The sequence below is a fragment of the Protopterus annectens genome, chromosome 1.part1 (genome assembly GCF_019279795.1).
Source record: "Protopterus annectens isolate FY-2018-M chromosome 1.part1, PAN1.0, whole genome shotgun sequence".
NCBI lineage: Eukaryota > Metazoa > Chordata > Ceratodontiformes > Protopteridae > Protopterus > Protopterus annectens.
The window spans coordinates 1,731,444,927-1,731,517,015 of record NC_056726.1 but is presented as its reverse complement, the minus strand read 5'-3'; positions in this window follow the sequence as shown (position 1 = coordinate 1,731,517,015).

The window sequence follows — 72,089 nt, the reverse complement described above, 5'->3', positions numbered from 1 at the left end:
TAAGCAGTGGGGTGTGTATGTATTCTGTGCCAGTTCACTGTGCAACTGAAATTGTGTTTGTATAATATGTATGTGTAACATTTTTTCCATTGTGTCATCCTTCTTCAGGCCCAACTATAGAAGAGGAGGAAGAGGAAAGACTGCATACATGTTGGTCTGTAACAGCCTTGGTATCTTATGCTGCATCACCAGTGCCACCTGGTCTGCTTCTCAGAAGGGCTTTAGTGGTCCCACTGCTGAAATTGACATGGAGGGGTCATTGGTGTTCTCCATGTCTACCTCTCACAGGGGAAAGGCTGAAAGGCTTCCCTTATGAAAGTCAACTGTAGGAGTCTGCACTGTATCCTGGCATTAGGTGCAGTGGCTCATTACTGCTGAGGTGCACTAAAATGGTTGGATGCCTCCCTTAGCAAGATGGGAGTGCCTTCTGATACAACTGGGAGAGTTACATGACTGTCAGGCCTCCAGAAGAGCAACCAGCCAATAACTTCAGCCAGTCAGTATAGGGGATGTGACTGTCTGTCATCCTGTTATACAGCCTACAGTCAACCATGCCAAGGCCCACGCTATCCCATTCCCTTTGTCTTCCATCCCTTATGTGTCATTCCCTAATTCCTTGTTCCTTCCCCAACCTTCTCCATCACCAGTTGTGCATCCTCTACATATATGTTTCCATCCATTTTCCTCCCAAACATTTGTGTGCATGTTGCTTCTGTCTGTCTGTGCCTGTATTGTATGTTTGCCTGTAGTACCATTCTCACTTGCCCTTCTTTTTTGAAGATTAAAAAAATGGGCTCTATTCCACAAAAAAAAGCACACTACTTATGTCTTATGGTTATCCTTACACATTTACCTCTGCTTGTTGTTCCTACCTGTATTACTTTTCTATCAACTCTACTTTCTCCCAATTTATATGATGTACAGATTTGTCACTTTGCTGTGCTTCACCCAGATTAGCCTATCTATTGGCTGCTGTGCTGAGCTTTGATGCCTTTCTCATGGATGTCTGCTACTAGCTGCAGCTATGTGCTACAGCACTGCACACAGTGGTGCACATAGTCTTGTGCATGCAAACATGTCTTAATACTGATGGTTTTCACATCACATATATGTGCTCTTGTGGCAGTGCTCCTTCCATATGGTAATATGGTGCTCCTCTTGTTACCACTGCTTCTCACTTGCTCAACATGCAGGCACTATCTCCTGTCTGCTACATCTGTAAGTATCCCTCTGCCACTCTGTGCAGCAAGTACCTTGGCCATTAAAACAATGCAGGTGCACAGATTGTCTGTGAATCCCTGCCAACATCTGTTTTGGTGACATATTTTAAAAGAACAGATATACAAGAACAAGACAACACATTTTCAAAACAGAATATAACAACTCATGATAATGTGTGGAGACATTTGAAAATAGAATATAACAACTCAGGATAATGTGTGGAGACATTTTTTCACAAAAAGGGTGCTGAATGCAAGCAGAGGCTTTCTTGAGGAGGCTGTGGAGCATAAGAAATTGTTATTGGCTACTCACTCCCACTTTCCCCTGTGAGGACATCCAGGAATGTTTTCAATAAACATAGGACAGCTATTGATGGGGTCTGGAAAATTAAATTATAGGTTAACTAGGATCTACAGTTCTTGCAAAAGGAATAGAACTACAGCAGATTGACTTAGAAGGCTGAGGTCATGGTGTACAAGTGAGGTACAAGCAACATCCTATTGAATGGAGTATGGCCTCACAATCTCCACATCCTTGGTGCATTACTCTAACCAAGCCATTTAACCAAAGCAATGCATTCAGATCAGCACTGATGCAAAGAAGTGGGTGCTACATAATAATAGAAAACAAAAAAAAAATACATGGTTCAAGTGAAACAATGTGTACATTTCTTTATCAAAGAAGAAGCAATCTGCAATACATACAGATCAATATCAAGGACTAAGCCTGCTATTATATGCATTATTAAAAACTCCAGTACAAATGTAAACTCCCCCTTTAAAAAAAGAGCTAGATCTAGGATGTGCATGTTACCCAGACTTCCAGCTTAGCTAGAAAGCTACAGTATCACAGATTTTACATAAAACATTAAATTAAGGTCTAATCTACCTGAAGTGGTGGCAATTCATTGTGATCTTAGCAATCCAATAACACCAATCAAGAATTTGTCTGTGCCATCTACTAATTTCCCTTATTCAATATAAATAGCACCATATGTTCCCCCCCTCTAAAAAAAAATCTACAGGATTCCTACTCATCATTTCTTGATACACTGGAAAATATTAGGGTTCAACCTAACACCCTAATAATGGGCGATTTCAACTACCCCACCATTAAGTGGGAAAACTACTCATGTACCAACTCTTGTGCTCAATGTTTTCTGGAATTCATAAATTCCAATGCCTTGGATCAACTTATCCACACCCCCACTAGGGGCAGCAATATCCTAGACCTGGTTATTAACAACATGGGCAACTGGTGCTCCACACCAGAGGTCAATTCCCCGTCGATCAGATCCGACCACAAGCTAATCACCCTAGACATCCACATCCCTCCCCCACCCCCCCCCCCATTAGGAAACCACCATAAAGAATTTCTCCAAAGCCAACTTCACGCTTCTTAAGACAGAAGTGGCAAACTTCTCAACACCCATGGTGATGGACAATAGAGGTATGACTGCTGAATCCTACACAAATGCACTTTATAAGCACTTACATGAGTGCACGGATCGTGCAATCCCTAACAGAACCAAGATGCTATCCTCCAAAAAAAGGAAGCCAATCCGGTGGTCCCCTGCCATAAACAAACTCTACAACAGAAGAAAGAAACTGTTGCAAAAAAGAGTAAAATCCCATGGTCAGCCTCAGTAAGAAGCTGAGATCCCTCATAAAATCCTCCAAAGCTAGTTATGAAAACAAAATCGCCACTGACTCTAAAGACAACCACAAAGCATTCTATAGCTACGTCAAGAATCTCAATGGCAACACTCAGATCTGCTCTGAGTTACAGCACAATGGCACTAAATATACAGAACCAAGTGATATTGCCAACATCCTGGCAGATAGGTTCAGTGCTAACTTTACCCCCCCTCTCATCCCCTAAAGGGCCCATCTCTATACCGGAAGAATGCAAAGTTCCTGTAATCACGGCTGCACAGGTAAAAAACACACTCTCCAAAGCCAAGAACACAGCATCCATGGTATCTGACAACATCCAAGGCTGCATTCTACATGAACTACAGAATGAACTGCCACCCCACCTAAGTACCATGTTCAATCATAGCCTCACCTCAGGCTATGTGCCCACTGAATGGCGCACAGCGATGGTTATCCCACTGCACAAAGGGGGAGCCACCACGGACCCCGGAAACTACCGCCCCATTAGCCTGATGAGCCTGGTCTGCAATGCTATGGAATGTATCATCATGGAACTTATAAACAATGACAGTGGTAATCTCCAAACTCAGGACCCCACCCAGTTCAGGTTTGTAAAAGGCAGATCATGTCTACTAAACCTGATAGACTTCTTTGAACCAGTCACCAAAGCCGTAGATGAGGGTAAGGTGGTTCACACAGCCTATCTAGATCTCAAAAAGGCTTTCGACACCATCCCCCACTCTGGAATTATAGATAAACTCACTAAACTAGGTATAAATCCCTATGTCACAAGATGGGTTGCCAACTGGCTCACTGACAGAACCCACACTGTGAAAGTAGCAGACTCCAAATCCAACTTCAGTGCAAAACAACAAAAGCCAGTCCAATAATGTAAAGAAAATTTATTCTCTCTAGAGCCTCAGCCACAGTAAGCCTTCAAGGAGTGAAATCCAACTTCAGACCAGTGACAAGTGGAGTACCACAGGGTTCAGTCCTGGGTTCTCTCCTGTTTGGTATTTACTTCAATGAAGTAGAAGCTAACACAGAAGGTCTTTGGCTAATGAAGTTCCCATATGACTGCAAACTAGGAGCCATAATCAAAACTCCAAAAGATGTGGACATCCTACAAAAGGGCCTCACTGAGACAGATGCCTGGTGTCAAAGCCATGGCCTCAAGCTCAATGCCAAAAAGTGCATTGTCATCCCTTTTGGTAAAAACTCTGTACCCATGAACTACCAGATAGACGGTAGTCTACTTAACACTGAAACTGTGATGAGACCTTGGGATGGACAGTAGTCTCTCCTTTGATAATCACATTGCCACAGTAGTCAGAAAATCCTTCTACATGGCACACCTCATCACAAAAGGTTTCTCATCCAGGAAAAAAGAGGTCATCGTTCCCCTGTACTCGCCACTCATTAGATCCATTATAGAGTACAATGCCTCTTTTGGTATGTACCTCACAAGACATCTACAACAACTGGAAAGGCTGCAGAAATACCTCACAAAGAGGATTACCAGCCTCAAACAGATGCCGTACACAGACCGTCTCAAAAAACTGCAGTTTTACTTCATCACATATTGCCTACTCAGAGGCGATCTCTGCCTAACACACAAATCTATGTCAAACCCAGAACTTTTGGACATGCTCCACTTAAAGAAATCCCAATCCCTCCGAACTACATGCTCTAGGGACCTAAACCTTGTCACCACAATAAACAGAACATACTGGAGGGATAGATTCCTGTCCCAGAGACTTCCCATACTCTGGAACAAACTCCCTATCTATATCAAACAAAACTCCACATTAGCACTCTTCAAGAAAAATCTTGATGATTGGATGGGAGACAGGAAATTCACCCCTGGGATCACTTCTGTGGCTCCGCTCGACACTGGCACAGGAAAATAATTTTCTTGGGTGGCAAAAGCCAGGGTACCTTTTGGCTAGGTTTATAAAGGCCCTAGGGCCAATAGCCTAGTACCTACCTATGAACCTATGAAGGTCCAATGAGGTCTACCCAGTCAAAAAGTATGATAAATCAACATATATATAAGAAAGTAATAAAAGCTGGCTTCATGTTCATCTGAGTTCACAAATTCTTTAGTGAAAGTTACAATATGTTAAGTTTCTAAGTTTGACTGTCATGTCATGAAAGGAAGCAGACAGCAAGACACCCCAACACGTGAGATTTTGAAGATAAGTATGAGGAAAGACTTATCTGAGTAAACGTGTGTTCCAAACCAGAGTACACAGATGAAGCACAAAGTCAAAAGTTCATATTATGGGGGCTAATGTAAATATCTTCAGAATGTAGCAGCAGCAGATGAAAATTCCTTTTGCTCTACATAGGCTTCCAAAATGTAAAATTCCTTCGAGTGCTGCATGACTCGATCAAAGCTCCTTCTGTGTAATGAAGAAGCCAAAAAAAAATGTTTGTCATCAGTTGCCCACTCCTAGCAATGAAACAAATTTTATTAGATGTGCAACTGTCATATTTTATACTGAAAAGATTATTTTTTTTACTTTCCTGTCCACATTACTAATAGTTTTCCATGCAACAGAATAACAGCTCCTTGGTTCAGAGGGGTAAAAACTGGACTGCAATCCAAATGACCAGTGATCATTTTGTATCCTTATTGCTGATGGGAGTGAGTAGCCAGCACCAACTTGTTTATGCTCAGGGAAAGGAATACCAGCTCAGACTGTTGCAACAGATACCTGATAGAGGTGACGTATCCTGGCAAGGGTAGTGTAAGGACTGGGAATGATGCCCTCCAAACAGTACAAATGCACTGTAGTTGGCAAAGGACATACACAGAAATGTACATGCTGAATGGAATCACTTAACTGCCCTGTCGGAGGGATGTAGGACATTGAGAAACTCTATAGGATGCCTGGATGTTGGTCTCTTATTACCAGGTTTCACATACAGACATTGAATGGGCTGGCCAGGTCATGGATATGTTGGTGATTATCAGGCAATGAGGAAAAAAAAAATATGGAAAAACTTCCATGTTACAGACTGTGACACAATGCGTGTTTTGTAATTATGCTCTGCTCTGCTATGCTAGTCTATGCATTAACAATAATGCATGACTGGTTATGAGTATTACACAACTGACTCATGACGGCGGTGGTTTGACAACAAGAGTAAATCCACAAGCAAGAGTGTATTATTGCTATTGTACAATAATATCACTTAAGAAAAAAATGTTTATCTTTCTTATAATTTTACTATATAACAGGACTTTAACATTCTTCTGCCTTCTTCACTCAAAACTATTATACTGGACATGCATATGGCACTTAAGTCCGTATGCTGCATAGGGCAGTCCAAGACAGGCGATGGAGAAGAGAACAACTCCTTAACTGTCTCATTGTCTCTTTTTCTTATCTCTTTCTCTTTTGCTCTCTTTTTCTCTCTGTCTTTTTTTTAAACATTGTCAGGTTATATTTCAGATCTTTTGTTCAAGAATTCTAGACAAAGCCAAAATTAATGGGTAAACAATGGAAAGAATCAGATAAATACTACTGTAAGGGAGTTAAAAAGGTTAACAGATAAACAGGTGTTGGTATTAATGTGCACTCTTTAAATAAGACAAAGAATGAAACTTTGTTATTATTGATTCATAAAAATCATCAATGATTTATCAGAAAAATCAAACATTTTATGAGACAGTCAAAAACATGAGAACAATTAGGGATGGTTTGTAAAAAACTCTGAACAGTTGAAAGGTATAGTTACCAGCAGTACGATCGATCAATACTTGTGGTAAGCATAAATCTCAACTGTACAAAGTATAGAACTACATCCCCAATTTTTCTCAGATTTTAACCTGTCACTCATAAAATGCCATAAAGTTATCCAGCATATCTCAATAGAAAGTTCAACCACTCAACAATACTTAAGCAGCCAGATGTCGTTCTACTGGAATATGCTCAATTTACAATGGGCACACTAATTGGGATGTTCAGTCATTGTGCACACTTCTGAATGCTAATGTCTTTTTACTGTACAACATGTATTACTATGAAGTCATGTTGGAGGAATATAAGATTACGGTGCCAAGAATAAGAAAAATGTGTTGCCTGACACTGAACAATATTTTTTAATGATTTCTGATAACTTACCAATCAGTGTCAGTGGAGCAGCAGTTTTCCAGTTCTGCAGAGTGATTATTGGTAATTTACACTGGAAATAGCTTCGTTTTTGTTACGGAGCAGCAGGTAGCATACTAACCCTTGGTGAATGAAGATCAGAAGGCTGTAGGTTCTCTACTCAGGTGATGGGAGTACTGACACTGCAGTGCAGCATTAGAGGGGTACTACACTCGTGAGTGTGTTGTCCTTCAGGTGAGATGTTAAACTAAGGCCCATCTGTTTAAGTTGTTGGTAGCTCAGGTGGTCATAAACAACCCCAAGGTACCGAAGGAAAGAGTAGGGTGAAGTTCCCTGATGACCTAGCCAAATTACCTTTAGTAGTATAAGTATCACTTTGGCCCCACCACCCTGAAAAGAGGCCATCAGCCTAGTGGAAGAAACCAAGTCAACAAAGAATAAATAAATTAAAAATTTAAAACTGCATCTTTTTTTAATATGGGATACAGCCTGCATGCCAAAAGTATTTTTATGAGGTCCATTCCATTCCATTTCCCACAGCAAGACTTTTTTGTGTTCGCTCTTTCTATACTGTATAGCATCAGTCTAAAAGAAAGAAACAACAACACCCTGGCTGCAGTACACAAGCCAAAAAAGAAGCAAATGGGAAGTAGAACCCCCCCCCCCTTTGATTCTGAAGTAATACTTGTCTTTCCTGGCTATCGGCATGTGAAGGTAAACATTTTTTATGCCAGGATGAACATGAAGGCGAGATGACAAAGGAGAATCAGAAAGGCTTGCAAGCAAAGCCATGGCTGTCTCGTTTGGGGGCCAGTGCTGCAACCCGATCTGGTGCTCCTCAACATTACACTGAGGAGGAAAAAAGATCCCTTCTCTGATCTAGCACTCCTCTCTTCTGTAAGGAGGAGCACCAGGTCCTATAGCCCACAAAAAAGACCATTTTCCCATATGGTACTCCTCTCTTCTTTAAGGAGGAGTACCCGGTACTAAATCACTATGCCTTTATGCTCTTTGTGAGAGCAAAAAAGGGGAAAAAATGTCTCGCAAGTTCCTGGTATCTGATCTGGTTACTCCTCTTTATTTTCAGGAGAAGCATCATATCCGAACACATGGTGTATGCGAGAACAAAATAAACCAAAAAAAGGTTCCTTATCTGATCTGGCATTCCTTCAGATCCTAACACCCTCACACTCTACTACTGTCCCACCATCATGTTTAAATGATGAGTGAAATTTAAAATAAAAAAGGAGGCTCTAGCAATCCTGTCCCCTAACACACTGCACATGGGGTGAGTGCCCTTTGCCCCACTCTAGATAAACTTCTGCTTGCAAGGTTATGTCATTTTAGAAACTTGATATGTCTAAGATGAGTCTCCATAACCCATCTTTTCTTGAAATTGGGAACAATCTTGAGCAGAAGCCTGCACTTCACTGTTTTTTTCTTCCCTGGTACTCTCTGTTTTTCTGTCTGTCTGTCTCTCTCTCTCACCATGCCATGAAAGATCATTGTAGAAGGGGCTAAGCTGAGCATCCTCATTTCTTTAGAACTTCGGGTATGCCTGAGAGCTTTGGCTTTTCTGAGGACTGAATCCTATATCCTTGAGCTAAGGTTTGCAAAGTCCATTTGTCTTAAACGTGGCAAGATGGTCTCTTACTCTTCTGGCAGCATTCTGCAGCCACCAGAAAAACAAACATGAATTGCAGCTATAGCTTAAATCACTGATGGCAGATGCCAACAAGAAACATTGAAATATATCTAGAGAAAGAAATGCAAAATCCCACAACTCTCCAGCATCATTTACAGTATACCATGTATGCTTCACAAAGACACAAAGAAAGCGCACTTTTGCCAAAATGAAACACGTACGTATATTTTTGCTATATATACCAAGCCTGTGACTTCCTTGCTTAGTCAATGATCTCATGGGATGCACAGATGACAGTTGTATGTGACCTTGAATGTGGGAGATAGAAAATTCAAGAATTTAGTGCCAGGATCAGGATCTGAGAACTTAAATTCCAACAACCCACTGCATAGGGCCTTCTCCCAAATCAACTAATTTTGTAGAGTAAACATACTGGCCATTTTCAACAGAAGTGCTACTTGAAGAGGATATACATGCAGGGATGCCAGATTTCCTACGCAACAGGTAGGGACCAAAAAAACAAAAAGGTCCTTCACGCTAAGTGAAGGCAAAAACAATTAAATAAATAAATAAAAGGTCTTTAATGCAGAACAGGCAGTTCCGCATTAAACACAAGTAGCTCCATGTTTAGCGATTTTTGATTGGCCTGTATGCCCATATACAAGCCAATCAAAAAATTGCATAGCGGACCCTCTTCTGTTCAATGTGGAACATTAGGCAATTCCACATTAAACAGAAGTAGCTCCATTTTGCGATTTTTTGATTGGCTCATATACTGGCATAAGGGCCAGTAAAAAAGAAACAAAGCAGAGTCTGTTTCGTCGGGATTTTAACTGGCAGATGGGGACTCGGGATCGGGCTGCTGATCCTGGGACAGTCCCCCTCAACTAGGGGTTTCTGGCAACCCTGTCATGGATTGTCATCAGGTGCAGTTCTGAGCCTTCTACTAATGTTTAATGTGAATTTACTTTTGGATGTATTTAGTAGCAATCCACATAACAGCAGCCAAACTTCAAAGAAGTTGAATCCTTTTTTTAGTTTTTCCTAAGCAGCAGTGACACAGTTGGCAACCAGAGGAGGGCAAAATAATCTGCAAATTGATCTATTTTGATCATTACAGTGAGTCTAGGTATTATTAACAATGATGAAGAATAATAAAATGGTAAGCAGCAAAGCAGGCTCCACTGGCTAGGCAAATAATGCATTTAAGCAAGGGATTGTGGGTGTGAGCCCCATTGTGGGTGGTACATTTTTTGTCTGGCATTTAGCACAAAGGATTATGGCTATAAGCTGTTACCAAGCTGCTTCCTGTAGCACAGAGTTTGATTCCCTTGGTCTTTGTTTGTCTGCTGTGTGAGATGAGCAAGTCACTTAATGAGACAGTGCTTTGGGGCAATTGGAAAATTGGGATAGTCTCCTCAATAGTCCCCTGGACCACATGCCTACTAAAGAATAGTTGTGTAAAATCTTACCATAACCATATATGTCCTTCTCTTCTATATGCTGCAGTATTCATCATATATGGGAGTTCACCTCCGGCTGATTCATATGTCCGGTCAGTATACAAAAGACTACATGCCACTGCTAGGTACGTGAATTGCTGCACATCTTCTCTCGTACATCAGTCATAAAGGGACGTTGAGTATAAAGCAGATGCCAGCACTCCCCAACCTCAGAAATTAATGCTGCCAAGCATCAGCCTGAGCCTAGGTGAAAAATGTGTCAACAGGAAAGACAGACAAGCATCAGGGGGGAAGGCAGGGGGGGTTAGCAATATTGCAGCATATAGAAGAGAAGGACATGTATGGTTATGATAAGATTTTACACAACTATTCTATGTCCTTCTATTCATATGCTACAATATTCATCACACATGTGAGAATGCCAAAGCTCATACTTGGGAAAGCTGGGGAGGAGCAGAAGCTTTTTCCTACAAAGCCATCTAAACTAAAACAATGAGTGAGAAGGTCACTGAAAAACCAATCAGTAAAAACAAAATGAAAACTCCAGCAAAGCTAGAACTTTCACTGAGTTATGACCCAAGCCTCTTGTATAAGAAGCACATGGGACATATGCAAATGATCCTTATGAACATCAGATGTTCAGCTAATTGGGAATTCTGAATGCCCATCATTTGTTTTGTCCTTTTAATGGACAATTTTAGGCCAATAAAGCCAAACCTCACTAGCTGTGAATATGCATATTTTGGCCTTGTTATGACCTCATCAGCACAGCACAAGCAGAATGTTTGACTAAGCATTAGAAACACATGGCTGTTATACCTAGCTGATGTCCATTATCATTAGGGTCACTACAAAAATATCCCAAACAACAAACTAAAACAATGAATGAGAAGGTCACTGAAAAAACAATCAATAAAAACAAAATGAAAACTCCAGCAAAGCTAGAACTTCCACTAAGTGACCTCCCAAACCTCTTGTATCAGAGGCACATGTGATATATGCAAATGATCCTTATGAACATCAGGTGTTTTAGCTAATTGGACATTCTGAATGCCCATGACTTGTTTCATTGTTTTAATGGACAATTTCAGGCCAATGTAGAATAGCCCTTGCAAAAGCAGCCCTGGATTTGAAAATGACATCTAGTTTATAATGTTTGGTGAAGGTATGACAGAGGACCAGGTAGCTTGCCTCCAGGATACAGTAAATGTCCAAGACTTTAAAGAATGCCCCAGAAGAGGAAACTGCTCTAGTGGAGTGTGCCCTCAGTGGAGAAGAAAGGCTTTTACAGTTGGCTGAGTAAAAGAAAAAGATAGCTTTAGAAATCCAAGAAGAAATTGTTTGCTTGAAAACTGGCTGACCCAGAGGCCTTGGGTGGTAGGACACAAACAGGCGTTCAGATTTCGGATAGGTTTGGTTTCATCCAGGTAGTATCTGAGCTGTCTGTGCACATCCAAAGAGTGCAGGATTCTCTCACTTTTACATTGAGGGGAAGGAAACAAAAAGGTGGGAAGCTTGATAAACTGGTTAAGGAATAACTCAATGACCACCTTGTGCATAAAAGAAGGGTTGGTACACAAGGAATCCCTGTTCCTGTGGAAAACTGTGAAGGGGAGATTAGACATCACAGCTTGCATCTCAGAAACCCTTCTAGCAGATGTAATGGCCATGAGCAAAATTGTTTTCCATGTGCAATGTTGCAGGGAAGAGGAACTTTCTGGCTCAAAATGTGCCAACATAAGCTTCTCTAACACAAAGCTGAGATTCCAAGGAGGAGGCATTGGTTTCCTTGGTCATCTAATATGAAGGATGCATTTAAGGAAAAGTTGGGGGACATAGGCAGACAAGCTGAGATAGCTGAAACATAAGCCCTCACTGAAGAGCAGGATAGGCCGCCTTTTGTCAGTTCACACAGATAGGAGAAAACCACCGGGACATCCACCAACAGTGGCTGTAGATCCTTCTTGCAACACCAGATAGAAAACTCTTTCCATTTGGAAACATAGGATTTCCTGGTAGTGGGTTTTGTGGCCTCCTGCAGAAAGTACAGTTGTGTACACTTACCATAAATGTAGATGTTCGAGTGTATTCACTGTTGCAATCATTACATTTGGGTAATCTGCTGGCAGGTTGCCCTCAGTTGGCCTGAATATCAAAGTCTTGGGTCCTGTGTCGGTTGTTGTCTCCTCTTCCATGACGTCAGGTCATCAGGGGTATAAAACATGCAGCCGACGCCATTTTCTTTAGTTTTTCTTGCCCCAGATGTCAGGTGCCCCCCAAATGGGGAGCAAAACATATATATATATATATATATATATATATATATATATATATATATAAATGCAGTTGTAACAACATAAACTTTACCTTCATCTAAAAGCAAATACACCACAAAGGCTGTAGAATATAGTGAAGGAAAGAGAATTTCTAGAAAAAGGGGGGACGGCGGGTGGGTAATCTGGACTGCAACAGTGAATACACTCGAACATCTACATTTATGGTAAGTGCACACAACTGTACTATGTTCTTCGTGTTTCACTGTTGCAGTCATTACACTTGGGTAGAATCCCAAAGCTATAGATGGGAAGCTGGAACTAAATAGCATTAGGAGCAGCTGTAAGGCCCTGCAGAACTGCAGTGACAAAGCCTGCCCTGGACTTAGAGAAGAGAGGCAAATGATAATGCTTTGTAAAAGTATGAACAGAGCTCCAAGTAGCAGCTTCTAGAATGTCTTTGGTTGGCACCCCTCTGAGAAAAGCTGCTGAGGTAGATGCAGCCCTGGTGGAATGTAACCTGATTCCCTTGGGCACCGGTTTACCATGATGCAAATAGCAGAAACGAATGCAGTGGCTTATCCACTTTGAAATGGTCTGCTTTGAAATAGCCTTCCCCTCTGATCCTGCAGCAAATGCCACCAGTAGCTACTTGTAGCTACTCAGACTTTCTTAGAGATTTGGCCCTGTTTAAGTAGAATCTTAATTGTCTGTGTACGTCCAAGGAATGCAGAATCCACTCCACCTTGTTCTGCGGATTTGGGTAAAAAGTTGGCAGGTGAATAGTTTGGTTAAGAGCCACACTGGATACCACTTTAGGCATAAAGGAAGGATTGGTCCTGAAGGACACCCTGTCTGGGTAAAATGTAATAAAAGGCTCCACAGCCATGAGGGACTGCAGTTCTGAAATCCTTCTTGCTGAACTGATTGCCAGAAGAAAAGCTGTTTTCCAAGATAAAAACTTTACATCCGCAGTAGCTGCTGGTTCAAATGGAGGCAGGGTGAGCTTTTCCAACACAAAATTGAGGTCCCATGCAGGAGTTGGTGATCTTCTGGGAGGCCTTACATTTTTGGCCCCTCTAAGATACTGTTTTAGCAGAGGATGAGAAAAGATGGGAGGCTCTGTGTTGTAATGAGCCGAGATGGCAGAAGCATGGATTTTTATTGATGAAAAAGATAGGCCTTTGTCAAGCATCTCAGTCAAGTATTGTAAAATCTGAGGAATATTTGGCTTTGCTGTGTCCGTCCCTTGTGCTTGGTTCCAAGATTTTCTAGTACTAGGCCTTCTGGCTTCCAAAATGACTCCATCACAGATTTACTGAGAGGTGTTGTTTGAATAATTACATGATCAGCCATGCTGCCAGGTTCAGAGTTTGGAGTTGATTGTGCAAAATTTGATTGCTCTGCTGAGACAGTAGATGAGGTATTTGAGGCAAGTACCAAGGAGGGAGTTGAGACATATTCCTTAGAATTGGGTACCAGTGCTGGTGAGGCCAGTCCGGGGCAATTAGGATAATTTTTGTTTTTTTCCTGTCTGACCTTTAGTAAGACCTTGGGAAGAAGAGGCAGAGGAGGAAAGGCGTAGACTGATAGGTTTTTCCAGCTGAAGGATAGGGCATCCACTTTCCATGCTTGTCTGTGATAAGTCCTTGTGCAGAATTTGTCCAGTTGATAATTCTGGGGAGAGGCAAATAGATCTGTGTCCGTACTCCCCCATTTCTATCATATCATATCATGCTGAAGTCTTGTAGATCCAGTTTCCACTCATGAGGGTCCATAAGATTTCTGCTTAGATCGTCTGCCAGAGTATTTTGTTTTCCTGGCAGGAATTGAGCTTGAAGATGTACTTGGTAAGACAAGGCTGTGTCCCACAATGCCATGGCTAGTCTGCAAAGAGGGTAGGAATGTGTACCCCCCTGCTTGTTTATGTACCACATATCCGTGGTGTTGTCCGTCTTTATCAGTAGTTGTCCTGGATGAAGTAAGTCCTTGAAGGCTGTCAGGGTATTCTGAACAGCTAACATCTCTTTCTGGTTGATATGCAGATGCATTTGTTTTGGGCTCCATATGCCCTGAATGCATCTCCCCGCCAGGTGGGCCCCCCAAGCATAGTCTGATGCATCTGTAGTTAGGGTTTGGGTGGCAGGGGGTAGAGTGAATGACAGTCCCTTGTTTTGGTGACATGTCTCTGCCCACCAAAGAAACTCCTGTTGTAGGCAGGGAATGAGAAGAATCATTGTTTCCAGACTGTGACAATGTTGATTCCAATAAACTTTTTAGATACCACTATAGTTTCCTTATATGCAGTCTTGCATATGGAATTAATAGAATGCAGGATGCCATTAACCCCAAAGCCTGCAGAATTTGTCTTGCAGCTATCTGGGTTTTTGTTGCCATCTGTTTGAAGTAAATAGTCAGTTGCCTTTGTTTGTCTGGCACAAGGTAAGCCATCTGGGCAGTTGTATTCAAGCTTGCACCCAGGAATGTAATCTTTTGAGAGGGTACCAGTTGTGATTTATTTTCATTTATTGTGTACCCTAGGCATGTTAGAAGCCTTTTTACAAATGCTAGATGTTGAAGAAGAATGTCCTTGTTTTCTGCTTAAATGAGACAGTCGTCCAAGTAAGGATAGATTTGTATGCTTCTTTGTCTGCAAAATGCAATTACTGGTGCCAGGCACTTTGTAAAGACCCTGGGCACAGTAGATAAGCCAAAGGACAGTGCAGAGAATTGGTATTGCATAAAACCAGCCTTGAAGCGGAGGTATCTTCTGCATGATTCCCTTATTGAGATATGCAGGTATGCCTCTTTTAAGTCTAGGTTCATAGGCTCACAGGTTGGTACTCGGCTATCAGCCCTAGGGCCTATACAAGCCTAGCCATAACAATTCCCTGGCTATTTCTTCCCACACTATTTACTTCCCTGGACCCCTATCTAGCAGGGTGACTGGTGTGATCTAGAGTCACTAGCCAAGCGTTCTTGCCCAGCATGGGCAGAAGCTGTTGCAAAGTCAGCATTTTGAATTTTGGAATGTCCAAGAATGTGTTCAAAATCAATAAATCCAGTATTGGGCACCAGGCATTGTCTTTTCTGGATACCAGGAACAGTCTTGAGTAAAACCCTTATCCTTTTTCCTGTTCTGGTACTGATTGAATAGCCCCCATATCCATGAGGGACGTAACTTGTTTCTGTGCCTCTACCCATTGATTTTGTGGCAGATCTGGCCAACCGTTTGGAATTGGCAAGGTATGGAAATGAAATCTGTATCCCTGGGATACTATGTTTAATACCCACTTGTCCTGGGTAATTAACTGCCAATTTTGAGCATGAAGAGCTAATTTTCCCCCTAAGGGGGCTGCCAAAAGATAAGTGCTTGGTGATGGCAGAGGGAAGCCATTCAGACTGTTTACTGTAGGGTTGTGCTTTGTTTCCTCCAGATTTGGAGATAGAGGCACCCCATTGCTTTGACCTGTAAGAACCCTGTGATTGGTATCTAGAGCCTGTTGAGTGCCTGGATTTGCCCCGTGAGGCTCTGTCGGACACAGGAAAGGACCAATTTTTTGTAGGCCAGTGTCTACTGAATCTTGGTGGCTGCACTTGTAAGAAGTCTTTTACAGTTTGCATAGACTTAGCTTTGTCTTCCATTTTCTTTAAAACCTTTTCTGCCTTATTACCAGAGTATCATGCTGTAAAGGTGCATCCAACAATTTAGCTTTAACATGATCAGGCAGATTTTACTTCTTGAGCCAGGCATGCCTTCTAATCACAGATCCAATAACTACGGCCCTGCAGGAGGCCTCCAAGGAATCAAAACCACATTGCAAAGTATGCTTTCCAACCTGTTTTGCTGCATGCAATAATTCCTGTAATTCTTTATTTTCCACACATTCAGAAATCAACATAATTTTCTGTTTCAATAATCCCATAACATGCTGTTGATATTTAAGCATATGAAACTGGCAGTTTATGGCCCTACTCGCCATGGTTGCAGACGTGTAAACCTTCTTTCCCCATCTATCCAGAACCCTGGAATCTCTATCAGATGGGGTAGGATTCTTAGCTGTGGAGGCCTTTACACCTTTGGGACCCTGTGAGACAGTTTCAGGGTCAGCAGTAGGATTTTTGAATAAAAATTTGTGGGAGTCAGGAACCCTGTAGTATCTGTCTGGCTTACTAGGAGCCAGAGGAAGGGAATCAGGAGCCATGATTGATTCCGAAAACACATCATCCACAATGTCTAATACAGGAGGTATGGCCAAAGGCCTATGCTGAGGAAGAAGAAGGAAATCCCTAAGCCTCTTTTTTGATTCTGAGAAATACTGACTCTCTCAATGAAAATGTTCCCTCAAGGTATGAAAGGTTTCTCCAAAAGAATAATCTTCAGGAGATGCAGATGGGATGGATTCCTCTGCATCTGAATCCTCATAGGGTGGTATAGAAAATTCTTGATCAGAAGAGGAATCAGAAGAAATGGAAACCTGATCTGAAGATTCATAATCAGTGTTTTGCCTAGGCCTCTTATCAGAGGGGGGGGGGGGGGGGTTGGGAACCACTGATCAAGGTAATTAAGTCTTCAGCCATTTTGATCATCTGTTTTTTTGGTCATAGAGGCCTGAGCACGCGGCTCATGCATACGTTTTTTAGCCTTAGAAGTTGTTTTTGTCTTTGTTTTTGAAGCTGGCATCAGTTTTATATAGAAATGCTGAGGCCTGAAAACACCCTCAGAAGCCGATGCCTGCTCAGCGGCTCCAGACCCATCTAAGGGAAATACATCCGCGGGTGCAATACTTTGAGAATCTTGCGGCATGCCAGACTCCACATGGGTCTCGGTAGAGGCCTGAGACTCAAAAGTAGCGGGTATCAGGAGCTGTGAAAGTGCCTCACTGAGTACCGGCGAACCGGCTACTGGCTTAGGAGAAGCCTGGTCGTCGGTTTTGGACCTCGACGGTTTGTCTCTGTCCTTTTCTTTGCATTTTTTGTGAACTCCAGTTGTCGGATTGCTATCCAGTGACATTTCAGGGTAATTAAATCTGTTTCCAAAATATTTTGAAGCAAAGATATACTGATGCTTAATAGTGCGTTGGTTAAATCTAGCACAAAACTGACAGCAAGGCAAGTTATGATCTGGGCCTAGGCAAGGAATACAGTACAAGTGAAAATCCTTATGAGGTATTTGCTTCCCACAAGTAATGCAATTATTAACTTTTACTAACATCAGTAAGGAGCAAAAAAAAGTTTCCCCAACGGGGTACTTAGCTTTAATTGAAGAGTTCGGTTCTGAAACTCGAATGCAAAAATTTCAGGAGTCGGCCGACCGGCACTTGCAAACTGCTTCTGCTTCAGGCACTGCGTGGCAAGAAAGACTAAAGAAAATGGTGTTGGCTGCATGTTTTATACCCCTGACGACCTGACGTCATGGAAGAGGAGACAGCAACTGATGCAGGACCCAAGACTTTGATATTCAGGCCGACTGAGGGCAACCTGCCAGCAGATTACCCAAATGTAATGACTGCAACAGTGAAACACGAAGAACATCTTGAAGCACATCCTCTGATAATAGGTGTCTAACAGGAATCAAAATCCTATCACCCACAGATCCAGGTTCAGACTTGACAGCTGTGAATGTATCAGAGTTCCCTTGTCCTGTGTGAGTAGATCCATCCTGTGGGGTAACTTGTAATGATTGTCCCTGGCTAGGTTCAGGAGAAGGAGGAACCAGTACTGCCTTTGGCTAAAAAGGAGTCACCAGCAAAAATTTTGGTTGATCCTGCTGAATCTTCAGTAGGACCTTTTGTAGGACAGGTAAGGGGAAATGCATACAGAAACTTCCCTTTCCAAGAAAATGATACAGCATCCACCTTCCATGCCAGGGGATGTGGAACCCTGGTGCAAAATTTTGGAAGTTGTCTGTTCATGAGGGAGGCAAAGAAATCTACCTAAGGGGTACCTCAGTGATGGATCAGGTTCAGAAACACATCCCTGTGTAGCATCCATTCATCGGACTGGGTCATGGACCTGCTTAATGTATCTGCCACCACACTGTGACCTGAAGGGAGCTAAACTGCCTGAAGGGAGGCTTGCCTTTGAAGGGCTGTCAGGCGTACAGGGCCAGTCTGCATAGGAGGTAAGACTTCATTCCCCACTGCTTGCTGACGTACCACTACATAACAGTGGTGTTGTCTGTGAATCACCTCAGTATCCTGGAATAAATTTGGGTTTGAAGATTTTCAAGGCAAAAATCAGGGCTCTCATTTATTTGATGTTGGTATGTTCCTTTGCCTGTGTGGGAGACCACACATCCCTGACCCTCCAGGATTGTAGAGTTGTGCCCTAGCCTGTGTCTGAAGCATCTGTGAATAACTCGTGTCCCTATTAGAACCACGAAATTTTGAAATATCGAATGGCTAAAAAGCCGAATATTCAATTACTCAAAATCAGTTTTGTAGGGGCTGTGCCCCGCACACCCCCCGCTAAATATATATACCAACTCCGAGATCACACTACAGTGTGGAAAGGGCAAATTTTTTGATCTTCACTGTACTGTGATCTCAGAAAACCGATCTCGAGTAGCTAAATATTTGGCTTTTGATCCGTTCGATTTTTTAAACTTTCGTGGTTCTAATAGGGACCCAATAACTCTAGGGAAGGGAGGGGGCTGTAGGGGGAGAACAGGGATTCTGGTTACCTGAAGTAGCTACCAATTCATCTCCTTTTTTATACATGGTAGGAGTGGGATCATGAAATCCAGGGGTTGGGAGTGTTGCATTCAAAGAGTCTTTAGAAACCATTGAATTTTTCTCATGTGCAGTTTGGCCCAGGGGAGCATGGGGACAGTAGATGCCATGAACCCCAGGAGGCATAGGAAGTCCCTGGCAGTCATAGAGGGGAGGGGTAAAATGCTCTGGAAGGAAGAGGTGAGAAACAGCACCTTTTCCATGGGTAGGAAAGCTAGCATCTTGTTTGTTTGGATCCTGCAACCCAGGAAAATGTGGCCTTCTGAAGAGGTCACAGAGGACTTCTGATAGTTTATAGTGAAGCCTAGACTCTCTAGAAGAGAAATGGTGAAGGAAAGAGACTCAAAGTAGGTCTGGTGATTGGGCTTGGATGAGGAGATAATTTAAATAAGGGAAAATCTGAATTGCCTGCAGCCTGCAAAATGCTATGACAGCAGCCAAGCATTTTGTGAAGACCCTTGGTGCCATAGAGAGACCAAAAGGCAAGGCACAGAACTGAAAATGAGATGAAGCAACAGAAAAATGTAGAAACTTCCTGAGCTGAGGGTGAATGGGGATGTGTCCAATGACACCATGAAAGTTTGGGGAAGAATTAAGAGGAAAAAGAGAGGGCAAAGTCAGCATCCAAAAGGAATGGACTTTCAGAAATGTGTTTAGATGGGAAAGGTCCAAAATGGGTCTCCAGAGGCCATCCTTCCTTGGAACTAAAAACATCCTGGAGTAGAAATGTTTCCCTTGTTGAGCAGAAGGGACCTCTTGAATAGTTCTGTGAAAAATAAGATCTGAAATTACGTGATGGAAGAGGGACATTTGGTCCTTTGGTGGTTGTGGGATGCCTCTGAAGGACAGATAAGTTTCCCAAATCATGAAATATCCTCTTTGGATGATGGAGAGGACCCAACAGTCCTAGGTAATCTGATTCCAAGTCACAAGAGAGAGAAAGGCAAAGGAACAGAGGGGAGAGGATGGCCCTGGAAGTAGGTAGTCAAAGGCTATCAGGTTTAGACTGGGACTGAAAGGGCTGTTTCTGAACAGGAGTGGATGAAGTAGATTTGGTAGAAGCTTGTTTCCTAGGTCCTCTTTTGGTTTTTGAAGAATGGGGCATGACAGGTTACCTAATAAAGGTCATCTTTGTAGGATAATTCCTTTGGAACCTGTGAACAGGAGAAACTAAGATATGCTTCAGATCCTGCAGCTCCTTACCTTTCTCCTGTAAGGATTTGAACAGTTCTGCAGCTGAGCTACCAGACAAAGTTTTAGTATTCACAGGGGCATCCATTAGTTTGGCCTTAAAGCCATCAGGCATATCTCCTTAAAATCAACCCAGAGGCCGCTGCTTTAGCAGTGGCATCTGCAGCATCCATCATTGATGGAATGCCTCATAAACACAAGCAACCTCCATCCCCCAACACAACCCAAATGACACATAGCCCACAGACTCAGTGTGCCACTCAACTACAGCCAATAAGGCAAAACAACGTACCCAACACACTAGTCATAGGTGAGTCTAAAGTCAGGCACACTGATGTCCCACTCACCAGATTAAAAAAGGAGGTTACTGTCAGCTGCCTTTCGGGTGCCAGGATCCGCAACATAACCCACACACTCAGGTCACACCACAACAAGTACAAATATGACTCTGTCATTGTCCATGTTGGTGTGAATGACCTGAGACGTACCTCTGTGGACTACATGAAAAAAGACATGGAAAAGCTCTCCAATTTTATAGCCCAGGTAGGTATGACCCTAGCCCTGAGTAGCATTCTACAATCACCCAGAATGATACCACAGTACGAGGACAAAATGATTGACTTCAACAATTGACTAAGCTTCTGGTGTCATTCTAAGGGGATCCAGTATCTGTCTGCTTGGGATGACGTGGTCGACAGACCACTATGCTTTGCCACAGATGGCCTGCACCTGTCGCCCATGGGATTCTGGATACTGGCTAAGGCTCTTGCTGCCTCTATTGTGCCTTTTTTAGGCAAGGTTCAAATGACAAATTCACCACCATAGCAAGAATAGGCAAGCGAAAACTGAGGGTAATGCTACTCAATGCTAGAAGTCTAAATCTCAAAATGCACTCACTCTAGGCACTCCTTAAAATGGAGAACATCGATATCTGTGCGGCGACTGATACCTGGCTCAAGGCTCCAGAGAGCACCCCTGCATTACCAGGCTATAACTCATACCACACTTTTCGGCCATGTAACCTGGACCAAAACACCAAAAGCGGAGGTGTGTCCATATTCATTAAGGATATCCACACCTCCAGGCTAGTTGCTCAGCATAATGCATCCGAGGTTATCCAAGTGAAACTAACTCTGGGCAAAACCACAATCCAAATTGTAGCATGCTACAGATCCCCCACCATGCCCCAGGATTCCCACTTCTCTTTTGTTGATGTACTGGAAAATATTAGGGTTCAACCAAACACCCTAATAATGGGTGACTTCAACTACCCCACCATTAACTGGGAAAACTACTCATGTACCAACTCCTTAGCTCAATGATTTCTGGAATTCATAAACTCCAATGCCCTGGATCAACTTATCCACACCCCCACTAGGGGCAACAATATCTTAGACCTAGTCATTACCAACATGAGTGACTGGTGTTCCACACCTGAAGTCAACTCCTCGTTGGTCCGATCCAACCATAAGCTAATCAATCACCCTTGATATCCACATCCTGCCCCCCCCCCCCCATTAAGGAAACCATGGTAAAACAAATTCTCCAAAGCCAACTTCATGCTTCTTAAGACAGAAGTGGTGAACTTCATGACACCCATGCAGATGGACAATACAATTACGACTGCTGAATCCACATAAATCCATTCTATAAGCACTTACACGAGTGCATGGATCGTGCTATCCCAAACAGAACCAAGATGCTATCCTCCAAAAAAGGAAGCCAGTCTGGTGGTCCACTGCCATAAACAAACTGTACAACAGAAGGAAGAAACTGTTGCAAAAGAGAGTAAAATCCCATGAGTGGAGGAGCTTCCTGGTCAGCCTCAGTAAGAAGCTGAGATCCCTTTTAAGATCCTCCAAAGCTAGCTACAAAAACAAAATTGCCACTAATTCCAAGGACAACCTCAAAGCATTCTATAGCTATGTCAAGAATCTCGATGGTAACACCCAGATCTGCTCTGAGTTACAGCAGAAAGGCATGAAAATTACAGAACCAACTGATATTGCCAACATCCTGGCAGATATGTTCAGTGCTAACTTTACCCCCCCACCCCCACCCCATAAAGGGCCCAAATCTATACAGGAAGAATACAGAGTCCCTGTAATCACAACTACGTAGGTAAAAGCTGCACTCTCTAAAGCCAAAAACACAGCATCCATGGGACCAGACAACATCCCAGGCTGCATTTTACACAAACTTCAGAACGAACTGGCTCCCCACTTAAGCACCATGTTCAATAATAGCCTCACATCAGGCTTTGTGCCCACTGAATGGTGCACAGCAACAGTTATCCCACTCCACAAAGGGGGAGCCACCACTGATCCTGGGAACTACCGACCTATTAGCCTGACGTGCCAGGTCTGCAAGGCCATGGAATGTATCATCATGGAACTCATAAACAAAGACATTGGTAACCTCCAAACTTTGGATCCCACCCAGTTTGGGTTTGTGAAAGGCAGATCATGCCTCCTGAACTGGATCGACTTCTTTGTGGCAGTCACCAAAGCCGTAAATGAGGGTAAGGTGGTTCACCTCTTGACCTCACCAAGGCTTTCGACACCATCCCCCATTCTGGAATTATAGCTAAACTCACTAAACTAGGTATAAATCCCAACGTCACAAGATGGGTTGCCAATTGGCTCACTGACAGAACTTACACTGTAAAAGTTGCAGACTCCAAATCTGACCTCAACGCAGTGACAAGTGGAGTAAAACAGGGTTCCGTCCTGGGACTTCTCCTGTTTGGTATCTACTTCTCTGAAGTACAGGCTAACACAGAAGGCCTCTGGCTAATGAAGTTTGCAGATGACTGCAAACTAGGAGCCATAGTCAAGTCCCCAAATGATGTGGACATCCTACAGAAGGGCCTTGTTGAGACAGATGCCTGGTGTCAGAGCCATGGCCTCAAGCTCAATGCCAAAAAGTGCAGTGTCATCCCCTTTGGTAAAAACTCTGTACCCATGAACTACCACATAGGCAGTAATCCACTTAACAATGAATGTGTGATAAGAGACCTTGGGACCCAGGTGGACAGTAGTCTCTCCTTTGATAGTCACATCACCACAGTAGTCAGCATATCCTTCTAGGTGGCACACCTCATCCAGGAAAAAAGAGGTCATTGTTCCTCTCTACTCGACACTCTTTAGACCCATTATAGAGTATAATGCCCCTTTTGGAATGTACCTTAAAAGACATCTGCAGCAGCTGGAAAGGCCAAAGAAGTACCTCACATAGAGGATTACTGGCCTCAAACAAATGCCCTACACTGACTGTCTCAAAAAACTCCAGCTTTACTCTGTAGCATGTTGCCTACTCCGAGGTGATCTCTGCCTAACATATAAAGCTATGTCAAACCCAGAGCTGTTGGACATGCTACACCTGAAGAAATCCCAATCCCTCCGAGCTACACGCTCAAGGGACCTGAACCTTGCCACCACAACAAACAGGACATGCTGGAGGGATAGATTCCTGTCCCAGAGACTTCCCATACTCTGGAACAGGCTACCCATCTATGTCAAGCAAAGTTCTTCATTAGCACTCTTCAAGAAAAATCTTGATGAGTGGATGGGAAATAGGAAATACACCCCAGGGATCACGTCTGTGTCTCTGCTTGACAATGGCACAGGAAAATAACTTTCTTGGGTGGTGTAAGCCAGGGAACCTTGTTGGCTAGGCTTACATAGGCCCTTGGGCCGATAGCCTAGTACCTACCTATGAACCTATGAACCTGTGCAGAGGAGTTAAGAATGGCAGCCAGTTTTGCCTTGGTAGGAGAATCTGGAAGCTCAGAAAGGAGTTTCCCTGCATCAGCAAGGAGACCCAGAGAGTATTAAGCCAGGTGAGTCTGGTAATAAATTGCTCTGAAGGCCAGGGTAACAAAGGTGTAAACCTTCTTCCCCAGTCTCTCCATAACCTTGCTCTCTTTATCAGAGGGCAGTAAGGAAGTAGATGGCAAAAACTTGAAGGTCTTGTCAGCTAAGACTGTAATGGTAGCTGGGTCTGCAGACGGAGCTTTAAACAGGAACTTAGCATCCTCAGGTACCTTATAGAACCTGTCTGGGCAGGGGGTTGCAAATCTGGACACTTGGAAGCAGCAGTAAATGCATCCAGGAATGCAGGCAGGACTGGGAGAATAGCAGATGGTGATGGAGAATCCATCTGGAAGAGGTCATAATACCTATTTTGAATATCTGAGACTTGGCAGCAGTCCCATTTGAAAAATTATTTCATTTTGTGGATAGTTTCTGTGAAATATCCTCCCCAGGGGAATCTGTATCATTGGATTCCTCTTCTGGGTAGGCATACCCTAGGCGTGAAGCTGTCTGGGTGGAATAGGCCAAGGAGTCAACATCAGAGGATTCCTCCTCATCTGAGGAGGAATCTGCAGCTGTCCTTTTGAATGCAGTGGAGGGAGAAAAGAATTGCAAAGGGATAGAGGAAGGTGAGGACTGGCGCAGGGCTATGAAGGCATTGTAAAGGCTTTGGGAAAAAGCCTGCCAGTCACGGGATGTGTTCAGCTAGAGCTGGAGCCACATGTTTATTCTTCACTTTTTTCTTTCTGGGAGTTTCCTTGTGATGGAATGTGGCAGAACCCCCACGTCAGCCTACATTCAACTATGTCAGTAAGCACATCTTCATGCACAGTGATTTAAGTGATGGCCAGAGGACCTTCAGAAATAACAAGCAGTGGTTCCCCCTCTTCACCCAAATCAGATACCTGCACTTCCCTCTTGGACATGCTGGTAGACTCCTTCTGGGCTTCCCCTGTGGTACCCACCGAAGGGACATCCACCAACTCAGGAATGACCTCCGGGCCTACATTAGCCTCAGGAGGGATGCCTGAGAGAAAGGGTGCAGCTGGAAGATCAGACTGAGTTTCTAGGCCTTTTTAGTTTGTGGCTTGTCCGAAGGACCCGACATCACCTCCATCTCCATGCTAGGTGCTTAAGACGCTGGTTCTCTACAATTTAAGCTAAGCTAGATGGCTCCTTAGAGTTTTGGGAATGAATGATTTACAAATATCACAGGTGGTATGGTCATGGTCTCGGCCTTGACAGAACAAACAAAGGTCGTAGGCATCTTCATGTGGAATCTACCTTCCATACTGACACTAGCCCTTACTAGCTGACATGAAATCACCACACAACAAAGCAGCAGCAAAAACAAGAAAATAGAAAGAAAAAAAACAACAGGGTACTTATCTGAACCATGGTTCAACACTAATCTGGCAAGTGAACATCTGGAGCAGGCGATTGGACAGGCAGCAGAAACGTTCTGAAATTGGTGCATGCTGACGTCCACTTTATACCCAATGTCCCTTTATTACTGACATATGAGCAAGGATGTGTGTCACTGCACGTACCTAGCAGTAGCATGTAGTCTTTTGTATAGTGGCCGGATGTACGAGTTAGCCGGAGGCAAACTCCCATATGGATGAATACTGCAGCATACAAATAGAAGGATGTCGACCTGTGAACCTCAGCAAACTCTCAGAATGGTTCAGATTTTGCATATAATTACACACTTAAAAATATTTCAGGCATTAGGCAATAATGTCCTTTTAGCTTGCCAATACACCAAAACAGTTATTCCCATAAGTGTCAAAGTTGATCTTAAAAATATCCATACTAGTGCTTGCTTTAATGTAATGTGATAGTCTATGCCATGCATCAGCATCTCTCAGAGAACCAATTAGTATCTCATTTCTATATAATTTTCTACATAGGTTGTCTAATGATTCTTTACTACTTTTTGATAACTTCAAACATTCCCAGAGCTGTCTCTAAATAAACCTGAATGAGGTTTCCTCTTAAATGTCTATATGAGACACTGTACGAGTTCAGATATTTAAGTCTTTCATAAAAACTTAAATTTTCATATCCATGAATGCCCGTTGGTATATTTCCACTGTACCCTTTCCAATTAACTCATGCTTATTTTCTTATAAGGTTTACATATTGTTATTCCATACTCAACTTTGGGACTAATGTAATTAACAAACAATTACTTTATCAATTCTGATTTCCTTCACTTTATAAATCTTTTTATACAACCAATAGTTCTATAACTATCAATCTGATGCTGTCAATCTTCATTTATCCTTGACCTTTGGGACTCTGTTCCGATTCCTGGAACCAGCGAGACCGTTACACAGCTCGCGCGAGCCAAAAACTCTTGAGCTAAGACTCTATCCACAATGTCCCTCTCCAGATTAGCCCAGATCTCATTTACCTGTCTTGTCACAAGATGCGTCAGCCAGATTCTCTCACGTTAAGTAGAAATTCCGTAGTTTTTCATACTTTCGCTGTAATGTTTTCTTGCTTACTTAGACTTATATATATATATATATATATATATATATATATATATATATATATATATATACATATATGAAAAACAGTTTAAGGTAAATGTTTGTTGTGTTTTTATGTTTATTTTACATGGTTGGCATTCTGAAAGTTGATCATATGGTCTCGGCCATATGAAAATCGACTTTCTGAAATGTCGACCATGTAAAGTAGACCCATATATATATATATATATATATATATATATATATATGTATATATATATATATTGCCCCTCTGCTACCACTGTTTAATGTTTTTTGTTTATTTTATTTTCACATTTTCGAACATTCAAATGTTCGATTATGTGAAGTAGACCCATATATATATATATATATATATATATATATATATATATATATATATATATATTCGTTATTTGAGATTCCTTCTACCCACTTAGCCTTTTTTTTCCTTGCTTATCCCTCTCCTTTACACTTCGGTGTTCTTTTTTACCACTGCTAGTAGCTCTTTTCTTCCTCAACTAGTTCCTTTCTCACTTTCTTTTGATGAGTGAGTGTGCTGTTTTTACCTTGTAGTAGTCTTTCCCTAACATTGTTGATAGTACTTTCCCTGTCCCTACCCTTGTTTGGGTAGTTTAGGCCTTCCATTTTTGGTAGCTTTCCTTTTTCTTCTCTGTGCGTGTGTGTGACTGCTGTCTGTTGACTCTGTGTTTTGTACCATAGTCAACATGGCGGATAAATCTAAAGGGACCATAGGCTTTAAACAATGTCAGGGTTGTGGAAGGAAGATGCCCAACTCTGACGGGCATTCTTCTTGTGTGTACTGCTTGGGCCCAGCACATCTTCAGCAAGACTGTATAATTTGTCAAGCATTCAGTCACCAGGCCCTAGTAGAAAGGAAAAACAAATTAACTCTATAAAGTCTAATTAAGTCCTCTTTTGAGGAAGCTATGTCCAAGTCTGAATACCCTCACCTTCCTCTCCCTCTAAATCTGAACTTGGGCATAACAGGCGTCATTCAGTGCTGGCATCCCCTTCGGCTCAGGCAGCCAAAAATCACAAACCTTTGGCTCCCACTGCTCCAGCGGACTCCATGACTAAAATCAAAAAACTTATAGAACTGACTTCCTCGGCACCATCTGCCATAGCTACCTCGGCACTGCAGATCTCGGTGCTGGTCATCTTGGTACTGACATCTTTGGCTTCACCATTGGTTCTCTGGCTCCAATAACACTTCCAGAAATTTTGGAGTCCATACCACCCTTGGTGCCAAAAGCGAATATAATTAATGTACCCAGGACAGGGTATTAACCTTCTATTGACCCCTTCACGGGACAGCTCTCAAGTCCATTCTTAGCTAGACCAGAATCCCCCTTAGGCTTCCCTGTCCATTCCACCAGGAGTTTGACTGAAGTTGACATTGTGAGGTTGGTGGATCAGCTCCTAGTGGCTAGGAGTTTTTCTGTCTCTTCCCAGACCCCACTCCCTTCTGGCAATAGGGGCTTTTTCTCATAGGACTCCACTAAATCTTCCTCTTCTAACCTACTCTGAGGGCTTATAGCTTATGACTCTAATTCCTCCAATTCCAGCTGTTCTGGTGCTGACAGCATTTGCACCTTCGGTTTCAGGATCCACCTTGACTTCTTCGGTTCCATCAGAACTGATGGAGTCCTGGGGCCGTGGCTCTGCTGCTGGGTCTGAGGGTCCCAAATCAGCTCCATTTTTTTTCTTTGGGATCGCCCTTGACTCTCAGAGCTTTGGCTGACTTGGGCTCTTCCTTGGCTCCTGTTTTGGGGGTGGGTTTCTCGGAGAGGGGTGTGACCACAGTTCTGAGGTTGTCCTTCTTGGTTCTGGGTGCCCATCCCTCTTCAGGGGGATCTGCCTTCCAGATAATGGAGAGGGCACTGGCCTCTGCAGATTCTCAGCTGGCCCCTTCCATATCAGAGTTTTATCCCGGGAACCCCTCTTGCACAGATCTGCCACCAACCTCCACGCCAGGGGAGCAAAATTGCAGAAAACCCCTGTGCAGGGCTCCTCTTCTTCTGAGTCCTCCTCAGAGATTCCCACTGAGGAGCCACCCTGGAAAAAGACGTGTAAGAGGAAACACTTAGATTCCTCTGAGGAATCTGTCACAGAAGACTTGGACTTCGATGATGGGGAGGGTTCCCCCTGGTCATCCCTGGAAGATGTCTCCTTTGGAGACATTCTTGAAATTCTGAAACAGAGGGGTAACTGGAAGCCCAAAGATTCTACCTCTGAGGAGTCAGTGTACCTGCAGGCTTTTGTTGGTTGCCCATCTATTTCTTGGGCAACTCCTCTCACTGATGATCTTATTAAATTGATCATGCAGCAGGCTTGGAAGGCCCTGACTCCACAGAGCCAATTCCCACAAGACCAGACAAAATTCTCTCAGCTCCAGAAGACCACCGGCATTGGGCTAAGAGGTTAGCAGTAGATGCCATGGTGTTTGTGGCAGCCACCAAAAAGGAACTGATGGAAGAGAGTTCCACTGTTCCTCCCCTAAATCAAGAGTCTAGGGTGATGGACAGATTCAGAAAGTGGGTGCATGCATCATTGACCTTCGCTTTAAGGTCCTTGAATTTTATGGCACACCTTACTATGCACCAGAGGAATCTGATCAAGGAGTTAGATACCCTTGCAGGAGATGTGTCCGAGGAGGTCCAAGATAAAGTGACCTCCCAGCTAGCTACCCTGGAGTCTATTTTCAACTCATCCATGAGACTTAGAGTGCATGCAGCCAAAGGGTTGACTAGGGTAGCGTGTTCTGGCATTGCCTTAAGGCATCATGCCTGGATGCACTTGTGTGAGTTTGTGGATACATTTAAGTCTTCTTTCATCAATGCTCCTTTTGAAGGATCTTCTTTATTCTGCCCCAAAGTCAATGAAACATTAGCTAGGTGTGAGAAAGATAGAAAGACTCTATCTGCAGTGGGCATACATTTTTCTGATCTCCAGTGGCCCTACTCTAGGAACCAAAGGAGTGGGAAGATGTGGTTCAAGAAATCCCAAGGGTCTTTTCAGGATACATGTGGCGGTGGCTCCCCTTGGGGCAGGGGGGACTCCAATGGAAGATGCCGACTCTGCAACAGAGATGGCCCACAGAATCAGGGTTCCAGAGATTTATCTGGGAAACCATACCTGTGCTCCTGAAAGGGATACAGATTACTTACCTCTGGAAGCAGTCACGGGAAGATTCTCTTTGCACTTGAGAGTCTGGCAGGAAATAACTTCAGATACTTGGGTGCAAGGGATTGTTGCCAGAGGTTATTGAATTCCCTTCATTCTCTTTCCAAAATCAAGACAAAGACTCCTCAATGTTCCACCCAATCAGAGGGATCAGGCAGCTCTAGAAATTCAAAAGCTGCTAGAAAAAAAGAGTCATCCAAGAAGTCCCACCAGACCAGATAGGATCCAGACGTTACTCAAGGTTCTTTTTCATGCCAAAAAAGATGGAGGACTTGAGACCAATTTTAGATCTCAGCTTTATGAACAAGTTTGTTCATCAAGCAAAATTCTGGATGGTCACGGTTCAGTCTATCCTACCCTTCTTAGAGGAAAATGATTGGATGTGTTATTAAGATCTTCAGGACACATATTACCACATAAAGATGGACAAACATTCCAGAAGTTTTTTCCGCTTTCGGCTGGGCGCCAGTCATTTTCAGTTCAGAGTGCTGCCCTTTGGCCTCACCACAGCCCCCAAGGTGTCCACCAAATGTTTGGCAACAGTGACAACTCACTTGAGACTGCAGGGATTCTGGGTGTTTCCTTTTCTAGACGACTGGCTCATTACCACTCCCACCAGGTATCTACTGCTTCAAGCAACAGATTTCGTTTTGCACCTGTTTGCTCATCTGGGCATTACAGTGAATCAGTCAAAACCTCAGCTAAGTCTGAGTCAAGATCTAGAGTTCATAGGAGCCTGTTTAAATACTATCACTTGTGCAGCTTCCCTTCCTCTTCACAGGCTACAGAAGATAAGATCTCAAGTACAACCCATTCCCTCCAATGACAAAGTAACTGCACATCTAGTCTTTCAAGCCTTAGGGTCCATAGCAATAGCCATTACCTTGGTTCTGCTAGCAAATTTTCACATGAGACTATTACAATGACTTTTGGCATCCCAATGCTCCATCCTAAACCATCCAATTTTAATCTTCAGTCGTTGCAAGAAAGACTTATCCTGGTGGATGGAATCCAAGGAGATCCTCTTATGCCATCCTTTTGAACAACCTCAGCCTAAGGCCATAGTGACCACAGATGCCTCCCAGATGGTGTGGGGTCATTATCTGGGCAGAACAGTCCAAGGCACTCGGTCCCTGATAGAGGCCAATTTGCATATCAATGTTCTGGAGTTGAGGGCAGTGCTCTTAGCATTGTGGGCCTTCAAAAGTGCCCATCCCCCTAGAACAACTGTGATTCAATCAGACAATATGTCAGTGATCTGGTATATCAACAAGCAAGGTGGAACCAGATCTTACCCTGTGTGGAGAAGCTCTCAGATTTTTGCAATGGGCAATTTCTTCCAACCATTTTCTGATAGCAATGTACATTCTGGGGAGCTCAAATGTCATTGTGGACAAGTTGAGCAGGTCCATTCTCCTGCCTCACAAGTGGTCACTCCATCCCCCAGTGGTGGAGGATATTTTCTGTCATTGGGGTCAGCCTTGCTGCGGCCTCTTTGCATCTCCCCTGAACAACAAGTGCAGCAGCTACTTCACCCTAATTCCCCCTCACAAGAATCCCCTAGACATGCTCTCCTTCATGTTTGGCCCTCTGGTCTACTTTATGCCATTCCTCCCTTTCCACTGATTCCTCTCTTCTTAAAGAAAGCCATCAGGTTCAGAGGCAAAGTGATCCTCATTGCACCCATTTGGCCTCAACAAGTCTGGTTCCTCTTTCAATGGCCTCATCTAAATCATCTTCCATTGATTCTGGACCCAGTTCTGGATTTTCTGTATCATCCACACTAACTGGTGTACCCCACTCTTTAGAACCTCAAGCTTACAGCTTGGCTTCTCCAATTCTGTTAGTCACCAGGCAGAAAAATTTATCTTCTCAAGTCCAAAAAATTTTACTGGCTTCCCATAAACCTTCCACCAGGAAACTTTATCACAGCAAGTGGAAAAGATTTTCTATTTGGGCACAAAATAATGGTCTTAACCCTTTTTCTGCACCAGTTGAAAAGGTTCTAGAGTTTTTAGCTACGCTGTTTGAATAAGGAGCCTCTGCTTCTACTATTAAGGTCCAACTAGCTGTTATTTCCAATTTCCACAATGGTTTTGAAGACCATTCACTAGTTTTCCATAGATTGTGTAAAGTGTTCATGAAAGGCACATTGTGATTGAAGCCACCGTATAAAGATCCTCGGAATCTGACTATGGTTCTGCAGTCTTTGGTCCTTTCCCCTTTTGAACTGGTGGCTACCTGTCAATTGAAGTTTCCTTCATGGAAGACTATTTTTCTGTTAGCCATTAACTCCACCAGAACATTTTCTGAAATACAATTACTATCTTCAAAACTCCCATATTTGATTTTTTCATAAGGATAGGGTTTCACTAAGAACCAATCCATCTTTTCTCCCTTAGGTGGTCAGAGAAAAAGTACAGTTGTGTACACTTACCATAAATGTAGATGCTCAAGTGTATTCACTGTTGCAGTCATTACATTTGGGTTATCTGCTTGCAGGTAGCCCTCAGTCAGCCCAATTAACAAACTTTTGGGTCCTGCATCGGTTGCTGTCTCTTCTTCTGTGACATCAGGTCATCAGGGGTATAAAACATGCAGCCGACATCAGTTTTTCTTGCACCAGATGTCAGGTGCCCCCCTAATGGGAAGCAATTAAATCTATAAATATACAAAGTTATATCTCAAACAAAAAAGCAAATACACCAAAAAGCTTTTAAGCATTGAAAAGGAGAGAAGAGGTACAGCCAAATGAAGTCAGGGGGCTGCAGGGAGGGTAACCAGGACTGCAACAGTGAATACACTCGAACATCTACATTTACAGTAAGTGTACACAACTGTACTATGTTCTTCATGTTTCACTGTTGCAGTCATTACATTTGGGTAGATTCCCAAAGCTATAGTTGGGAGGAGGAGTTCAGATAGCATTAGGGCCAGCTATAAGGCCCTGCAAGACTGCAGCGGCAAAGCCAGCTCTGGATTTAGAGAAAATTGGCAAATGATAATGCTTGGTGAAAGTATGTACAGAACTCCAGGTAGCAGCTTTTAGGATGTCCCTGGTAAATACGCCTCTGAGAAAGGCTGTAGAGGTAGATGCAGCCCTGGTGGAGTGAGGTCTGATCCCCTGGGGGATAGGTTTTCCATGGTGCTTATAGCAGAAATGAATGCAATGGCTTATCCATTTAGGAGTAGTTTGCTTTGAAATAGCCTTCCCCTCTGCCCCTGCAACAAATGCTACCAGCAGTTGTTCAGATTTCCTTTGAGGTTTATTCCTGTCCAAGTAAATCTATGTTGCCTGTGCACATCTAAGGAATGCAGTATCCGTTCCCCTTTATTTTGTGGATTGGGAAAGAAGGTTGGCAAATGAATGGACTGATTAAGAGCCAGACTGGATACCTCCTTGGGCATGAAGGATGGATTGGTTCTGAGTGACACCCTGTCCGCATGAAAGATGATGAAAGGCTCCACTGCCATAAGGGCCTGTAATTCAGATACCCTTCTAGCTGAAGTGATTGCTAAAAGGAAAGCTCTTTTCCAATAAAGAAATTTTAAGTCTGCAGTAGCAGACTCGAAAGGAGGTAGAGTGAGTTTCTCCAAGACAAAGTTAAGGTCCCAGGCTGGGGTTGGAGCTCTTCTGGGTGGTCTCAAATTGTTGGCCCCTCTGAGGAACTGCTTGAGCAGTGGATGAGAGAAGAGGGGAGGTTCTGTGTTATAATGAGCTAAAATGGCTGAGGCGTGGATTTTAATGGAGTAAAAAGAGTAGTTGTTTTTGGGCCTCTGCCCACTGATTTGGGGGTAGGTCTAGCCAACCGCTTGGAGTTGGTGACGTGTGTAAATGAAATCTGTTTGCTTGGGACACTATAATTAAAACTTATTTGTCCTGGGTAATGAGTCCCCAGTTCTTTGCATGAAGTGCAATCTTTAACCCCAAAGGGGCAGTCAGTTGAGAAGTGCTTGGAAGTTTTAAAAAGAAGTAACTGAGACAGTTTACCATAGGGGGGAGGTTTATTACTCCCAAATTTGGAAGTGGAGGCCCCCCACTGCGTAGTCCTGTGTGTCCCCTGGGACTGAAGCCTGGGTGCTCTGCTGGATCTGGGTTTGGACTGAGAAGGTCTGGAAGAGGCAGGAAAGGACCAATTCTTAGAAGGCCAATGCCTACTAAATCTTAGAGGTTGTACTTGTAAAAAGTCTTTAACAGTTTGCATAGATTTAGCTTTTTCCTCCATATTTTTAAGAATTTCTTCTGCCTTGTTGCCAAACAGGTGGCCCTGATTTAAGGGAGCAGCCAGTAATTTCGCTTTAACATGATCTGGCAAGGATTGCTCCTTAAGCCAAGCATGCTTTCAAAGTTCAGACCCAGTTACCGCAGCCATGCAAGATGCCGCTAGTGAATCAAAACCACATTGCAATGAATGCTTACCAACTTGTTCAGCAGAATGCATAAAATCCTGTAAATCCTTATTTTCGGCACAATCAGGAGTCAACATCATTTTCTGCTTAAGCAATCCGATAATATGCAGCTGATACTGTAACATATGAAACTGGCAATTCAAGGCCCTAATGGCCAAAGTTGCAGAAGTGTATACCTTCTTACTGCATCTATCCAGTGCCCTGGAGTCTCTATCAGAGGAGGTAGGATTTTTGGCAGTAGTAGCTTTAATGCCCTTGGGTCCCTGTGAAATGATTTCAGGATCCGCAGTAGGATTTTTGAAAAGGAAATTGTGAGAGTCAGGAACCCTGTAATATCTATCAGGTTTTCTGGAAGCAGGACGTAAAGAGAAAGGGGCCATGCTAGATTCCGAAAGGCATCATCAACAATGTCCAGTACAGGAGGTATAGCTAAAGGCCTGTTCTGGGGCAGGAGTAAGAAATCCCTAAGCCTCTTTTTAGAATCAAAGAAATCCTGACTTTCCCAACGAAAAACTCCCTGAGAGTATGCAAGGTTTCACCAAAAGAGAAATCCTCTGGGGGGGGGGGGGAGCAGAGGGAGTAGAGTCCTCAGCATCAGAATCCTCATAGGTAGATAAAGGTAAATCCTGGTCATCAGAGGAAACAGAAATTTTAGAATCCTGGTCAGAAGTATCATAAGCAAACTCAGTCCTAGTCTCTTAGAGGGGGAAGGTTGGCTTCCCCTGATTAAAGTAATTAGGTCTTCAGTCTTTCTTATCATTTGTTCTTTAGGCATAGAGGCCTGACCATGCGGTCTGGGCGTCAGTTTTCTAGGCATGGTTCGGGTTTTAGGCCTTGAAGAAGAAGATGGTGCCGGTTTAATATGCAAGTCAGTAGGCCTGAATGCACCCTCAGAAACTGGTGCCTGTACAGCGGCTCTGAACTCATCCAAGGTAGAGACATCCACAGGTTCCACAGTTGAAGCATCTCACGGCATACCAGACTCTGAATGGGTCTCAGTAGAGGGCTGCAAATCTGAAGTAGCGGATATCAGGGGCTGTGAAAGAACCTCACTGAGAGGCAAACTGGGTGGCCTCTCTCTGTCTTTATCTTTGCATTTCTTCAGAATGCCGGTAGTCGGATGGCTTACCGAAGACATATCAGGATAATTGAACCAAGCACCAAAAAATTTAGAAGCACAAATATACAGACGACAGATAGTTCGTGGTTTAAATAAGGCACAAAACTGACAGTGAGGTACGTCATGGTCAGGGCCTAGGCAAGGAATACAGTACGAATTAAAATCTTTATGAGGTATTTGCTTTTCACAAGAAATGCAATTATTTATTTTTACTGACATCAGTAAAGAGCAAGAAAAAGTTTCCCCAATGGGGTACTTAGCTTTTAGTTGAAGACTTAAGTTCTGAAACTCGAAAACAAAAATTTCAGGAGTCGGCCGACCGGCACTTGTGAGCTGCTTCTGCTTCGGGCACCGCATGGCAAGAAAGACTGATGTAATGACGTCGGCTGCATGTTTTATACCCATGACGACCTGACGTAACGGAAGAAGAGACAGCAACCAATGCAGGACCCAAGACTTTGTTAATCGGGCCGACTGAGGGCTACCTGCAAGCAGATAACCCAAATATAATGACTGCAACAGTGAAACATGAAGAACATCTAATATTAATCAAACCATTGCTCTTTCCAAATTTTTCCAACAAAGGTGAATATTGCTTACATTTGCTGGATGTTCACAGACAATTAAGTTTTTACCTCAGCAGAACTAAACAATTTAGAAAATCAAACCAGTTATTTGTCTCTTTCTCTAGTCCATCTCTGAGGAAATCTGTTTCAAAAGTTACCTTGTCAAGATGGCTAAAAGACTGTATTACATTCATATACAATAAAAATAATCTCCAGTTACTACCATCAGTGAGAGTGCATTCCACTAGGGCAACAGCAACGTCTGCTGTTTTCCATTCCAGGGCTTCTATGGATGAAATATGCAGCAGAAACATGGGCTACTCTGCATACCTTTGTCACTCATTACAAATTGGATCTGGTCTCTAGGGGAACAGCATCCTTTGGCTCTATGGTTCTCAGGAATATCCTTCTATAAGGCCACCCAAGATCTAAAGTAGCTGGGGACTGTGTCCCAAACATCAAGGATAAATGAAAACTGACAGCATCAGGTAAAGACGTTATGTACTTACCATAACATTCCATCTGTGTTATCAATCTTCATTTATCAATGACCCCCCCAGCCTCCCCCCCTCCTTCAGACTCCTTGGAGGATCAGGCACTTTGCCTTGGACATAGCCTCTTCTTTTCCATATACATATTTTTTCTGTCTGAGGTAATCTGGAGAGGGGCATTCTAGGTAGAGACTTAGCTGAGTTTTTGGCTCATGCGAACTGTGTAACGGCCGAGCAGGTTCTGAGAATCAGAACCGAGTCCCAAAGGTGAATGACAGATGAATATCGACAACACAGATGGAATGTTATGGTAAGAACATAACTTCTTTTTAACCAGTTGGCTGACATGATTAGAAAAACTCAGAGTTGGCTGTACCCATATACCTATGTCCTTTAATGAATCGACACTTTCAGTCTCTGAATACTATATTAAATATTCACATCTGACCATCTACTTACTGGAATGCAGAATCATGTGGAACCAGTCCAAACTGGTCTGACAGTTATTACTGAGAATTGAGGCTATGAGCTATGATGCGACTCCCACAGGCTACATTTGCCTCCTGTGTGACTATAAGCAGTCACTTACTAGACAGGGCTCCCAGGCTATGGCTGATATGGGCCCTTGAGTATCAGCCCACTACCTAGTAAACAAACAAACACAATGAAATAAAACATAACCCCAGTAAACAAACAAATAAAATGAAATAAAACATAACTTCAGTATTCAGCAAATAAAATGAAATAAAATAGAATCATAATAAGCAAACAAATACAATGAAACAAACAATAACCCCAGTAAACAAACACATAAAATGAAAGACACTGATCACATGAATCCAGAGATGAAACTGGCAATCCGAGAACTTTTCACTGACAAAGATAATTAAAGAATGGGTGTGATAAGCATTGAAAATGTTCCCATTCACATGGGTGAGACAGTGACTACAAACTTTTGTTCTGTACGGCTAAGTTTCTTTGCTTTTATTTGTTTATCCTAAACGTTAATTAAATGACTTGGTTGTTAAAAATCAAGGGAGTTGAATTCAGTGAATCCATGTAAGTTGAAGTGACCTAACTGCATTCTTATCTAATGTACATACACACATTAATGCCTTTGTTAGTGATAATTTTCATGAAGGTTGTGTCCTAATATAATTTTAGGTGATTGATGTTCCTTGCATTTATATGGTTTTTGAATTAAATGTTACTGCTAAATATATTGTGGAGAAAGGGATAGCAATTCACCAATTCTTTTACAAATTAATTTTTCAGCCAATCTGGCACAGGTAACTAGGTGTCCACTAAAACATGTTAAAGATGAAGTACCCAAATGAATGCTAAATATTTAGTTGTTGCACTGCTTAGGATATTTAGGGACCTTAAGGACATTCTGTTGTGCATTTAAGGAAATTTTAGACAGAATACAACACATGGCATTAGCAGCACATCTGTCTAGTTGTTCATTTGATTAATACGTAACGCTAACAAACTATTGGGTAGCAGGTTTGTGTACTGGAATTCTGCAGTTTTTGTAAAATATTTCTGCAATTTTTGATGAAATGTTCTGACATTTTCTAGTGGTCTTTTTTGGCTGTTCGGAATTCTGTAGGAAACTTCATTTTTGTTTCTAAATTTCTGCAGACAGCAGGGTTGCCATAACCAGGATTTTATTTTTACTCCAGTTTGTGATGTTACACTTGAATATACTACTTAGCAGGTGTTTTGTTCATGGGTTTGTAGGGGAATACTAGGTTAACTGCCCTGGATGGTCATTTTAAACCTAACTAATAAACTGATGTTAGAATCAAACATTTTACTGTGTGTCTATGAGACAAAGATCTTAACCATTATGTCAAACCCACTCCTCTTGGCCTAATAATGTTCTAAATGTTTTTCTGTGGAACTCCATTCATTTGAGGAAGCAGTATTAAAAATAAATCTAAATTTAAATGGGACATACATTGGTTGTTTTCTGACCACATCCAACTGTACTCTTTTATTATGTAAAAATAATTAACCCTAAACTCTCATCATACCTCTCAACTGTCCAGATTTTCACAGAATGTCCAGACTTTTGCCTCATATTTGTAGTCTGCTTATTATACAGTTTATGATTTTCTGGCAAATCAGTGACAATTGAATTCAGTAAATAATAAATAATAGCAGATATTTCAGTGCCAGACTTCATATCCTTCCGAAAATGCATGGCTTTCAACTTATAACAGTCTAGATTCCATGTTCTAGCTGCCTGTGCTGCAGGAAATGCATTTTGAACTTTAACCCTCACTTACAGGAAGTTAACTTTTAGAATGCTAAAACAAGCAGCAGAAACACAAAACCAGAACATTTAAAATTAATCTAGTCAATTTAAAAACATATCCATGTAGTCTGTATGCTCATTATCTTGTAAAAGATGGAATAATGAAAAGAAAAAAAAAGGAAAGAAGAATGCAGTGGGAAGAAGAAAATGAAGACATCTGCAGATTTAAAGACACCTGGTACTAATCTCTGTTTTGTGATATCTTGTGGTCATCCTAACTACAGTACAGTGAAAGTTGTATCCTTTATAAAAGTACAATGTAAATATAATATACTCATGCAGCAGATCTTCACAGTGCAGAGAGGAATATGTAATTTATAGTACTGAAAAGGCTTATTTAAAGCACTATTACTGGTTTTAATGTGTCATGAAAGAAGCTGAAAAAATGTATACAACTTTAATAATAATTAGATAGTCACTGCTATGCAGAATACATCTGATAAACAAATAAGTACCTATTACAGTAAAGGAATTTCCTCTACACTTTCTCTGGTTCTTTAACATGCCACTTGTTATATTGAACACACAGATATTTATACAGTGTCAGACTGGATTTTTGATTATTCAACCTAAACATTTCAAGACTTGGCATTGTGAGTCCTGATATTTTAAAAGGTTACTTTCCTTAACTGATCCATTATTGTCACTGACCTAACATATTGTTTCATATCCACACTTTACTTATGCAAGTACACACCATTTCTTATATTTCTGACATTTTCTACCTTTTGCATTGTTCAAGGGCTAGTATTTTCTACCTGGGCTCCCTTGGACAATAGATAGTTTCATTAAATAAGATCTACCATAATAAATAAAATAACTGATCTGCTTCTTGCAAAAGACAGTGACACACCTAAAAGTTTAATCTCATAAAAAAAAAAAAAAATATATATATATATATATATATATATATATATATATAAACAAACAAACACATAGATTATGGGTGATCCACAGATAATGGAAGTCCTGAGAGTTACGTATTAAGACTGTTGGTGGAATACAGAATACTTACAAATGCATAGCATGAATAAAGCTGATCGCATAGTAAACATACAATGACATGTGCCATACATAACATTTGGCAGTGTATTAAAATATTGTTATAGGCAGCTATTAATCATCTGAAAGTTGGTAAGATACAGAATAAGCATCCATACTTAAGTAAATAATGCTACATTGCAATTCTAAACACAGAAGGACATCCACATGCAAAAACATACTCAAATTGAAATATTTACACAGACCACACTTGTCTATTCATAAGTAATGGGTCTACAGCTGTATTTGCACAAGGTATAACCAACTGCCTAAAAAAGAAATACCCCCATAAGCTTTTAGTATTACTTCTGTATACAGTTGTCTCACTGCTTTCTTTGAAATGCAATTGTGAAATCTAACACCTGATGTGATGCCCAAAAGAGCTCTGCAGTGCAACAAAACTGTCAGGTTAAATAAAGGAACACTTCATTACTAAAATGCAAGTGAAAAAAGCATACAGGAAGCTAACATATCTTATATGGGATAACATATAGTTCACACCTCAGCACACTGGTTACTATAATTTTTTTTTTACACAAAATGATTTTTATACACATTTGACTGGAAACTGTTAAAAGTGATTATAAACTTGCTCTGAGAGAAATATATTTATTTGACTTTTATACCGATATTAATTTGCATATAACAGAATTTATATACATTACTGTACTTATACTTTAATATAAGCTGTTGTGTTCTGTGCTACATGAAACAGTTTAGAGGGGAAGATGCTTAAAACACCTTAATCTGCTCAACATCTGTTGCCTTAATTACTCAGAGTTACTTAGTAATTATTGGAAAATAATATCAGTGAGCAGATTCAACTCTTCAAAATGTTCTGCATTTGTTAGTGAACCACATCATTTTATTTTATACTAAACTTACTATTAAATAATTTCAAGCATTTTTCATCTCCCGCTGGTATGAGGAATTCAAAAACTTGATCCGCACATTTCAAAATATGGCAATGAAAAGTACTATAAATAAACTTGTAAGTACATGATACTTAAAATATAATCATAAAAAATGCTTCCTGTACAGAATTTAGATGTTAAATGTATATTCCAAGTACTAGAGGTATTGATAGTAACATACATACATTCATAATACAGAAAAACATTCGCTTAAAAATACTCACTCATTTGTATATTTACTGTCATGCATAGATAGTTAGAACATACTCACTTTCTTAACCTTTAATGTACATATCAAGCATCTACTCATAACTTACAAACACATACAGTGATATGTATGTATATCCATGTAAATATATTATGCATTTATAAGCACATAAAATATACATAAATATATCATTTTAAATTGTAGCACCTTTTAATTATACTTCCATATTTTGACTATTACTTTCACCTTTTCACCCATGTTATTAAATTAGTTTTAAAAGTTTTATGACTCGTGATCTTGATACGTATTGGTGTTATGATGTCTATAGGTTAATGTGTTATAGGTGTTTTCAGTTTTATTTATTTCCTCCATATGAATGCTTAAATACTAGGTTATTTATAGTATTTTCTATAGCAGGATTAATTAGAAGAAATTACTATATAAAATGTATTGATCAAACACAGAAAATTGAAATGCATTATTTCTGGGGTATTTTTGATATATTTAGAAATATACAATATCATTCTTTATTATTAACATTTGAAATTTTATATTTCTATGATCTTACATATTAATATTTTTCAAATTAATACTTGATCTTGTTTTCCTTTTAACATGACTTCAGCATGCTTTAAATAGTTATAATTAATAACATTGTTTTAAATTAAGAAGCAGTAGCAACTGTTCAGCTTGGTGACATTGGGATGAGTCGGTTGGTGTGTGATTTGTATGATTATACCATCAAATCAGGGAATTTTCATTCCATGATGGGAGGCTTGAATGTATACAAGTCTGACATTTTGCTTTTGATTTTTTTTGTATCTGTCCATAACAACAATTATTAGTATTTAGTTATTATATTTTAAGCTTAATTATCTTAAATCAGTGCATTTACATGTTCTTATGAATGTCGACATGTAATTATCTCTCATTAAACATCAATGGGCTTAATAATCCATTAAAGAGGGGTAGCTTAAACAAATATTTAAAACTGCATAAAGCTCACAGAATTTTCTTACAATAAATGTATTTGTTCTCTGAAGAAGTAGATAGAATGATGTTAACAGATTATTCAACTCTTGAGAGCTCTCATTTTAAATAAAAAAACAGAGGCACTCTTATTCCTCAGAGAAATTAATTACCTAAACTTATAAATACCTATTTATATCTCCTTTGTCTGACCGCAATACTATTATATTTATGTTAATGTTAAAGCCAAGTAATTAGATTTACTATCACGGAATCCCTGCTTATACAGTAAAATTAAAAGATTTTAAGGAACGGTGTCTAGCAGAAATAGATCAGTACACTGAAATTAATAATAATGGAAATGTTTCAGAAGTAATTCTCTGGAATTCTTTAAAAGCTTATCTATATGGAAGAATTAAAAACTGGTACATATGTAAAAAAAAAGAGTTGGATAAGGAGTTGATGTCTTTGCAGTCTAATATAAACTGAAATCCAATTAAAAACCTTATGACAAATCAACAAATGCTGAGTTTAAAATACTAAATCAGAAATATCAATGTACTTCACCATATATCTGAAAAAATTAAAATTACAAACTTACTCAATAAACCCAAAAAGCTTACGCAGGTTGGCTGTTAGATTTAAGAAAAAAATACTAATCATATAAAAGAAATAATTTTCAAACAAGGTGATAAAAATAAAAAGTGACTGATTTAAAAGATATAATAGAATGCTTTAGGAAATATTATGAAGAAATTAATAACTAAGAGACTTAGAAATCAACAACATAACCGATGACTTTTTGAATGACAATACAAGGTTTAAATTAACCAAAGTACAAAGATCCAAAATTGATAAGTCATTATCTTTTAAGGAGTTAAAAGATCAAATTAATAATCTTAAACCAAATAAAAACACTGGTCTTGATGGTATATTCCCAGAATTATTCAAATTATTCCCAGAGAATATTTTAAAAATCCTATTAAAAGTTTTTGAACAAGTTAAACATATGTCAACCATCCCTCCTCCTGAAAATATTCCTGGATATCTCCTATCTTGAAACAAAACAAAGAATGTTATGTTGTCCTTCTCACCTTCATTCTTACTGGATGGGTTTGGAGCCGATCCTCGGCTCTGACTCAGCCAAATACACTAGCTCAAAGTCTTTCACTTGGCTCGTGGCTGAATATCTATCCTATTATGCATTGGAGTAATCCCCAGATCTCGTTTGCTGCTTGACAAGTTTCGATGCTCTCTCCTTGGCTGTGGCTAAGTGTTTTCAATTTTACTATTGATAGTTGTTTTTTCATCAATATCTTATTATTAGAGTTGCTATAGTTTCTAGTCTAAGGCAGTTTATCTTTCCTATAGTATTCCGTGTGCCTTTTTTTTTATCACCTGTTGTGTTGTTTGTTGGTCTTTGTTTTTCTACTAGGCCCTATCCTATCCCTGTAAAACTTTTGTCAGTAGTAGTTTGTGTGTGTATTTCTTTTAGCTGGTTTGAGTTAAGAGAACTAAAAGTAAACCCGTTTAAGTTAGAGGGATTTTTGTCATGTGTTCCCCTTTAGCTCAGCTAGGTCCATTTAAGTTAGAGGGCCTAGCACCCGTTTAACTTAGAGGGTAGAGCTGTGTTTTCCCTGTAGTGGTTTTTCTGTGTGTTTGTCTTAGGGTGTTTGTAGTGTCAGTACTTCTTACTGCTGTTTAAATCTTTTGCTTTACAATATGTATAGAGTCCAGAGATAAGGAACCCAAGCACTCTGGGTTCAAGAAATGCCAACAATGCTCGCAGAAAATGTCTATAACTGATGGGCACAGTGTGCTGTTTAAGGGCTATTCACCTTCAGGAATCTTGCAGTTTTTGTCACTCCTTCAGCTCTCGAGTGTTACATGAGAGGAAAAACAAACTGACTTTTAAGAGGTTTAATAAAACCTACTTTTGATGAAGCTTTACAAACTGCTTCAAAATCTAACTCCCCAACTACTAGTGAAAAATCCAAAAGACCTTCCTCTTCATCCACTTCCTTGACTCAAGATTCTTTTTAGTACCAAAAAGAACAGGGGACTGGAGACCCATTTTGGATCTGAGCAAGTTAAATGAATCTGTAAAGAAGCCCAATTTTGAATGGTGGCGCTGCAGTCAATTCTTCCCTTTTTAGGGAAAGAAGATTGGATGTGCTCAATAAACCTGCAGGATGCGCACTACCATATAAAGATGGACAGAGCATCAAGGTGTCATTTATGCTTCCGGCTGGGAGCCATTCATTATCAGTTTCGAGCTCTGCCCTTTGGTCTCACTACAGCCCCCAGAGTGTTCACCAAATGCATGGCAGTAGTAATGGCTCACCTGAGACACCTGGGATTCCAAGTGTATCCATACCTGGACGACTGGCTCCTAACTGCCACCACCAAGCATCTACTTCTACAGGCCAGGGACACTACACTGAAAATTTGTGCTCAGTTAGGCATAACAGTAAATTTTCAAAAATCTGCCTTGTTGCCTTATCAGCATATTACATTCATAGGTGCAGATCTAGACACCATTTCCATGATGGCTTGTCTTCCACCTGACAGAGTTTCTGTCCTCAAACAACAAATAGTCAACCTGCTTCCCAAGAACAAGGTAAAGTAGTTGTAATGCTCCTTGGGACCATGGCATCAACCATAACTCTAGTCCCTCTAGCCAGAATACACATGAGAATCCTTCAGTGGCTCAATGGTCTCTACAAGAACTTTCTATGTCAAATCAGATACAGATAACAGATTCATGCAAGAGAGATCTTCTGTGGTGGCTTCAGTCCAATCATGTGACCATCGGAAGACCCTTTGTACCACAACAACCTGTTGCTACTGTGGCCATAGACGCTTCCCAGATAGGGTGGGGGGGCATTATCTGAGAGGAACAGTCCACGGCACATGGCAAGAACATGAGGATCAGTTGCACATCAATGTTCTAGAGATGACAGCAGTGCTTCTGGTGTTGCAAGCACTTCAGGACTCTCTCCCACTAGGAACGATTGCAATCCAGTCAGACAACATGTCGGTAGTCTGGTACATAAACAAACAAGGGGAAACCAGATCTTACTCCCTTTGTCAAGAAGCACTGAGAGTACGGCAATGTGCAATTTCCTCCCAATGTTTTCTTGTAGTAACACATATCCCAGGGAAATCCAACGTGATAGCAGACAAGCTCAGTAGGGCAATTTTGATGCCTCATGAGTGGCCACTGAAACAGAACATAGCAGACAAGATTTTCCAAACTTGGGACCAGCCTTGCTGCAATTTGTTTGCAACACCACTGAATACCAAATGCAGCAGCTATTTTGCCCTAATCCCTCCAGTGGGGGAGACACTGAGAGATGCACTCATCCACGATTGGCCCTCGGGGTCTACTATATGCCTTTCCTTCCTTTCCCCTAATACCCAAAATCATTCAGAAACCCAAAGCCTTGGGAAGCAGGCTAATTCTCATTGCCCCATATTGACCTCATCATATCTGGTTCCCCTTCCTCTGTCCTCATCTTCAGGGGAAGCAGTGGGTTCTGGACCTAGTTCCAGACCTTCTGACTCATATGTCAGGGGTGCTTCATCCTTCTCTCCACGCCCTCAGTTTGACAGCTTGGCTGCTCCACTTCCAAATATAGTCAGGCTTCAAAATTGTACTCCTGCAGTTAAACACATTTTGGTCTACTCTCATAAGACTTCGACCAGAAAATTATATTCCAGCAAATGGAAGAGATTCTCCTACTGGGCAAGGATGAGAGACATAGATCCTTTCTATGCCCTATTAGTTCAGTCTTAGAGTTTCTGGCAGAACTTTTCCACCAAGGCTCTGCTGCAGTTACAAAGTCCAATTAGCTGCAATTTCGAATTATCATATTGGTGAATATGCTTCTAATCTAATGTCACACAGGCTTTGTAAAACATTTTTAAAAGGAACTTGTTTGTTAAGACCTCCCATAAAAGAACCTCGCTCACCTTGGCACCTAAATTTCATTCTTACTTACCTAACTTTACCGCCATTTGAACCTGCTTCTTCATACAATCTAAAATTTCTCTCTTGGAAGACCATCTTGTTAGTGGCTATTACATCTGCATGAAGAGTCTTAGAGTTGCAAGCTCTATCAATTAAGCCACCATACCTAATTTTTCATAAGGATAGAGTATCTTTGAGGACTAATCCATATTTTGTACCAAAAGTCTGCTCACAAACCAATCTGAACCAATCTATTGAACTCCCAGTTTTCTTTCCTAATCATACCAACAAGGCAGAATACAAACTACATTAGCTGGATGTACATAGACAACTGAGATTTTATTTACATGGAACCAAAGACTTTAGGAAAACAGACCAGCTATTTATTTCCTTCTCTCAAGCAAAGCAATGCAAGCCAGTCTCAAAAGTTACACTTTCAAATGGGCTTTCCATTTGTATTACCTTCATATACACCTCAAACAATAGAAGTTTACCTTTCAAAGTCAAAGGCCATTCAACTAGAGCACTAGCAACATCCTCTGCTTACCAAGCAAGATTGACTATGGATAGTATTTGTGCAGCTGCTACATGGGCTAGGCCCCATACATTTATTACAAAGTAGATTTGGCCTCCAGGGACAGAGCTTCTTTTCTGTCCACAGTGCTCAAAGGTGTACTCCCATGAGCCACCCAGGAAGATGGTGCTAGGGATGTAGTCCCATCCAGTAAGAATGAAGGCGAGAAGGACAACATAACATAAAGAAGTTATGTACCTACCATAATGTTCCATGTTTGTTGTCCTTCTCACCCTTCTTTCTTACAGCCCTTCCTCCTTCCTCCATCCAAGGCTCCTAGAGGATTTAGATAAGAGATTTCCTTTCCTCCTAGTGAAGGTGTTCCTCTGAAATTCGTTGTTTTTCCTCTTATGTGTTTTCATAAATATGTATATATTTCATGTTACATGGGAAATATATACATACATGTTATGACTAGCAGCAAACAAGATCTGGGGATTACTCCAATGCACAATGAGATAGATATTCAGACACAAACCAAGTGAAAAACTTTGAGCTAGTATATTCAGCCAAGTCGGAGCCGAGGATCGGCTCTGAACCATCCAGTAAGAAAGAAAGGTGAGAAGGACAACAAAAGTGGAACATTATGGTAGGTGCATACCTTCTTTTTCTAACTTATGTTCTTCTTACAGTCCTACTTCATTATTAAATGTTGATTATAAAATATGTATGTCTATTCTTGCAAAAAGATTGAACTTTATTATGCCAGGATTAATACATGTTGATCAGACTGATTTTATACTACGTAGAAAGGTTGAAGATAACTTAATTAGGCTTAATACTTTAATAGATCTGGCTAATAAAAACAAAAAAAGAACTAACTTTAATAGGTCTAGATATAAATAAGGCTTTTGATTTTATTAGTTGGAATTATTTGTTCAAAGCACTTACACAATATGTATTTTCCCTAGATTTTATAAATTTTATAACTAATATATAAATCATTCTCTTTTATTAAAATTGGCTCTTTTCTTTCTAGCTCTTTCAAAATATTAAAAGGTAAAACACAAGGTTGTCCCTTGTCACCTCTAGTATTTGCTCTAGCAATTGTACATTTTGCAAACTTTATTAGATGTAATAGCAAAATTTAGGGATTCTCAATAGATGAAAGCTATTACTGTAAAATTCAGTTATTTGCAGATGACATTTTAATAACAAGGGATGATGCTGAAGCTTCAATAGAAAATTTAACTAAATCTATTAATTACTTTGAAAAAGTGTCAGGTTTAATGTTTAACCCTTATAAAAAGAAACTTTACTTATTAATAAAAAAGTTAATAATTGTTTAAGAAGATATAATAATTTTACTTGGGATAATTCATAAATTAATTAATCTTGGGTTTATAATTAAATCTACTGTAAAAAATGCAATAGCAGTAAATTATAATAATTTAATAGACACTGTTACTAAAATAATTATTAATTGGAACAAAATATTTTTTACAATGGAAGATAGACTTACTTTAATAAAAATTTTAATTCTACCAAAATACTTTTCTATCTAAAATCACTAATTATACTCCCTCCTAAAAAATCTTTAAGAAATTAAATTCTACTCTTCTTAATTTTCCCTGGTTCATCAATAAACCAAGAATATCCTTTGACTGGCATTTTACAAGTTGTCAAGAAGGTGGTTTAAGTTTTCCAAATGTTGAATTATATGCCAAATCAATAATTCTCAATGTAATATCTCTATGGTTAAATTTTTCTTAGCAACCCACTTGGAAATACATTTATAAAAGATTAGAAAACAATAACAGCTATGTTGTATAATTTTTCTCTAAATTTGGAATTAATAAATTTTACTGGATCTTGAAAGACTTGCATTAAAAGAGAAGAAAAATACAAACTCTCTCCCTTCACTGATTACATCCTTATAAATGTTAAAAGATTAATGAATTCTAATTATATAAAGATATATTGTTTCATTGTTTTCTATATCAAATACTATGGGTTGTTTGGGAACATTTAATATAAACAAAATGCTAGACCTTAGAGATGCAAATTTATTCTTTTGGCATCAATTCTTAATCTGATATAAATCACATAATACAGATTATCTTCTTGCAAGACATTGTTTAGAAAATAATAACTGGTTCACTATCTAATCTTGTAAAATATGTTAGTGCTAAAATCAAAATTTCCATGGATTTTCAAACAAAACATATTTCAAAGATACTTAAGTTTTTTTTCAGACTCAATAGTAACTCAAATCAGAATAAATAATATATATTGATAATTTCTAAAATAATAAGAGAAAAGTTTGGTTCCACAGATTCATTATTTTGGAATTACTCAACTAAGATTAATGGAGAAAGCCTTTTCTGATGAAGACAAATGCTTAACTCTTAAATCTGTGACAAAATCTACTTCTTCTCTTTATTGGAAAAAAAATATATATGGAGATTTCTTCACATGGCTTTTTTAACTCTATATAAAGTGGCTTTAATATATAACTATGGGAAAATTAATTGTTGGATGTGTAACAAAGTCTCTAACAAAGATTTGTTTCATATAATATTGGATTGAAAAACAGTAACACCTTTTTGGGTTGAATTTAGAAATTTTGTTCACGCTTTGTGGACAGATGATTGCATAATTTCTAACTCCTCAGTCTTATTTAATGCTCCAATTTTGGATTCCATTCTTAGGGTGCAGGTGCCTCTCCTATGGTCCAGTTTAGGTATAACAAGAAAAATAGTCACAAAGAAGTGGAAATGTAAAACTACTTTTTCTTTCACTGACTTCATTAATTTAGCAAACAAAATGTCTGTAAAAAGGAACTGTCAACTGCAAAAATGAGAACTTTGAATATTGGTCAAAATTAAATGATTTACTTCATAAAATTTAATGATTTAGTTTTCTATGTTTGATTTTGTTCTGGACAACTGTAAATAGTTATGCTTTTGTTTTATTTATCTTTAAATATTGCTTTACAATCTTTGTTTTAAAATTAATAAAAAAGTTGTTTAAAAAATGTATGGTAATACAAAACCTTTTATTGTAGAAATAAGAGCAACATTTAAAATGTGTCCCTATTTTTGTGCCTTTTTCCCCATTACGTTTAGCTTTGTCCAGATTTCTTATGGTTAGAGGTAGTAATATATGGGTGTCACAGATTTTAGTATTGATCATTACATTAGAATTTGTTCATCAAAAAGTTTATCTTTACCTGGTTTCATGGGGGTTCTACAAGCAAAAACATAGGTTAGACATATGTCAAGCATATCAAGTATGAGGGGTGATGCTCGTTTATTGGTCCTAGTAGAAAAAATAATAAAAACAGTATATAAAACTATGGTAGATAACAAGGATTCCAGCACCAAACTTTCAAAATGCAGCAATGACCAAAACTGATGCAATTTAATTTTTTCCTGTTCAAGTGCAAAGTTGAAGTATTGCAAAATTGGACCAAAAGTCATTATCACACTCAACTATAGAAATCTAGAGGGCATTACTCGCAGTAAGGCATTATAGACATCTTTATATTTCCAGTCACTACAAACAAGCATACAACACTTTGTATAAAAACCTGGTTTTGCTTCTCACACTGGGAAGGATTTTCTACACAAAATAAATGGGGAGAGGATGGTATAACAGTTTAAGTCTTTACCTCAGAAATACAAGGTACATGGTTTGATTCTGACTTCTGAATATTAGATAGGCTTGTAACAGTCTGCAGACTGAAGGCCTAGTCTTTACCCATAACCTATAAATCATGGTTGCTGGCTATCACTCTATGATGCATCTTCCCTATAAGGCAGGACTAATTTCTGTGCACATCAAAAAAACATAGGAACACATGAACAATACTAGGCAAGGGAACATGGGGTCCACAAGGCACCTAATACACACTTAAGTAAACAAACTTAAAAGTTCTCTTCCCCTTGTCAAGCATTTAATAATTATTATCTCCTAAATTGAACACAACCTTACATAATAAGCCTGGTATAAATACATTTGTGTTTAACCACTCAGTCATCAAAGCAAGTGTTAAAATGTTAAAGATAGTCAAAGTGGTACTTTGTTTCCCTGTAAAAACAACTTATTCCATATGTTGGGAATACACTGCATTAGGGATCTATCCTTCCAGCAAGTACTGTTTAAGTTTTGTGTAGATTTAAATCTTTACTATGGCTGTTGTAAAGGCACTGGTTTTGAGAAGAAATATGAGGTCAAATAGGATTGGTTCTTTTATGGCTCAAAATAGACACAGGTTACCTCAGCACAGCTGGTAAGCTACTGAGTGTAAAGATAACTGTGCTAATCTTTCAGGGAAGTTGAAGGATTTAAGACCCTTAATTTTCTTGCTTAGAAGAAAAGTACAGTTGTCTACACTTACCATAAATGTAGATGTTCAAGTGTATTCACTGTTGCAGTCATTACATTTGGGTAATCCTGCTGGCAGGTTGCCCTCAGCCAGCCTGAATTCCAAAGTCTTGGGTCCTGTGTCAGTTGCTGTCACCCCTTCCCTGACGTCAGGTCGTCAGGGGTATACAAGAAGCAGCCAACGCCATTTTCTTTAGTTTTTCTTGCCCCAGATGTCAGGTGCCCCCCAAAAGGGTAGCCATAATTTATATATGTATAATTACATGCACCAATATAAAATTTACCTTCATCTACAAGCAAATACACCACATAGGTTGTATAAATCAGAGAAGGAAAGATAGGTTCCATCAGAAGAGAAGGGGGATGATGGGTGGGTAACCTGGACTGCAACAGTGAATATACTCAAACATCTACATTTATGTTAAGTGTACACAACTGTACTATGTTCTTCGTGTTTCACTGTTGCAGTCATTACATTTGGGTCGAGTCCCAAAGCTAAGGTTGGGAGGCTGGAGCTAAACAGCATTAGGAGTGGCTATGAGGCCCTGCAGAACTGTAGTGGCAAAGCCTGCCCTGGATTTAGAGTAGAATGGCAGATGATAGTGCTTTATAAAGGTGTGCACTGAACTCCAAGTAGCAGCTTCTAAAATGTCCTTGGTAGGTACTCCTCTGAGAAAGGCTGCTGAAGTGGCTGCAGCTCTGGTTGAGTGTGGCCTAATGCCCTTAGGTACTGGCTTGCCATGGTGAACATAGCAGAAATGAATGCAGTAGCCTATCCACTTTGAAATAGTCTGCTTTGAGATAGCCTTTCCTTGTGATCCTGCAGCATATGTCACCAGTAATTGCTCTGTCTTTCTGAAAGCTTTGGTTCTGTCCAAGTAGAATCTAAGCTGTCTGTGTACGTCCAAAGAATGCAGAATTCTCTCCCCCTTGCTCTGTGGATTTGGATAGAAGGTTGGCAGGTGAATAGTTTGGTTGAGAGCCACACTGGACATCACCTTAGGCATAAATGTAGGGTTTGTCCTCAGAGAGACCCTGTCTGGATAAAAAATGATAAAAGGTTCCACAGCCATGAGTGCCTGTAGCTCTGAAACTCATCTTGCAGAAGTTATTGCTAGGAGCAGAGCTGTTTTCCAAGATAAAAATTTTATATCAGCAATAGCAGATGGCTCAAAAGGAGGCAGGGTGAGTTTTTCCAAGACATAGTTGAGGTCCCATGCAGGTATTGGTGATCTCCTTGGAGGTCTTAAATTTTTGGCCCCTCTGAGGTACTGCTTTAATAAGGGATGAGAAAAGATTGGTGGCTCTACATTTTAATGAGCCAAAATGGCAGAGGCATGAATTTTAATAGATGAAAAAGATAGGCCTTTGTCCAGAATCTCAGTTAAGTATTGCAAAATCTGAGGAATATTTGGCACAGCTGTATCAGTTCCTTGTGCCTGGTTCGAAGCATAGAATCTCTTCCATTTTCCAGCATAAGATTTTCTAGTACTAGGCCTTCTGGCTTCCAAAATGACATCCATTACAGCTTTACTGAGAGGTGTGTTTTGTATGACTACATTATCCTCCATGCTGTCAGGTTTAAAGTTCTGAGTAGGCTGTGCAGGATGACTGTTTTGCTGGGACAGTAGATGAGGTATTCGAGCTGGGCATTGAGACAAGCTCCTTAGTATTAGATACCAGTACTGGTGGGGCCAGTCTGGGGCAATCAGTATCATCTCTGGCTTCTCCTGTCTGACCTTTAGGAGTACCTTGGGGAGGACAGGCAGAGGGGGAAATGCATATACTGATAGGTTTCTCCAGCTGAAAGATAGGGCGTCCACTTTCCATGCTTGTCTGTGATAAATCCTTGTGCAGAATCTTTTTTAGTTGGTAGTTGTGAGGGGAGGCAAATAGATCTATGTCCAGGCATGTTTTCATGCTGAATACTTGTGGATTCAGGTGCCACTCGTGGGGATCCATGAGGTTTCTGTTTAGTTTGTCTGTCAGAGTATTTTTCCTTCCTGGCAGGAATTGTGCCTGCAGATGTACTTGGTAAGTCAATGCTGTGTCCCACAAAGTCATGGCTAGTCTGCAAAGGGGTAAGAATGAGTTCCCCCCTGCTTGTTTATGTACCACATGACTGTGGTGTTGTCTGTCTTTATCAGTAGTTGGCCTGGATGAAGAAGGTCCTTGAAGGCTGTCAGGGCATTTTGAACTGCTAGCATCTCTTTTTGATTGATATGCAGATGCATTTGGTTTGAGGTTCATGTGCCCTGAATGCATCTTCCTGAGATGTGGACCCCCCAGGTATAATCTGATGCATCCGTTGTTAGTGTCTGCTTGGCTGGGGGTAATGTGAATGGCTGTCCCTTGTTTTGGTGACACGCCTGTGCCCACCATCGAAACTCCTGTTCCAGGCAGGGAATAAGCGTAATCATAGTTTCCAGGCTGTGGCAATGTTGAGTCCAAACACTTTTTAGGTACCACTGACATTTCCTCATATGCAGTCTTGCATATGGAATTAGTAGGATGCAGGATGCCATGAAGCCCAAAGCCTGCAGAATTTTTCTTGCAGATAACTGGGCCTTTGTTGCCAATATTTTGAAATAGGTAGTCAGTTGCCTTTGTTTGTCTGGCGTGAGATAAGTCATCTGGGCAGTTGCATTTAAGCTTGCACCCAGGAATATTATCTCTTGAAAGGGTACTAGTTTTAATTTCTTTTCATTGACTGTGTACCCTGGGCATGTTAGAAGTCTTTTCACAAACGCCAGATGCTGTAGAAGAATGTCCTTGTTCTCTGCTTGAATTAGACAGTCATCCAAGTAAGGATATATTTGTATTCCTCTTTGTCTGCAGAATGCGATTACTGGTTCCAGGCACTTTGTAAAGACCCTGGGCGCAGTAGATAAGCCAAAGGGCAGTGTAGAGAATTGGTAATGCATTGAGCCAACCTTGAATCTGAGGTATATTCTGCATATTTGTCCGATTGGGACATGCAGGAATGCCTCTTTTAGGTCTAAAGTCACAAGCCAAGCGTTCTTGCCCAGCATGGGCAGAAGCTGCTGCAAAGTCAACATCTTGAATTTTGGTATATCCAGGAATGTGTTCAAAAAAGATAGGTCCAGTATTGGCCTCCAGGCCTTGTCCTTTCTGGGTACCAAGAACAGTCTTGAGTAAAATCCTTAACCCCACTCTTGCTCTGGTACTTGCTGAATGGCCCCCATGTCCATGAGGGATGAGACTTGTTTTTGTGCCTCTGCCCATTGATTTTTTGGCAGATCTGGCCAGCCGTTTGCCTCTGGCAGGGAATGGAAATGGAACTTGTACCCGTGTGACACGATATTTAGAACCCACTTGTCCTGGGTTATAATGTGCCAGTTTTGAGAAAAGAGTGCTAATTTTCCCCCTAAGGGTGCTGCCAGGAGATAAGTTATTGGTGCAGGCAGGGGGAAGTCATTGGGACTGTTTCCTGTATGGTTGTGATTTGTCTTCTCCAACTGTGGAGGTAGAAACCCCCCATTGCTTTGGGCGGTATGAACCTTGCACCTGGGATCTGCCCTTTTGAGTTCTGTCTGACACAGGAAAGGACCAATTCTTTGTTGGCCAGTGTCTACTAAACCTAGGTGGCTGTACTTGTAAAAAATCTTTGACCATTTGCATAGATTTAGCTTTGTCCACCATTTTCTTTAACACCTCTTCTGCCTTAACACCAAACAAAATATCATGCTGTAAAGGTGCATCTAATAATTTAGCTTTAACATGATCAGGCAGATTTTGTTCCTTTAACCAAGCATGCCTCCTAACTACAGAACCTGTGACTGCAGCCCTGCAGGAGGCCGCTAAAGAATCGAAACCACATTGCAAAGTATGTTTTCCAACTTGTTCAGCTGCATGCAATAAATCCTGCATTTCCTTGTTTTCTGCACATTCAAAGTTTAACAATATTTTCTGTTTAAGCAATGCCATGAGATGTTGCTGATATTTGAGCATATGAAAAGTACAGTTTTGTACCTACCATAAATGTAGCTGTCAGATAGGTATGCATCTGCAGTCCTAACATATGGGTTGTCCTGCCTCAGGCAGCCCTTCGGTCGGCCGGATTCCAAAGTCTGGGTCTGGCCTCGGCTGATGTCGCACTTCACCCGACGTCATAGCTGCTGTTTATTGGGTATAAAGGCATCAGCCGACACCATTTTCCTCAGTGTTTCTTGCCCCAGATGCCAGCTGCCCTCTAGGAAGGCTAAATTTGGATAAATGCAAATAATACCAAACAGTAGAGAGCAAACAATATAAAAATATATATACACATATATACAAACAAATACACTATAATAGATTTCCCCAGCTAGCTAAAAGAGGGGTAAATACCCTAGGAATACCACAGAGGGGAAGGAGGGTGGGTAATCCTGACTGCAGATGCATACCTATCGGACATCTACATTTATGGTAGGTACAAAACTGTACTATGTCCTTCAAGGATGCATCTGCAGTCCTAACATATGGGTAGAATACCATAGTCAAATTGGGGGAGGAGGCACTAAGATAAAGATGGTGTAGTTAAGATCCCTTGCAAAACAGCAGTTGCAAAACCTGCTTGGGATCTAGAATATAAGGGAAGATTATAATGCTTGGCAAATGTATGCACGGAGCTCCAAGTAGCAGCTTCTAAAATGTCTTTGGTAGCCACTCCTCGTAGGAAAGCTGTAGTGGTGGCTGTAGCTCTTGTGGAATGAGGTCTGATATTTTCAGGAGTTGTCTTTCCATGAAAAGAGTAGCAAAATCGAATGCAATTTCCTATCCATTTTGAGATTGTCTGTTTTGAAATTGCTTTTCCTTGCATTCCTGTTGCATATGCTACCAGAAGCTGGTCAGTTTTTCTGCTGGTCTTAGTTCTGTCCAGATAGTAGTGCACATCCAAGGTATGTAGCAGTCTTTCCCCCCTGTTCTGTGGGTTGGGGAAGAATGTAGGTAAATGAATCGCTTGGTTCAATGATACTCTGGAGACCACTTTTGGCATAAAGGTAGGATTAGTTCTCAGAGAGACTCTGTCCTGATGGAAGATAAGGAAGGGTTGTACTGCCATTAATGCCTGTAACTCAGATACCCTTCTTGCTGAAGTGATTGCTAGCAGGAAAGCAGTTTTCCAAGACAAGAACTGTAATTCTGCTGTTGCTGCTGGTTCAAAAGGGGGAAGTGTTAACTTTTCCAGCATAAAGTTGAGATCCCAAGTAGGTAAAGGTGGTTTTCTTGGAGGTTTTACATTTTTTATTCCTCTCAAGAACTGCCTGAGTAGAGGATGAGAGAAGACAGGAGGATCCATGTTGTATTCTGCTGAAATTGCTGATGCATGAATTTTAATGGAGGAGTAAGACAGGCTATTGTGGAACAGTTCTGCTAAATATTCCAGGATGTGTGCTATGTTTGCCAATGAGACATTTTCTCCCTTTGCTGCACTCCAAATGAGGTATCTTTTCTACTTGGCTGAATAAGTCTTCCTTGTGGAGGGTCTGCGTGCCTCCAGGATAATGTCCTTAACCCTCTGGGATAAGCCTGGGTTATTTTGTTTTATGCAATATTCCAAGCAGCTAGCTGCAGTGTTTTCAAGTTTGGATGTAGGATCTTGTAGTTGTCCTGTGTTAGAAGTAAGGGACATAGAGGTAGAGGCCATGCGTGTGTCCGAGACATGCTTCTCAGTAGCGGGTACCAATGTTGCCTCGGCCAGTCTGGAGCTATCAGGATTACCCTTGGCTGATCCTCTCTGATCTTCAGTAGAACTTTGTACATCAAGGGAAGAGGTGGAAATGCATATGCTGTCAGGTTTTTCCAGCTGAAGGAAAGGGAGTCCACCCTCCAAGCAAGTGGGTGGTATGCTCTTGTGCAGAATTTCTTCAATTGGTGGTTGTGTGGGAGGCGAACAGGTCTATCTCTGGTAGTCCCCATTTCTTTGTTATGGCTTTGAAGATATCTGGATGCAGCATCCATTCGTGAGCATCAGTGGTAGTTCTGCTTAAGGTGTCTGCTAGAGAATTTTCTTTTCCTGGTACAAATCTGGCCTGAAGTTGAATGTTGAGATTCAGGGCCACATTCCACAGGTCCATTGCCATCCAGCATAGAGGATATGAATGTGTACCTCCCTGTTTGTTGATGTACCACATGACTGTGGTATTGTTGGTCCTTATCAGCAGATGACCCTGTTGTAGGAGTGGTCTGAATGCCTGGATCGCATGTTTCACTGCCAGCATCTCCTTTAGATTTATTTGTAGATTCAGCTGGTCTTGGGTCCATAGGCCTTGAATACACTTGTCCACCATGTGTGCCCCCCAGCCTAGGTCTGAGGCGTCCGTGGTGATGGTCTGGCTTGGATGAGGTTTGTGGAAAGGCAAGCCTCTGTTCAACTGACAGGCCTGAGCCCACCACAGGAATTCTTGCTTCAGGCATGGAATTATTGGAATCTGGGCTTCTAGACTGTGCTTGTGTTGAGACCATACATTCCTTAGGTACCATTGTAGCTTTCTCATATGCAGCCTGGCATGTGGAACCAATATTATGCAGGATGCCATGTAGCCCAGGGCTTGCAGGACTTTCCTTGCAGTAAGCCGAGTTTGTGTTGTTAATGTCATGAAGTAGGCTGGTAGTTGCTTTTGTTTTTCTTCTGTGAGAAAAGCCATCTAAGTTGATGTATCCAGTTCTGCACCCAAAAATGTTATCCTTTGGGATGGTACAAGTCTTGACTTTTGCATGTTGACTGTGTATCCCAAGGCTTGCAACAGTTGTATGACATTTTCCAAATCTTTTGTTAATTTTGCCTTGTTGTCCGCTTGTATTAGGCAGTCGTCCAGGTATGGGTAAATTTGAATTCCCTGAAGCCTGCAATGAGCAATTACTGATGCCAGGCATTTTGTGAATACTCTGGGTGCAGTAGATAAGCCAAAAGGCAATGCTGAGAATTAATAATGCTCTGATCCTGCAAGAAATCTGAGGTGTCTTCTGCAATCTGGTCATATAGGGACGTGCAGGTATGCCTCCTTGAGATCTAGAGTCACCAGCCAAGACTCCTTGCCCAGCATGGGAAGAAGCTGCTGGAGGGTCACCATTTTGAATTTTGGAACAATGAGGTATGTGTTCAGTGCGGACAAGTCTAGAATAGGTCTCCATTGATTTTCTTTTCTTGGTACAAGGAAAAGCCTGGAGTAAAATCCTTGGCCTTGTTCCATAGGTGGTACCTCTTCTATAGCTCTCATCTTTAGTAAGTTGTTGATTTGTCTTAGAGCGTCTGTTTTTTGGCTTGGTGGTAGGTTTGGCATTCCTCTCTTTTTTGGTAGAGTATGGAAGTGAAACCTGTAGCCCTTGTCTATTGTTTGTAAAGTCCATTTGTCTCCTGTAATGTAATGCCAGTTGTCGGAAAATAAAGCTAACTTTCCAAGGGTGCTTCCAGTTGTTCCCTGGTAGGCGGAACTAGAGCCAAGTCATTGTGTCTGCCCTGTGGAAGTGGTTGTAGTTGAATCTGTGGCAGTACTTCTCTGGTTGGTAGGTTGCCACTGACGTCCCCTGTAGGCACCCCTAGATTGACCTCTGCCTCTGGGCTGTCTATTTCTGCCTGTCTGCGCTCTGGAGTTGTCTGGAAAGGACCAATTCTTGAAGGCCAATTTCGCTAAACCTCGGAGGTTGGACCTGTAAGAAATCCTTGACTGTTTGGACAGATTTTGCTTTTTCTTCCACCTTCTTTAGAACCTCCTGTGCAGGGGAGCCAAACAAACTTTGTTTCTCCATGGGAGCATCTAGGAGTTTTGACTTAACATGGTCTGGTAAGGATTGTTCTTTTAACCAGGCATGCCTCACTGTTCCAGTCATAGCTGATCTAAAGGAAGCCTCCAGTGCATCATAGCCACATTTTAAGAAATGGTTACTGACCTGCTGAGAGTTATGTACCAAATCCTGAAGGGACTTGCGGTCTAAAGGTTCAGGAGAAGACAGTTTTTTTATTTAGCTGGTCTAACAAAAATTCCTGGTACTGAATCATGTGAAATTGACAGTTCAAGGCCCTGGCCGAAAGAGTAGCAGAAGTATAAACCTTTTACCCCATCTCTCTAATGCTCTAGATTCCCTTTCAGAGGGAAGAGGGTTTTGGCAGAGGCAGCTGCCACACCTTTAGGGCCCTGTGAAATGGTTTCAGGGTCTGCAACAGGAGCCTTATACAAATGGTAATGTGTGTCCGGGACCCTGTAATATCTGTCTGGCTTGGCAGGGGCCGGAGGAAGAGAATCAGGGGCAGTACAGGCATCATTATATGCATCATCAACAACTGTTAGTACTGGCGGAATGGCTAAAGGCCTATGCTGTGGTAAGTGTAAAAAGGTCCTTAGCCTTTTTCTTGAATATGAAAAATCCTGGCCCTGCCATTGGAAGTGTTCCCTCATAGCATGCAAGGTTTCCCCAAAGGAAAATTCTTCAGGAGGAGAAGCAGAAGGAATGGAGTCTTCTGCATCAGAATCCTCATAAGGAGAATATGGGCCTTCGTGAGGGTCTGTAATGTCTGAGTCATCCGAGGAATAATCTGTAGAGACAGGTTCCGGGGGTTCAGTCCTAGGCCTCTTGTCTGGAGGGGGCTGAGAGGCCCTGTCTGGGTGAGGTTGGGATCCCCTGATCAAAGAAATGAGATCCTCAGCCAGGCTGAGTATTTGGGAAGTAGAGGTAGGCCTATGTGAAGGAGTTTTAGCAGGTAAGGCCTTAGAAGATTTAGCTGCTTTAGCCCTGGCAAACGCCTTGATAGACATAGAAGCAGGGGGTCTAGCAGCCCCACGTGCAGGGGTAGATATGCCTGAAGGAATAGTGTCTGACAAATCCTGGGTGCCTGCTTCTGTAGCAGTAAATTCAGTAGCAGATTCAGCCATGCTCTGTGAGGCCTCGGCTATCGGAGGGATGTTTTCGGCCGAAGGAAGAACCGGAGGCTCGGTTTCAGCCAAAATCGAGACACTCGCGGTCGACCTAACCGTGGTTTCAGCCGAAACCACGGGCCGCGAGTGTCGGTCCTTTTCCTTGCGCTTTTTAGCTAAATGAGTAGTCGGAGTCTCCGACGGCATTTTGTATGCAAAAGCGGGACCAAAAAACTCCTCTGCAAACTCCGACCGACGTCTAAGTGTCCGTCGGTTGAAGGAAGCACAGGCTAGACAAGCTGATACGTTGTGGTCTGGGCCTAAACAAGGAAGGCAGTAAGAGTGGAAATCCTTATGAGGTATTTGTTTCCCACAAGTTAAACAATTATTTACTTTGTCTGACATCGGCTGAGGCAAGAAAGAGTCCCCAACGGGGTACTTAGCTTTTTAGAAGTCTTCGGTAGTAGAAATCTCTGGATCTGACCGACCGGCACTTGCGAACAGCTTCTGCTTCGGGCACCGCGCGGCAAGAAAGACTGAGGAAAATGGCGTCGGCTGATGCCTTTATACCCAATAAACAGCAGCTATGACGTCGGGTGAAGTGCGACATCAGCTGAGGCCAGACCCAGACTTTGGAATCCGGCCGACCGAAGGGCTGCCTGAGGCAGGACAACCCATATGTTAGGACTGCAGATGCATCCTTGAAGGACATCTGACAGTTTAAGGCCCTTATAGCCAAGGTAGCAGATGTGTAAACCTTTTTCAACCATCTATCCAGTGCCCTAGAATCTCTGTCAGAGGGGGTAGGGTTTTTTGCAGCAGAAGCCTTAACTCCTCTGGGACCCAGAGAAATAGTTTCTGGGTCTGCAGCAGGGTTTTTAAAAAGGAATTTATGAGAGTCAGGAACCCTGTAATATCTGTCAGGCTAAACAGGAGCTGGAGGTAAGAAGTCAGGGGTAAGACTAGACAACGAAAACACATAATCTACAATGTCTAACACAGGTGGGATGGCTAGTGGCTTGTGTTGAGGTAGTAAAAGGAAATCGCTGAGCCTCTTTTTAGATTCTGAAAAATTTTGGCTCTCCCAGTGGAAATGCTCCCTCATGGTATGTAAGTTTTCCCCAAAAGAATAGTCCTCTGGAGGAGAAGCTGAAGGTATAGATTCTTCAGAATCAGAATCCTCATGGGGGGAAGAGAATATTCCTGATCAGAAGAGGAATCAGAAGAAATGGAAACCTGATCTGAAGATTCATAGTCAGTCTCTTGCCTAAGCCTCTTTTCAGGAGGGGGATGGGAACCCCTGATCAAGGTAATCGAATCTTCGGCCATTTTGAGCATCTGTTTTTTGGGCATAGAGGCCTGACCACGTGGCTCTTGAGTTTGTTTCTTTGCTTTGGAAGGTGCTCTAGTCTTTGCCTTTGAAGCTGAAGTTGGCTTGATGTAAAAATGTTTAGGTCTGAATACACCCTCAGAAGCCGGTGCCTGCTCAGCGGCTCCGGACCCATCTGAAGGGATAATATCCGAGGCTCCAATACCTTGAGTTTCCAGTGGCATGACCGACTCCACGTGGGAGTTGGTAGCGGCCTGTGACTCTAAAGTAGCAGCCGTCAGGGGCTGCGAAAGCACCTCACTGAGAACCGGCGACTGGCTTAGGAGAAGCTTTGTCGTCGGTTTTGGGCCTCGGTTGTCTATCTCTTTCCTTTTCTTTGCGTGTTTTGTGAACTCCGGTAGTCGGATGGCTATCCGATGACATTTCTGGATAAATAAACCAGCATCCAAAATAGTTAAAAGCAAAATCATACCGATGCTTAATAGTGCGTTGGTTAAATCTAGCACAAAACCGACAACAGAAACGTTATGATCAGGGCCTAGGCAAGGAATACAGTAAGAATGAAAATCCTTATGAGGTATTTGCTTCCCACAAGAAATACAATTATTAACTTTTTCTGACATCAGTCTGGAGCAAGAAAAAAGTTTCCCCAATGGGGTACTTAGCTTTATTGAAGACTTCGGATCTGAAACTCTAACTCAAAAATCTCAGGAGTCGGCCAACCGGCACTTGCGAACTGCTTTTGCTTTGGGCACCGCGCGGCAAGAAAGACTAAAGAAAATGGCGTCGGCTGCTTCTTTTATACCCCTGATGACCTGATGACCTGACGTCAGGGAAGAGGTGACAGCAGCCGACGCAGGACCCAAGACTTTGGAATTCAGGCCGGCTGAGGGCAACCTGCCAGCAGAATTACCCAAATGTAATGACTGCAACAGTGAAACACGAAGAACATCTACAGGATTCATTGTCTCCACTCCTGAAATCTTTAACAACTTAACAGTGCATTCCAATCCAAATTTAAATCACATCTTGGGCTAATCATAGGTTTATAAGAAAGTACTAAGCTAGCTGACTTTGGGGCCATTTTAAGCCTAGCTAGTGTCTCTTCTTGTGCTCAAAATACCCTATCCCATTTGGCTACAGACTGGCCTAACCCATCCCATGGTCTAGAATTATATATTATCCCTAATGAAAATAACTGGGCTCAAACCATAGATAATTTGAGGGGACACATGCATGGGAAAAAGCATTTAGGAGCTGCCTCTGTCCATATATATGGTATAGACAGTCCTAGGGTAAATATTCTGTTCCCATCCACAGATCTAAGTTGTACTTGAATATGGACAGGGGTGGAGAGTTTGTTCCATAGCATAATCCTCATACATAGGTTCATAGGTTCATATTAGGCTATCTGCCCTAGGGCATTTATAAGCCTAGCCAGAGTGTGTTTGGCTTTTGCCACCCATTTTAAATTAATTTTGCTATGCCCTTTTTTGAGGTTAGTATAGTGTGCCTCTGTCTAACAGTGACACAGAAGTGATACCCTGGGTAAACCTACGATCTCCCATCCAGTCATCAAGATTCCTCTTGAAGAGAGTCAATGAGGGACTCTGCCTAACCTGGACTGGGATTTTATTCCAGAGTGAAGGGAGCCTCTGGGTTATGAATCTGTCCCTCCAGCCTGTCCTATTTATTTCAGTGCTGAGGTTCAAGTCTCTCGAGCGCGTAGCTCGATGGGATTTGGATTTTCTGAGGTGCAGCATGTCCATTAATTCCAGGCTAGACATGGCTTTATACGTCAGGCACAGATCGCCTCTGAGCAGGCGGTATGCCACTGAGTAGAGCTGGAGTTTCTTTAACTGGGCAGCATATGGCATCTGTTTGAGCCCTTTGATCCTCTTGGTGAGGTACTTTTGGGGTCTTTTCAGTTGCTGCAGATGTCTGGTAAGGTACATCCCAAAAGGGGCATTGTACTCAATTATAGGCCTGATGAGGGATGAGTAAAGAGGCACGATGACCTTCCCTGATCTAGATGTGAATCCCTTCATGATTAGGTGGGCTATATAAAATGTTTTTCTAACCACTTTGGCCACGTGGTTGTCAAATGAGAGATTGCTATCAACTTGGGTCCCCAGGTCCCTAATTACTTCTTCTGTACTTAATGGATTACCACCTATGTGGTAATTTGTGGGCACTTTGTTTTGCCAAAGGGATGACTATACACTTTTTGGCGTTTAGCTTGAGGCCATGGCTCTGGCACCAGTTGTCTGTTTCTATGAGGCCCTTTTGGAGGATGCTTGTGTTGGCTGGAGAGTCGATTATGGTGCCCAGTTTGCAGTCATCTGCGAACTTGGTCAGCCACAGTTCTTCCGTGTTGGCTTGTACCTCCGAGAAATATATACCGAACAAGAGAGGTCCCAGGACTGAGCCTTGTGGGACGCCACTTGTAACTGGTTTGGAGTCTGACATGGCTCCAGCAATTCTAACCATGTGGGTTCTGTCCTTGAGCCAGTTTGCAACCCATCTAGTGACATAGGGGTTTATATTTAAGCTGTTGATCTTATCTATAATGCCAGAGTGGGTACATAACCATGCAGTGTAGGGTAACATCAGCATTACACTGTTATTAAAGTACTACACTGTTATTACAATATTACATTGCTATTACAGTGTTACATAACTACAGTGTTACACTGTTATTACAATGCTACACTTACTACAATATTACACAGCTATTACAATGTTACACTACTACAATGTCACACTGCTATTACAGTGTTACACTGTTATTACAATGCTACACTAGTACAATATTGGCGTGTTATTACAATGTTGCAGTGTTACAGTCTTATTAAACTGCTATTATGTTACACTGTTATTACAAAAGTTACACTGCTATTACAGTGTTACACTGTTATTACAATGTTACACTGCTATTACAAGACCTTTAATGCCTAGGCATTTTGTTTGTTCACCTTACTTGACTTATTTTTTAGATGGGTAGGCTACATGACACTGAGGCTCATTTCCCATTACTGATCTAATTTAATTATAATCAAAACAAAACTGTGAACTTACAAGATATGTAAGTAATGGTAGAACTGCAGAGAAGTCCACTTTGTTAAAGTCATGAAAGAAACATGTCAGACAAGGTAACAATGCAATAAAACAGACCTCAAAAATACGCAGGCTTAAGTTATAAAATTAATTTGAAAAGGAATGCTGTATGAGCCTCTTTCTGAAAATGATGAGATGATTATTTCCTGTTGTAATAACAGAATTAATAAGGATGGCTGGTATGCAAATGATGAACATGACAGGTAAGGACTACAATGCAAGGAAACAGACATCATCAGAAAAAGGTAAAATAACAGCTGTGCCACTCAGGTTTTGGATGCTGGTTGTACTGCACTCTGCATGGTTGGTCACATAATATTCATGTCTGTATTTTGAGAAATCCAAGTACCAAAACTGCATTTTTCCGTGTAATAAACTGCAATTACATTGAAAACTTAAATGAACTCAGTAAAAATAATGTTTTGCAGTAGGCAAGCCCTCTGCTGTAACCTGTTATAACTCCTTACTTAAATATACTAACTTTGTGATCACACAGTAATAAAGAAAGGGCAAAGCCCACCCATATAAATGTCTGTTCTCAATCCATTACCCACATAGTGCAACTTCATATTAAAGAAAACAGGACTGCAGTGGTAGGTTGAAACACTATAACATAGCCACAGACAGGGACACTGTTTGGGGGGGCTCTCAGAAAACTTCAGTTTGAGGTTCCCCAACAAAGTTATTCCCACACTAGACATTACTTTTGATTGTGCATTCATGTCATTTTTATGTAAATATGAGAGTCTGTGCAAGTGAGCTTTTAAGTCATGAAAGGCAGACAACGTGGTGACAAGCCTCTATACTGCATTAAAGTAGCCAGCATTACAGAAAACAATCAAATCACAGTGCTGTTTTCAGTTACAGTCAAGTATACCACTTATCTCAGGTATACACAGAAATTACAACATTGTTAATAAGTATGCCAGTGTAGACCCAGACCCTTACAGGAAGCACTCAAACATCCACGATAACCAGCTTCTTTTATGAGCGATTTGACATTGTATACCACCATGGAAACAGACCTAACATTATGGTCTACAGCCATATAGAGGAAATGGGCACATTGCTCTGCCACAGTCAGACAACCTCTTCCAGATTTTTTCCACTGGTGAAATGGATTCATGGTACAGATAAAGCAAGTGTAGTAGTGTTGCCTATGACTTCCCCCTGACCACAATTTCTTCATTCTCTAAATAATTTCCAAAACAGTTGATTATCTTTACCCTCTGCCAGTTACTAAACATGCCTTTATTATAATCAGCCCATCTCCCACTCCAGTCCACTCTACTCTATCCCATTCCACTCCACTCAACTCCACACTTCAGACACATTACGCTATTTGGCATCCAATCCTTTGAAGAAACTCAGAAATAAGTGTTTTATTCGTTTTTTTTTTTGTTTGTTTTTTTGCAGGCAGGCTTGCCCCTTCACTCCTCATGTGGGGGCAACCCCCAACAAACGTAGATACACCAACTCTACAACTGCACAAACATAAAGAAGGAAGAGATTTTCCAAAATGAAGGAATCACTGTTGCTGCACATGTAGAATTCACACTGGCAGTGATTTCCTATTGAAAACAGTAATAAGCAAATTCAGCACTGGAGAGCCACACCGGTGATAATGGAGATCACAGGCTGAAACAATGCTTTTGTGTGATGGTGGAAGTGTTGCAGCAGAAGCATGGTTGTACAGGTGCACACTGCACTCATAACATTTTAACCCATGATTGCAGATACACTATTGTAGTCCAGAGTTTTCCATTACTGCCATTTGTACAACTTTCCTTTTCTGCTTTATACTGATAAAAAAGCAATAATTAAAAAAAAAAAATCTGTTTCCTTCTTGGTCATACCTCTCAAATGCCCCTGATTTTGTCTCATATTGTTGCCCTTCTGATAAATCACTACAGACTGTAGTTAAATTACAAACACACACTGAGGATGAGGATTACAGTCAGTCATTAATGCCTGACATAGTGCTCAACTTCTTAGTGTAAACATTTTGGATGAAATCAAAAATAATTTGGGCAAAGGCCCAAAGTCAAGGACAGATTTTAAATATTGCTCTTAGGAAGTTGCTAGAATAACAGCTTTTACCCTAGCATGCATTTTCTATAGGATAGGAAGTCTGTGATTCAAATGTCTGCTATTGTTTTGTGACTTTAAGCAATCCTCAATGATTTGTCATAAACCACAAATTTTGTGAAGAAAATACCAAAAATATGAGGCAAACATATATACATTCTAGGAAATTCTTTACAGTTGAGATGTATTATGGCAGATATTAAGAGTTTATTTCAGCAATAATGGAGAGCACTGGACTGGTTTGTACTCATAGACACAAGTTACGCTCATTCCAGTATTCTCCATTATCTCCTCAAGGTTTGGGAAATGGAGCCCCTAGGAGCTGGGGCTCAGGTAAGTGTTGTAGGGAAGCCTGCTACATAAATTATAGATGCTTATATTAGTAAGCTAAAGAACTCAGCTAACACTGAGTATGGTAAGTTGTATAATTTATAAATAAAAGCAGATTTTTTTTTTGCTGCAATAAAATATTAAAAAGGGGCAGGGCAGGTAATAGCAGTTCACAAGACTAGTGCCATGGTGACCCCCTCAACCCAAATTTGAGGACCAAAATAAAAAAAGTCTTATCAAAGTAAAAGAAAAAAGTCTTCTGTACTTCTAGCTGCTGTCACTGTAGCAAGCTGCTTATGGCACTGCAACTGTAACAAGCACCTTGTTACAATTTCTAGCATACACTGCCACAACTATGAATGTGGTACTGGCATTCATTTATGAAGCCACAAGTCCCTTGCAACTTCATAAATGAATGCTGAAACTGCAGTCCCTTCCAATTTCACTCCCTAACAGTTTGCACCCAGGGAAGCAGTCCTTATTGTCACACCCTAGTTAAGACTTTGAGATTTAAGAGAAAAAGATCTGGCATTATCAAAAGCTGTGGATATGTACAGGGCAAGAAACATTAACAGCATATGTCCCACTCTCATCAGAAAGTGTAAATAATGTAATCGAAACAACTACTTTTGAGGTGTACAAGTTTAATAAAAGAGGACAAAAACATGGTTTAGAAGTGACTGAAGTGAGCAAAACTAATAACTGTGCAAACACTAATGTGCCTAACACTCAGACTGCAGAAGACAATTCATTTCTGATTGCAGATCCTCTGTTTATAGCACTCATACTGACTTGTAAGGCAGAAAATCTGTGAATGCATTTCATCTAAGTGTTGACAACGTATACAAAATTTCTTTATTGAGATGAAAAACTCAACACCACTTACTTATTTGACTTTGTTAACTAAGTAAGTGAACTGGTCCAAAGACCATTTTCAGCCATAACCTGGCCAATAATCAAAAACATTTACAAAACGGACTGCATTCTGAGTTTTATTTCAAACCACTGTTTACATTCATCTTTTGTACAACCAACTTTCACAGTGCAAAAACTATTACAGTTGTGCCTTTATTTACACGAGTCAGTACATTCTGCATAAGGATACTAGCACTTATACAGTTTAATAACTGCTACTTGTACTTTAACATGAATGTTACTTACACAGAAAATTGCATAAATAAGGAAGACATTGGCACTATTTTTTATATATATGCTTAGTTACAAAAGAGCTATGCATAAATGGCATATTTGAGATTTACACTAGATACTGAGGCCAAATGCAATACCAGTGTGAAAAGTTCACTTAGACATCTGGCTTTCAGAAATTCACTGTCAGAGTCCAACATCTCATTACTGACTAATTGTGGACATAAAATAAAAACACTACATCTGCTTAAGCTTGTTGTCTATATAAAAAAGAAAAAAAACATCAGCCAGCAATTAAAAGCGTATACTGGAAACAAAGCCAGTAAGTAAAGTAAAAACCAGCAAGGCTACCACAGCTCGTAACATGCACTTTTATTAAAATAAAATAAAAACGGTTAAAAATAGATTAGTGCTTTTGCATTAAGTAAACACTTCATCCGATCTATTCATAAAACCTGTCATAGAACCTTTTTAAAATGACATCTACCAATCATATCAATCTTAAAAGATGAATAGCCAATCAAATTCAGTGATTCAACTTAGGCCCCTTAATGGACGGCTTTAAAGATACATTTGCAATCTCAATATCCATTGTAGTCCAGCCTTCTCAGTACGATTAGTCAACTCACCTCCTCTAATACTTTCATGAATGCATTGTAATACCCTGAACAAAAATCCCTGCCCATTATTTTCATTTATATGTTTAGCTAGTGCATTTCTTAAGTCCATAAATGTGATATCATATAAATGTCTTAATATTTTTTCAACTTTTTATTTGTCTTGACAACATAAAAACAGGCACATATGTCACAAGTAGCTAAATAGACATGTGCTGTTTGGCAATCTGCATATCTACTATAAAATTGTACCGTGGATGCTTGAAACTTTCAACTTTTTGTCTTGCCCACATAAAAATAGGCATGTGTGTCACAAGTAGCTAAATATACGTGTGTTTGGTGATCTGCATATCTACTAGGTTTGAATATAAAATTGTACCGTTGGTGCTTAAAAATCTGTTGTTTAGAAATTACGGAGCAAGCTGTACAAGCGCGACAAGCATATGTACCCAGTCTACCTACTTCTCAAGGAGTTGGATGACTACTATTACAAAGCAACCATACAAAGTACAACTGTGAATCTAAGTAGATGTTGTACATAGCTCTATGTGACCGATGTCCCTGTTTTTACTTTGGTAAAATGGAATGAAAACTAAAAGAAAAAATGTCTGAACATAAACATGCTATAAGAAAAACTAATGTTAATAATGCATTACCGAAACATGTTCATATTTATAATAACCATGTACTTCACTTTATGGTAATAGATAGTTAGTCCAACTTTAAACGGGGGTCCATGGACTTTGTATCTAGAAAAGAAGGAATTAACGTGGCACATTCTCCTGGATGTGAACCTTTGGCCCTGTATTAATGAAAACATTTCTATTAGTTGTGTATTGAAGCTTAAAGCACTGGATAGATGAATTTATTTTGGGAGAGTGCATTGTGTCTGATGGTTTTTAAAAAATACTTATAGATTTTTAATGTGATTAGGTTTTTATTATTAGGATATAGATAGTTTATTTTTATGTATTTCTATGTAAAGACATGTTCTGAACTGTTTAATAGTAGAGTTTAGGTGGATAAAATTAATTAGAATAGATTTTAATTTGCAAAAGTAGTGTTTTACTGAGGTCCATGGAACGTATACAATCCAGTAATGGTTTCTTGTACTTTAGGAAAGTTTACGAACTTTGTTTACATTATCTTAATTTATCTACGGAGGTAACATATGAAAGAAATGCCATCATCTTAAGGGGTGTGTTTGGGGTATAAAATGTGGTTTGAAATAGAGCTTTTTATCTGAAGAAGTTGGCACAGGGCCCGTTTAACTGCAGTGAGCTGTTAATTTTTGCTAGTTTGTTCTTGGCGTTTTGAGTGGTTGAACGTATCATATGTGATTACTGTTCTAAATACCCTGAGATCATCAATATAAAATGGGTTTATGTCAGATTATTGAGTTTTTGTAAACTCTAACGTCATATGGTCAAGACCATATGTTTCACTTTTTGAAAACTCAGATGAAACAATACGACCAAAAACACATTTTTGCAGGACAACCCCCCCACCCCGCACCCCCAACTCTATGACTGCAGTGGGAAAAGGGTAAATTTCCATATCTCCACTCTACTGCAATTTCCATACAAATGTTTTGATTTTTAGAAAATCAAACATATGGTCTCAGCCATACGAAGTTCGAGTTTCCAAAAACTCAATAACCTGGCATAAAACCACTAAAATATATCTCTTCATGAATTGTCTAACATTGCTGAAGCCATTTTTTCCTCAATATTCCATTCCTCATATATTTATCAGAGATATACTTGGGATCAATAGTTCAGAGTAATGGTGGGTGTGGAAGAGAGGTGAAGACGAGAGTACAGGGAGGATGGAGTGGGTGGAGAAGAGTGTCAGGAGTGATTTGTGACAGACGAGTACCAGTAAGAGTGAAAGGGAAGGCCTATAAGAGGGTAGTGAGACCAGCTATGTTATATGAGTTGGAGACAGTGGCACTGGCAAAAAAGGCAGGAGTTGGAGCTGGATGTGGCAGAGTTAAAGATGTTAAGATTTGCACTGGGTGTGATGAGGGTGGACAGGATTAGGAATAAGTATATTAGAGGGTCAGCCCAGGTTGGAAGGTTTGGAGACAAAGCCAGAGAGGCAAGATTACACTGGTTTGGACATGTGCTGAGGAGGGATGCTGAGTATATTGGGAAAAGGATGCTAAGGATGAAGCTACCAGGTAACAGGAAAAGAGGAAGGCCTAAGATAAGGTTTATGGATGTGGTGAGAGAGGACATGCAGGTGGTTGGTGTGACAGAGCAAGATGCAGAGGACAGGAAGAAATGGAAACAGATGATCTGCTGTGGAGACCCCTAATGGGAACAGCAGAAAGAAGATGAGTGGTCCACAACTTCTAAGCTAACAATTTTGAGATTTTTCACAATATTGAGTTCAAGTATATTACATCATTATCAAAATGCCCTAAATCAAATTGTCAAGAGTTGAGGGTTATTCAAACAGCAAAGAACATCGCTGATAGAATGTGTTTCAGCTCAATACATTGCTGTTCTCTTCTACTTCTCAAGTACAGCAAAACTCCACTTCAACCCTTCGAAGTTGTTGATGGGGAGAAGACTGAGAACAAAGTTATCAGCATCTTCTGTTCTGTTTGATCCAGATGAAATGCCAGGTGTCCAATCCAAATGGCAAGATGTACAGCAGAAATAGTACTGTTACTATAGCAAGTTAGCTAATATACCCTTCCCCATCAGAAATACATATACATTTTAGTTCTGACATAATGACAAACTTACACTCATATATTTCTGATAGCAGTTTAACTTGTGAAGTGATGACAAATCATAGAACACTCCTCCTCAGTGGAAACCAACTACAGTGAAACATTTACGAATATACCAATATTTGCCTTGGTACATATTTGCCTTTACAAGAAAAAGAAAGTATGCATATGCAATGTAAAATAAGTCTAAAGACTTTTACGGTACAAATGCAGTGACATTATAATAACAAGGTAACACTCTCTACTTGTGCGAGCGAGGACTCCTCTGTCTCCAGCTAAAAGCAAAGGAAACTCTAACCAATAAACATCAACAAATAAAGACTGCAGCCCCAGCTGTAACTCTGAGAACCCTGTTGTTGCCACTTAAGGGCAGTGTAGGTGCCTGCTTTTGTAAATACTGTTATATCTTGTTAAAATCTGTTACAATCAGCTACAGCGCATACCCCAGGGGCAACAGCTGCAAATCTTCCTCTTAGCCTTTCCCCCAACCTTTTTAACTGTTTCACTGTAGATACATTTTGCTTTACTTATGTGCTCTGTTATGTTAGGGTATCAAGCCCCACTCAATAGAGGCATAGCCTTTAGTCCACACATCTAAATACTTATTCTTCACTAATTAAACACCAAACAAAAGTGCAAAGTCTCAAGATAATTTTATCTTTAGCTACAATGAGTGCAGCAAACACAGACCAAAGGGGAATACAAATGTAAAAAAGGATAAAAGCCGCCACTGCAGACTAGTAAGCAGCATAAAACTTCAACTTGTGGTGTACTCTTACTGATTGTTTTTCTTAGGGAAACTTTCCAATCCTCGAACAGGGTATAATTCCACTCCAAGAACAATGCAGGACAACCTTCAGGTTAGTACGATGCTACCACAGCAGGAAACGGAACGGAACCAGCGTTGTTTCAATAATCCAAGTTTATTAAAGTAGACAAGCAGAACATCCAATGTTGGGTAAAAGGTGATGCCCAAAAATCTACAAGCAATTCTGTCTTTCACTAAACAGCAATCTGAACACAATAAAATTCAGTAAGTCAACAGCAATCTGAACACAATAAAAATCCAGTAAGTCAAGCGCTTTCGCCCGGGCTCTCCCGGGCTTTTTCAAGATACTTCCT